Genomic DNA, 72,089 nt, shown 5'->3' on the forward strand with positions numbered 1-72,089 from the left:
TACATTTGCCAAACACTCTGCTCCTGTGCTCTAGCAGCAAAGCTAAGCAATTCTTACAAGTGTTTAATCATAACATGGTAGGGTATTCCCAGGTACTCCTTTGGAAAATAGACATAACACATCAGCCATAATTGTAAATAAAATATTAAAATGTATGGTACAAAACTAATCAGATGCCTGTTCAGTAACTGGTAGTGTAGAGTTTTCATTTCTTGAAACTGCTAGGCAGAAGTTGAGGTGAAAAAGTTAATCTGAGTGAGCCCCTTAGTAATGAACCCCATTGCCATATTCTTTTTTATAATGCTGTCCCCTGATAGCCTTCAATTTCTGTGTATTTATACAATGTCTATCTAGAGAGTCAGAGGGTGAGAGGAGTTTGAATTTAATCTGTTTTCTCTGATCTTCTTTGTGAAAGAAGCAAGAGCATGGAGCTCTACACCCAGACTGGTGGCCTCCAAGGATCCTGGAGCCAGGGGCAGTATGAACAGTGGCAGGAGACCAAACACTTCACCTTCCCGCACACTCCCTCTTCCCTCTGCCTCGCAGAGAAACACAGCATCACAGATAAGGGCAAGTGACTGCTGGCTGCGTGGCTTCACGGTGGAAATCAATAGGAGTAAAAGATGCGGGTGAAAAAAAGAAATGTGTTGGTGAAAATAGCTTTAGTAAGGTATTTACTAATTGAAAAAATGGATGACCGCATTTCAGGAAATTTGCAGGGGACTGTACAAGAGCTAAAAGCTACTGTGATTTCCTTTAATAGTCTTAATGTTTTCTCCTTACTGGCTAAGAATTGCATTAAGAACTATTTCATAGCTTGCATATTCGGTATATGGTCATTTAAATTAGTATACATGTTCTCTTGAATTTTGTGATGATACACTAAAATATTTTGCAGCTACGCTAGAAAAAACACAGTGCGTGTTTTGAACTAATAGGCTAGTTCTGCTTTACTGGCACAACGGAGAAAGATTAAAAGTTATTAAATCTCAACAGTTACTATGGTTTCATGTGTATGTTCTTTATGGTTATTGTGCAATGTAACACATTTTTTATTACTATGCTTGCAGTACACAACATTACGTAGCCAGTGTAGCTATCGCAAATTCCTCTTCTGCGTTATTCAGGATCAGTGCCTGCAGGCTGACCTGCCAGGATGAATTCCAGGCAAGTCAACAGTTAAATATCTGGGAAGATCCATCCAGTCAGCAGTAGTTCAGTTAAATCTGAAAGTAGGACTTTTGCCATGACCTACTGATTCTGTGGTAATACCCATAGGCATTGAAAGCCATTTCTTCAGTTCTCAGGCATAACCACGAGGCATATCCAACCCAACAGCTCATTCCTCTGCCTGCTGTAGCTCCTGTATCACTATGTTAATCTAACAAAAAATTTGTGTTGAATCTGTTTCCTGTTCACACACAAAGACTTTGAGTTATTTGGCTTCAGTCAGAGTTAGTATTATCCTCTTAGGGGCTCTGTGAATTTGGTATGAGTCATAGTTTGTTGACATATGGCATTGGAAAGAAAATCACTAAATGTCTAGCCAAATCTTCTGGTTATCAGGAAAAGTTTGTAAACTTGTGAGCATTGTTGGGAAGCTATCTTCTCTTTTTATAGTGTGTCACGCTAACTATGTAAAAAGTGATGTATGATGTACACAAAAGCACTGTGAAATCTTATGCCTGCTCTTTGTAAAGATCAGCTGAACAAGTTAGGTTAGGAATAAAGAAAAAATTTTGATATTGTTCAGGAAAAAGACGAAGAAACTGCATTTCCAGCTACCTTTCACCTATTTTTCATTCAGGATAAAATGCCTGTCATTGCAACACTGCAGTGTAGAGGGAAGCATTAGATAACCACAAAACCATTTTGAAGCAAAGACATAATTCACAGGACTGATTTTTATGGGGTGATCAATCCCCCTCAAAATGGGGCATCAGCAGATCTGAGGCAGCAGACATCACTGTGTAGGCTTGATACGATCCCTCCTGCTGTCATTAAGCTCAAGCCTTCTTCTGAATGTCATAAATTCTAAAGAAACAACCAAAGGGAAGAGGTTTTTCCATTTCCAGAGAAGAAGAGAACTTAGGCTTTCTGTACTTCTATGAAGTAAAAAGCTTTGCTTTATTTCTTTAGGAATTGGCATAAAATTTCCATTGCCCTCCTTGCATCCTCCAAGACACCCATGTTCCATGGCCAACACATGTGACTAGGAATTCTCAGTGGAACCACAACTGTGAAGATTAAACAATTAAATTACACTTCCGGTTATAAATAATCCTCATCTTGTCTACCAAGAGTTCTTACAGAAAAAAGAAAGACTTAAAGTATCTAATCTAGTTTTCCTACTTTATTTTACTGTCTACTCCTTGAATTTGATTAGAAATAGGTAATAAACTTTTCTTTCCCTTCAGTTTATAGACTTTTACTTGCAGTGCTACTTTTTATAAACAGATGTGCATAAATCTTCCATTTCTGGAGTCAAGTGATTTATCCAAGATTCTCAATTTATGGGTTTGTAGGTTCTGTGACTGTGATGAAAATCAGAGCATATTGACACGTAATTCAAAGCCTTAAGGAAAATAAAAGGATAAGAAATGTTTTTCAAGAGGCTTAATCCATTATTAGTGAATAGGCAGTATTTGGTTGTGACACAACAAAACAACCACTTCATGAAAGCTGTGGTTGATAAAGCTCCATTTTTCTAAAAGTGTAATATTTTTTCAAAGTCTTAAATTCTGGGGTTGTAAATTCTAGAAATGTCCTTTGAAATGTAACATTTATTCCTTATGGAGAATCTTCCTTTTTGGAGTTTTCATTGAAACAACTGAAGACAAGAAGAGTTCTTACATGCATCATGTCTCAAAGAGGCATCAAGGACCCAAGGAAGACAGAAAGACATATAGGGACACAAGGATTTTTGGAATAGGTAAGGTAGAACCTAAGAATTCTACTAACACTTTCAAAGTCTCAGGATAGCAGATATGAGAGATCCATTTACATTTATTAAAAAGGTTACTGAATTACTGGTCTTCCAGAGTAGACAGAAAATAGAAAAGTTTAGAAGTTTTATATTTCACAGTTCTTCACTAAGTTCTGAAGTGCTAGAGGTAATAGCTTTAAAAATAATAATATAAATACTAGTAATTTTAATAGCTACTAAGAATATTATTTACAGAAGCCTGAAAATAAGTTGTCACAGGCCATGGAAGTTCAGGTAGTAGCAGAAAGACAAATAGTTGTATCACTGAAATAATTGATAAACATATATGTGAGTACATCAGGTGCTGGATATTGCCATTGGCTACCCAGGCAGGGAAACCTGGCTCTTAGCAGTTCTGCATGGAAGTAGTAACAGGGCAAGTCAGAGCAGAAGACAAAGAAGAGTGGGAAAACCAGTTTCTCAGGGTGTGTGTTAGTCTATTTCAAATTTATGTTCACAACCTTCAGCATCGGTGGATGAAGAATTCATTAACACATACAGCATACAACTGCTGCTGCTCATGAAGGATAAATGCTGAATATGGCAGGACATGTGTCCAGTAAAGCAATTAACTGTATTTTTTGTTGATCACTCAATTGTAGACTGGCACCAAAAAGACAGAACCTGGCAGAGTATGACAAAAAGTTTATGGGATAAAAACTCTAATTCTTTACTCTCAAGTAAATTCTCTCTAATACCTGTATTTGTACATCTTGACCCAGCTTGAGTGGGGAGCTTGGACATGGTGACCTCCAGAGGTCACTCCGAACCCCAACTGTCATCTCAGAGCCTTTCCCTTCAGTGACAAGAGGCAGGAACTTCTACCCCCAGTGAAGCCCTTGGAGGAGCTGAGTTGGGATGCTCCCTCCATTGGCACTCAGGAGCTCACTAGGGCTCCCCTGCTGTACTCTGGGGCTGCCTGTTTTCCAGTTTCCGTCTTTAGTACACTGGCCCCTCATCACACATTGACCCTGAGATTCAAACCTACTTCCACCACTCCTTGCTCCTCTACCTGGCTATGCAGGCTGTGTAGAATCCTTGTTGTCTGCCCCAGGACCAGGCATACCACCAGAGAGCAAGGGATTTCAGCATTGCTGAGCATTTTCCAACCAGCTCCTGAAGGCACGTGCCCTGTGCTAATCCAGCTGGTGCCTGGTGAAGAGCATGGTGCTTTGGGGGCTCGGAGGCTCCAGCTCTTCTCTCAGGTCCCCCCAACAGCTCACCACAGTTTGCCCCAAGTGTCTTGCCCCAGGTGGCTTGAAAGCTGGGGAGGTGCTGAGGAGATCTGTGTGGGCTTCCCCCACAGCTCTCTGGGCGTTTCTCTGCTCTTCTCAGCACCAGAAAAGCTCCAGCACTTTTCATGTCTCTCTTGGCAGGACATGGCATCGGCACCATCGAGCCAGACCTGCAGGAGAGCAGCTCTGCTGTGAGGGACAGCAGCATGAGCCAGCTGCCACAGGCAGGCCTGGAGGAGCCCATCAATGCCCCATCTACCTGGAACATGTTGAGGACTCAAACGATGTGCCCTTCTGCATCCATGGGTCCTGCTCTGCCTGCATCCAGCACTGGGCCAGACAGAGTGCCCGCTCTGCAGGCAGCCTTTCCAGCTGCTCCTGTGCTCGGTGCCAGCAGATGGCCACTACAAAGAGTACACAGTCCCCTCAAACAACCACTGCCACAGCACGAGGCCCAGAGGGGAGGCCTAGCGCCCAGCTGGCAGAGAAGCTGCATTGGCAGAGCACAGTGGCAGAGTGCTGAGGCCAGCTTGATGTTTTGCTGGCTCTTGCCCTTAATAAACACTTAGATGCTTTCCAGGGACTGTTATTTTTTATTTCCAAACACCAGAGACCCATCCACTCTAGGCAATGCTTTCCAACACTGTGTGGCAGTGAGCTGCCCCAGGCTGTGTCCTGTGTATTTCGCAAATGGAGAACGAGCATTAGAAGCACTCTGCCCACCAGTGGAAACATACCGGGGGAGAGCACAGTGCATAGTTCTGACTGAACTTACTGGCTCCTTGAATTCCCTAAAGGTGTAATTCCCATAACTATGAGTGCTCTGGGGTCTTCTGCATCCAAAAAGATACAGCATTTTGTTGGGTTCTTCACTTCTCTACTGAGCTCCACTTCAGGGAATGGGCTATTTTGTATCTTGCAATATTTTTATGTTATCTCTAATAGCTTTGGACACAGAATGCCATGGAGCTAAAACTGACACTAAGACAAAAATCAGGTTTACTTAGATATCCTAGAAATACTATGGCATTTTAATTCTATCCCTAGAATCACTCTGAAATTAATGTGTAGTCCAAAGCAGTCACAGTATAACCCCTCTTTTTGCCACCACTCACCACAAGTCAGAAGATGCCTATAATGCTTTTTACAGCTTGAAAGAATGACCCAAAGCCACACTTAGATTTTGTTGTGACAGACCAGGAGAGACAAAAAGCATGTCTCCAGCATCTTACTGCTACTGGATCCTCTCTGGTGTCATTTTCTGACACTTGTTTTATAGCTGTTTAGCACTTTTATTGCCCTACAATTCACAGGAAAGCTATTCCCTGTTGCTTGCTATAAATGCTGTAGGAAAGGGTGAGATGCTGGAGAAAGGCTATTTACAAGGCTCCAGAGGATTTCCTGCTGCCCAGCAGGACACCCACATGGATATGACCTGGCAGCATGGAGCATGGTCACCATGGGGTGCCTGGGCTTGAGTGCCCCAAGGCATTTGATGGCTGCCCTGTCCCAGTTGCTGGGGAATAACCAGAGGCAGAGGGCTTTGGCTTTGGTCTGTGCAAAGCAGACAAGTGCAACCATCACTTTTTTATTTATTGGAAAAGTTTGTTTGTTGGGAATAAAAGTGCAGATTTCTGCTGCACAAACTGCCTGCAGGAAAATCCAAAATCCCTACTTCAAATCTGAGGTTGCTGGAGCTGATAGAAAGTCTTTGTACTTTACATCAGGCAGAAGAAAAGCAGTGACACATTTTTTTCTTAGCCTTGGTCTCAGAAATGGGCAAACTATTGTGACTGAAGCTTTTGGAGTATGGGGGAAACTGATCTGATAACAGATGCTCATTGTGTAAAATTTAATTCCAAGTTGTTAAAGAACTGTAAACACAACTTTTTCAGCTTTTATAGCTGGCGCCATTACTTTGTATTCATTAAACAATCATTGCTAATTCTGTGTGCCTTCTGTTCTCTCTGTATGCTTTTTGTTCTGTTCATATTTCTAGCAACACACAATGCCATCAAATTTGAAGTGCAGCAGCTGGAGACAAAGAGAGCGTCGTTAATGGAATGATTTTCATGCAAATACCATGCTCAGGAGCTAATTGTGAAGTTCATTTATCTGAAAGATGGAAAACTGCTCAGCAAACAAATGTCTTCACCAGGCCAGTACGTTTAAGGTAGAAATATCTCACTGCTCACAATACTTTGACTTTCTCATCAGTCATTCATGAGAAGAGATGGACTATACTGAAGAAAAGCATTAAATCAAAGTGACTGAAGTCCATAACTCCTGCTCATGGGCAGCTCACAGATCCTTCTCCAGGTTCCTCTTTCACAATACTCCAGAGTCCCCAGGTGCTGCTGTTGTGTGGCCTCTGGCACTGCCAGCAATGCCAAGGGTGAAGAAAGATGGGGAGGAAGAAGGAGAAGTACTACCAGCCCAGGGCAGCTGACTACTTGGCTGGCTGTGCTTGCCAGAACTATGACTTTTGATGGACCGCAGCTGTAAGTGGCTTGTTATCTAGTGCTCTGAGATACCTGCTGGCTCACTTACAGACCTGATGTTTTACAAAGAGAAGTCAGAGCCTACCAAAATCCTCTTAATGAACTGGGGATAAGTATTACGACTGGAAAATGCCATGATGCTTAAGTCCTCCCCATGGCTTTTCCGACTAAGCTACCTGTCCTCCACTGTGGCTGGTTTGGGTATGATACTGGAGAACCTCAGAGGGATTTTAGACATCATGATTGGTGTCTGAGAATGTCTGGACAGCCAGGGAATTACAGACAACTAAAACCAGTTTCCCTGCTGAATAGGAGTTAATCTGTTTACACTGGGCAAGTTTGCATAAAAATGAGTAGTTCCTGCAAAGGTAAATATCATATACAGTTGAAAGAATACTCTGATATAACACATTTTCTATGCAAACTCCAGGTGCAATTACAGTAAAATTCAAATTTTAACAGAAGCATCAAAAATATGTGCCATATGAACCCAGTTGCACGTGTTCAAGCAGTTGCCTCTATCGAGCAGCAATGTCGGCAGAAATACTTGTATGATCCATTAACTGGGACAAAAATTAATATATATTTGTTTAGCATTGCACACTATCATGACACTCTTCTCAATAATGCATTTGGTGTTTGGTTTCTCAGGCCCGCACTGGAAATGCAGCCCCAACAAACTAAAGATGTGAATTGAAAAGTCAAGAATTAAACTGCATTAAAGAGTACTATATGGACACTCCTAGCCAGAATTTCAGTTTCCTTAATTCAATCTGCTTTAGTTCTCCTTGGAAATTAAATAAACTAAATTAAGGCCACTTCAGGTTTTTTTTAAAATTCTGAATGAGAATATCCAGACAAAAGTGTAAAGAAATTAAACCAATACACCTTAAAACACTCATTCACATGCATTTTCTTGAGGTTGTGTCCAGAAACCTTACCTGATTCACATGTGGAGTTCAGAGAAGATTTTAAAGGCTGACACCTACAGCTCCTTTCTTATCATCTACTTTTCTCTCTGTGTTGTTGCCCACAGTCAGCAGATGTTAAATGAGTGTCCATTCTTCAACTCACTGCCTTAATTAAAACTGCCATCATTTGCCACTGAGGTACCAATTTTGCAAAAGTAAGTGTGTGGTAAAAGGGTGGATATCTAGCAGGGAAAATGTTGCTTAATATGCAATATCATGGGGTTTTTTCTTCCCTCAAAGACACAAAAATGAGGGGTTGTTTTATATTCACAGCCAAATTACACTTGAGTGATTGTATAGGCAAAGAAATGAAGGAACAAAATACCAAAGAGGTCTCCCCCACATTAAAAGTGTTTTCTAGTTGGAGAACAAAGTGGAGAGGAAAGCAAAGGCTTAAGAGGGGATGCACCTTCAGTACCTAACATGGCAGTGAGTGGCTTAGCCACCAGACTGTCCCGAGAAACACAGGGTGGATGCTGATGTGTCACCCAGAATTTTGTGACCACATCCTAGGGAGCACCTCCTGGGACTCTCTCATACAGTGCTGATGGGAAGCACCAAGCCAAGCACCAAGCACACAGACTTCTTGATTGTTTTCAGGGATCAATATGTGAGGATTTTGCAAAACAGGTCATGTCATGGTGGGTATTTTCAGCTTCTGGGTCACAAGATAAGGAGCTCAGCCTAGAAGGAGGTTTTGCAGGGGGTGACTGTAATTTTGTGATTAAGCTTATTCTTGGGTAGCTGACCCTAGACATGCCCCATGCAAGTGAGGGCATGCTGGGGAACACACAGAAAAGGAAAATTGAAGAATGAATTTAAAAAAAAATCGTCATGCTTTGCATTAACTTTCTTTGAGGGATGAGTTTGTCTTTGACAGCAGTGCAGGTCAGTTACCTGTGGTGGCTGGTGAATATACATTACAAAGGAGAGACAGTTTTCAGTAAGACAAGTCCCTAGTATCACAAGAACCACTTCATGTTAGGGTGACCAAAAAGGCTTCTCCCAGGGTGCTTGTTCTGTTATGTTAATCTATCCCAGTTTGAATTGCCCAATTGGCTGTCGGCCTCTACCCCTCGTCACTCCTCAGAGCTCCCCATTGGTCCCCGTTCCCTACTCCTGCCTTTTCCCTGCCCCCAAATAAAAACCCTGAGTTCACCATTGTTCTCATACTTGCCTCTGTAACCTTTGACAGTGCAGAAGCAATGAATGCTCCTGCCGGAACACACACAAGTGCCCTTCTCGACTCTTTGCTACCGACTGTAATACTGAACCCACCCGTGCGTCTGCGGGACCCCACAGAGCTGGGACAGGGGACAGTATTAGTTACCCATATCACCTTTACCATTTTTCTTACCAACTCCTTGGATTATGGAAGAAAATATTTATATTTTGGACTATGAGGCTACAGACTACCATTGCCAATTCTGTTTGTTTTTCAATGAGACATCAAAATTCTCTCCTTAACAGCCATTTACCATGAAGTACAGAAATTAGGTTGAAATTTGTTGGCTGTGAATGTTGAGTGAAAGTACCATGTTCACATCAAGCATTCACAAGCTCATTTTTAAATATTAAAATATTAAAATATTAAAATATGCCATATTCAGCATAAAATACAGTTTACATTAGAAACTTCCGTTTTCATGACTTGGAAACAAAAAGTGATGGGCCCTGAAATTGTGACAGCACAGAGCTACAGCTATAAAGCCCTAACTGAAGTGCTTACAGGGAGCACTAGTCTGTGGGATGGTTTCTGAAAACTGATGAGCTACAAAAATTGCTGAGGACAGAGAATGCTATCTTGTTGTTAAAAAGGTCTAGTAATAAAAACAGGTAGGGAAATAACCACCTTTCTTTGCACTTCCCTTTTTGTTCTAAGGCTTTCAAGCCAAATGTTCTGGCAGTGCAAAGCTGCCATTCTTTGGTGTCTAGGAAGGTGGTGCTAAACTACAAATTATGGCAAAAGCTGTGGGAACTGCACTCTGCAGCAAAAGGACTTACTGAAGGTTGTTGCTGTTTCTTAAAATCCAGAAAGATTGTAGATGGAATGCTGTAGGAAGTAAAAAAAAAAGGTGAATAGGCTTAGGATACTATTATTTATCATCTCCTGATGAAGTTCCCAGTTCAGTGTTAGGAAAGCTCAATTCTTTCTGCAGCATCTCTCACTTTTGTCATGTGAGAATCAAGATCTGCTCTCAACTTTGTGGCTTTTAGCCAAGCAGTTTATATTGTGGAGCGATGTATGTGCTCCCACTCACAGCACACAGTGCCATGGCTGCTGTTTGCATCGTAAGAATGCTGCATCCAGCTCAGAGAAATGTATTTTATTCTTCATATGCGTAAAGAATTTCATACTGTCCTCGAGTCATGGATTTTGTTCTGCTATGCATAAAACTCTAGTTTGCTGGTTTTTAACTGGAGTTTAAAAGTGAGCTTCTGCTCCTGGTCATATTCTTCTGCAAGTCTGAAGATGTTTTCCACTAAAACTAGAGATTAATTGCAGTGCAGGCATGTGGGATGTCCAGGAATACCAGGCTTCGGCTACTGGACACTTTGACCCTTCATTATCAGCACTAATATTATCAGTTTCCTATGAAACTTCTTATACAATCATGGATTTTTTAGAGGAATGGCCTGAGAGGAAGGTTAATAGTGTTTGTTTCCTTAATGTTGTGACATATTATCTAACAATATCTTTACTCGTCATTTTAATAGACAGAAGTGATGAGATCTTCCTCCTTTAAAAATGGTTTCAAGTACTTACTTGAAATGGGTTTAGAAATCAAGGATTTCTGAAAATGGATCCCTATGCGTTTTTCAAACTCATTGTTTTGTTCTGAAGGCTCCTGCTCACCTGCCCAGGCTGTCTGCAGCTTCAGTTCCTTACCCAATTCTCACAACATTTGGGACAGGTGATTATTATAGCAAAGAGAAAGACAAAAATACTCACTCCTGGTCCACAGAAGAGAGGGGTGGTAGAATTTATCATAGAATCAGTATTTTCTGAGTCCCAGCTCTGTGTTCATTACCCATTTGTGTGAGGAAAAAACATATCTGCATCATTACTAACATGTCCTTATTTCTACTAAGTAAATTATTTCAGTGTGAAAGTGTGATTTTCACATAACCCTGTATAAAGCAGTGGTAATGTACAGGCAGTTCCAAAAATATCCATGTTTTTTCTTGTCTTTAAAATCCCAGTGAGATCTGCATGGAGTTGCTGCAGAAGGCATGGCCTGAGGGACGTGTGGTATGCAAAGGTCTAAAGGACCAGCCTGCAGTTGGCCTCCAGCAAACAGCCTCTTATTCCCTCAGAAGAGATGAATTAAGAGACAAGAACCTTCCTTGGGGCTCTAAGGCTGAGTAGAACGTATTTTTAGAAAGCCATCAGATGTCTGCCATTTGAAAGCTGGAGACTCCCACAAGCAGGACACCAGCTGGCACAGCAGCAGAACCCTTTATAAAAGTTATCACAATGACCTCAACAGGGATGTATGTGCTGGTTGCTCCTGAACTCTGTGGCAAGGGACAGCAATGTAACCACATCCAAATGGGCACATAGCAGAGTACTTAATGTTCTCACACAGCAAGATCGCTCACTGGTTACAGCATTACCTGGCAATGTTCACAGAAGCGTGCTAAATCTAAAAACATTGATTTCAGTCCATGGAATACATATTGTTTTCTTGATGTTTCATTTTTTAGAGTATTAGTTTTTCCTTGATTTTGTGTATGTATTGATATTTATGTTGTGGTGGATAATTATTTTGGAGACATTTTGAACACTTTGTTTAGGAAGCACGGAGCCAGTCCTCCATGAAAAGGAAGTCCCTATGTCACATCCCTTGTGTGAGTAGTACAGCATGACAGCCATAGCCTGTGAGTAAATGGGGCTGGCTGTGACACTGGTGGTTGCTTTAGGATTAATACTTCCCACATGAAAAATGCATGTTTTTACAAAACCAAAGCCATGTTCATATACTTCCACTTTTAATTCCATCCCAAAGGCTGACAACAAACAGCAAATGCAGGACTACTTTACTGGCCTTTACCATTACAATGCAGGATGGATTATAAAGAAGGAACTGCCATCATGATTCACTCAGTCCAGGAGAGATTAGAATTGACTGGCTCTAATCATAGCACATTGCTTATCTGATTTCTTCATAATTCACCCTGAAGTATATGCCACTGAGAGATGTCTGGAGCTTTTGTACCTGTCAGTCATCGAAGGTTTGGATGGGGTGTTGGGTATCAGTTAAAAATGAAGGTGTCAATCAGACTCAACACCTAGAATTCAAGACTTGTTAGTTCCATGTGGCTTACGAAGGATCACAGTGATCTCAGGAACATCCCTGGAGACCAGCTCTGCAACATGGCTTGGTCAGTAATGGGAGGTGTCTGCTTTGAAATGGCCCCAGAACCTGGTTTATTTTGATGTTACCTGAAAAGCTTTCAAGATGAAGTCAAGAACATAAATATATATATGTAGATAGGTATTATTTTGTCTACATAATATGCATTATATGACATATATGCTCCACATTACGTATTTATAGTGGTTTTATGCATAGGTCTGTATGTGTATAAGGGCAATGACGCTGGTGAAGGGTCTAAAAAACATGTCTTATGATGAGAAATTGAGGGAGATTAGCTTTTTTTCTGCTAAATTAAATATAGGTAAAGAAGAGATGCAGACACAGATGTTAAGCACTGTATTTTGAAGAAAAAGAGAAATATATGCAGAAGCTGGCAGGATGCCCCACAAAAAAGGTGTTAAAAGAGAAATTCAAGGAAAATAAATGTGTAGAATACAAAAAATTAGCACAGGAGGACATTTTTCGTGGATGTTTTCAGGGAAAAATAGTTGTGGCTTATTATGAGGCTTTTATGCTCAAGGCCATTGACAGAAAGCTGCTGTTTTCAATCTTGAGATGTCTCAGATATTTCTCTCCACCCTTATTACCCTCACCAGTGTCAGACCCCTGAATGTGTGGCTGCAAGGAGAGAAAGGCATCTGTACCTTGCCAGGTCTCACACCAAAAAGCTACTGGTGGCATTTTGCAAATCTGCACTCCAACACTGGGATTTGGCTTCATTTTATTAAAACATGGGATAATGCATGGCCTCAGACAGCGTACAAAATAGCAATTCACTTCCAGCTCCTCTATGGAGGTTGTAGCACTAATGAAGCAAATCACATCTCAGGGAATATAGCCATGATTTAGTATGCGCATAACTGTAATAAAATGTTGTTATGGCTGAGATTGTTAGGTTTTTAATGGAAAAAACAGGAATTAGGATTAAAATTGAAAAACAACCTAGTTCCCATAAAAGGTAAAAATGTGCTTGGATAAAAGGTTAATAGAGTTAATTGTGAGGAGTAATACAAGGCAGCAACTCATGTTAGAGAAGATAATTGTGATTCTGATAAAGGGGAATTGTAATTAAATAGAGGTTGGATAAACACGATTATCCTGGAAAGGTTTTCCGGCACAGTACCAGGAGGTTTTAAGATGTGGAGGCAGACGCCTGTACGTGATCTGGAAATAGAGACAACGCTGCTGCCAGCCCTGCTGGGTGCTCACCACTGCGGCACGCTGCCCACGCTGCTGCTCTGGCCAGCGGCACCAGCAAAAGGCAATAAATTGAGCTCATTCTGAAGTTTTGTTCACCTGCAACTCTAAGTGGCAAGTGATCTCCCTGTCTTCATCACAACCCCCAAGATTTCTCATTTCTGCCGGTCCCCATTTCCACCCTCATCCTGCCGTGGGGGGAGTAGCTCTGGGTGCTGGCCAAGGCTGATCTGCCACAGGATGGCTCTGGGCTGGAGCAGGTGAGGGCATCCCTCCCTTACTATGCTTTTTCCATAACTAACATAATTTTTTTTACACAGGTATTAAAATGAAATGCAGTAGTTTGATACTGAACACTGAGAGGCAAACAGAGGCTTTCCACAGTAATCTATTTTACTAAAACAGGTATTTGTGCTTAATATTTTTATATGCTTAGTTACAAATGTTCCACAATAACCTATATGAGATGAAGAGAATCATATATAGCATATTCCTCCCAGGACAACCACAAGAATTCCAAAGAAGCTTTTTTGGTTTTGTTTCCTTTGTTTCCTTTAAATTGCAAAATATTTTTGCTACATTTTAAACTTTAAACTATACATCATTAAAAAAAGTATAAATACACTGAATTTGAATACAGGATGGTATTAATTCACATTTTTCTATAGTTCCTATATATTATTTTACATAACACATGCAGCATAAAAAACCCTGAGAACTTACTAAGAAAAACTATCAAATACTTCTGCTGTTCAATTATTTATAGTACTGTTTGGAATCACTCTATATCATGAGAATATACATTCCCAGATGCCTAAGGAAAATTTCTACTGGAGTTCTATTATTCTCTATTTGGAGCACATGAACATCTCTTGAGAGACTAAGCCTTTTCTCCCTTCTCAAAAAAAGAGGAAGAAGATCTTTTTGCTTTCAAATTTTTGTTTTTCCAGCACCAACTGTATTTCAGATCTTCAAGCAGACTTCACAGCCCCATATAGAGAGAGCAGTTATGAGCCCTTACTGTCACCTTTAATCTTGCCCCTTCAAAATTTTTCCCTTTAAATTTTCTCTCCAATCTCTGTGCTTGTGTATTTCCATCAGTTTACAAGCTGCAATGAATCCTAAAAGTGGGCTTGGACTCAAATGTGTCGTTAATGCTGCTTGGGCATAATCTCTAACAGGTTAGGTTGCTGACAGTATCCATATTGGAATAATCCCGCAAGTATTAGGGTGGATAGCATCCCTTGTCATAGTGAATGAGACTGAGAGCAAAGTGATTGAAATTACTTGGAAACTCCCAGCACATCTTCTTTGGCTTTTTCTCTCTGCAGTTGGCATGTGATGCAGTAATTGTCTTACTCCCATTTCTGTCTTCTCTGCTAGTTAAGTGAGTTTGTTGAAATCTCTTCTATCAGACACGCATTTATTTGCAGCTAAGATCATGACTCTATTGCCTAAATCAGTTGTTAAATTCTGTGCTGGAAATATTTAGGTATCAAGGTTATTTTTAAACCCAGTCATATACAACACCACTTTTCCTCCCCAGTCTAAAAGTACACTTTCTTTGCAAGAGCTTCTGTTTATTGAAGCTTAGTAAAAGAGTAATCATTTTTTCGATATTTTAAAGTTTCCACTGAGTACATTTCCTGGAGGGATATTTCTTTTTGTCACCATACAGCAAGCATAAACAGGACCTAGAATCAAACACAGGTCATGGAGATGACATAGTAACATTATTCCCACAAACCAGCTCTAAGGATATCAGCTGCCTATGCTGCATACACAAGCTTTGGCAACCCACAAAAATCAATGTTGGGATGGGAAAGTTAAGACAAAGTTGTACACATTTTGAGTAGTCTGCCACAGAGGGCTTCTGGAAAAACCACCTTTCACTGGTGACATATTTTCATTTCCCAAAGGAGAGGGGGGTTTCAAGAATATATACTTTTATTAATTCTGCAACAATCAAAACTGAACTCTGGAAAACGAGTTTAATTTCCATGAAAACGTCATTGCTTTGGCTCTGACTTAATGGCAGTGATTTTTTCCCAATGCTTTAGTAACAATACCATGACACTTTTACATCAGAAAGTAACTGCCACATGCTGTAATTTTGCGTTTCCCCAAGAGAAGAAGAAGAGCTTTAAAAAGGAAAGAGTGAAATGGTTTCTGCTGCTGTTTACCAACAACTGAAGGAGAAGCTTTCAGTTACTTTGCTGTCTCCCCAGCCTAACATCCTCCAGTGAAAGGATGGAACACGGAGCTGCCTGCCATGGAGAAGGATCTCTGCCTGACTTATGGGTAGCACAATGATCCAGTGAAGCAGAGGCAGCTTCATAAGGAAAACTGAGGCTAACAGTCTTCAGAATTACAAAAGGGGTGTTCTAAAACATTATGTTTAAACTCAGTGAATGCAGCTGTTCCCCTTCAGTGCAAACTACCACCAGGAAAGGTGATACTGCAGAAGAGATCGATGTTCTCTATTCCAGACGTCTTGCTCAACTGATTGTCACCTCATTTTGATTAAGGTGTCTCCACATATGTGTTTGCATGAAACAGAATTTAAGAAAATTTTGTAAGCATGGATTCCAGCCTGGTTCATAAAGACCAACAGAACTTCAGCCTCAGAAAGAATATGGAAAGAAGTAATTAGTTCCCATAAGACTTCTGTTAACAAAAAATGTTTTAACTTTTTTTTCTGCAGACAACCTACATCCCTATGAAGCTTTAATACTCCTGAAATTTCATGGGGCTTAAATAATCTTGCAGGTGATAGGTATCTAGCTAGTACAAAGGTGATAAATCAAGCTATGAAGTTCTTCTTTTCTTTCTTCACTGATGAGATATTCCTAGAAAAAGGATTCCAAAAAGCTTTCCTCCAGTGAGACTGGAAAGCATTTGAGCCTTGTATTTGTAATTTGTTCAAATTAAGAACACTAATATATCTAAGCTCAGATAAAGGTGGATTTCTTCTGCTACTTTTTGTCTTCATTTTATCAAGCATATTCTCAGCTTTTTCACAACACAGAGAAGTGGGGTCCTTTGGAGTTGTGTCCCCCATTCTTGAAATACAGAGAAGCATCCTGGTAAATCTGCTTAGCTAGAAAGGTGATGCAAGCAGTAAAAGAAAATAATATGGAGCACTTTATGGATGAAGGACACACCCTGATAAACCATGTGTGTTTATCACATGTAGATGCAGACAAAGTGGGAAAGAGAGAAGTTTAAATGGAATATTATGGTTTTCAAAGCATTTTGAAGGTGATGATATTTAGAGCTCGACAGTTTTCTTAAAGGGACACCAGTGAAGATCTCAATGACCATTTAGCTTTGTGAACATTTTCTTGTGTATGCCCATCTCTTTTACTGCTGCATTTAGCCAGCATTTTGGTGTCAGAGCTTAAAAACAAAGTATGATGAAGTACCATAGTTCCTGGACACTTAGGTTATTCCACAAAAAAGGCAATTCCAAAGGAAATACCAAATGTTCTCCTGAACTTACCACTTTTAGAAATAAAAAGCCCCTCTATAAATATGGCTGTTTGCCAACAGGAGTTACTAGCACTGCACAGTAAGAAGACCACCTGTGCTACACGATTCATCCAGGGGCACAGCCCATGTCACCAATCAGAAGTATGAAAAAGTCAGGACTTAATTACGGACACTGTGGTTTCTCTCTTTTCTCTGTGGAAGCGATGATGTTGAAGGAGGTGACCAAAAGGGAAGAAGACTGTCAAGTACTGCAGCTATATTCACTGAATCACAGAATCATTAAGGCTGGAAAAGACTTCCAAGATCATTAAGTCCAACCAAATACCCCTATGTCAACTAAACCACAGCACTAAGTGCCATGTCCAGTTGATCCTTGAACGCTTCCGGAGATGGTGACTCCACCACCTCCCTGGGCAGTCTGTTTCAATGCCTGACCACACTTCAGTGAAGAAATTTTTCCTGATGTCCAACCCAAATCCCCCATGACACAGCTTGAGGCCATGTCCTCTTGTCCTGTCACTGTGTGCCTGGGAGAAAAGGCCAACCCCCACCTTGCTACAAACATGCAGAGCAGCACAGCAAACACTGGAAAGAGCAGATGGTACTGATGTTCTGTTTGCTGGTAATTTATTGAGGAGACACCAATATTGAAGTCTTTATCTTCAGTTGTTTTTCATGGGTCTGTGTCTCCACCATTCCTACTCTTACATACCTAGATCTCTTTTGCATCACTAACATTCTTATTTTACCTTCTTACCTAAAAAGGTATCCAAAATGAAAACAGTAGAGCTCTGTCTACAGTTAAACTACCCCTTTCTTTATTGCAGTAGTAGGGGGAAATCCAAACCAAGGAAGACAAAAAACTCCCCATCCAAACCTAAAACCTTGGAAAACTCAGGTTTTGGGTGTGCAGAAGCATTATTCAGCATTAAACTGTTTATTAGCAGGCATTATTTTCCTATGTCAAGAATGTCTGCCATGATAGCTCTGCTAGATTTCATTGGTTTCACTTTAAATCCCGTTATCTGTTATTGTCAAAAATCCTTAGAGGAGGCCCTGAGAGGCTACTTCCTGTAACACAGCCCTGAAGTTGCGGGACACAATTGGCAACACCACACAATCACGTGTAGACTGGCTACTCCAGCATTATCCAATGCTCAGTGAGACAAGGCAGCAGCTTTGATCATTGGCTATCTGTTGTCCTCTATGACAATGGTTCTTCTCGGATAGGTCTCAACATCCACAAATATGTAGCGGGTCTCAAATCTTCCTGTTTCAAGATTCTGAAAAGAAAACAATTTCAGAGTGTTTTTTTCTCTTTGGTAGTTTAAGTTCAAGACTAAGCTTGTTAGGTGTATGAAGCAATTGTACATACCTCTTTGACTTCCACATGGACTGTTCCCTGTTTCCCTGATTCAGTGCCCTCAATATAAAACTTCAAACGCATATGTTTCAGTCCATCCTTTACGTATTCAATGTGACTAAAAACAGCAAAACAAAACAAAAACCCAACCACCCAGCAAAGATACAGATTATATGCTAGTTAAGACTTCAAATTAAAACTTACTTAGAGGAGTTGCTTACTTATTTTGTAAGAAAGTGTATTCCGGTGGTGTCCTTATGCTACCTTGGGTTCCTTCTCTACTGCTCCTCTCAAGCTTTACTGTGAGTGCCTAAGGACTAGTGGAGTTAGAAGAGCTAATTAGCTGCTGAGGATTAAGAGATGAAATGCTTAAATGTGCTCACCCCAGTCCTCCTCTCAAAACTGAAAAGCAATCCAGTGCTGAAGACTATGGAAATTCCTTGTATTTATTCTAAAAAAACCCCAGATTTGGAGCCTGACGTCTAGAAAAGGACCCCACATCACCAAGACTTCCAGAGCTTTTTTAGGCACTTCAACAAAGTTATCAAGCCAAAACACACAAAGCATGTTTTTTCAAATTAATTACCAGGTTGGTTAAACCACATCAAAACAAACAGTTTACTTATGTGCTTTACTTACTTTGGCAATAATTTTGTTCTGCTGAAATGGTGTAACTTTGGCACTGATATGAGATCTCCAACCTAAACGCTGGTATTTAGACTGGAGCTGGGTTATGCTTAAGTATTAAATAAATAGCACATCACTTTCAAAGTGACCACTTTGGGAAACTAATAGTTCGATGGGAGTTCTGGTGCCAGTTTTTGTTTCCTACTGAAATTACTAACTGCTGTTTACCACCAAACACTTATTTCCATCAGTCATGCCCAGGTACACACTGTGGATTAAACTTCTAATACAGTTTAAAGTGACTTGATGAGGTAGAGAGAGCAAATATGAATGAAGAGCCTAACTGCAGTAAATTTACATTCAAGGTGTTCATACACAAAAAAACCCTGTAGATTTTTGAGACATTTAAGATCATCCTTATACTGCAGATGCAAACTTTACAATCGTACACAGTTCTCAGCTCAAACATTTATTTAAAATACTATCAAAATCAAAATGATTGAAATTAAATACTAAGAAAGCTGATACATAATACATTTACTTATTTACAGAGAGGTGCTTAAAATGTTTGTGCACATCAATTTCATTTAGCAGCTTCACTTTAAACACTTTTTCAGAGTCTGGTGAAGAGATAAAGCTTCAATCAGTAAAAGTCTCTTTCCTCTAGACAAAATAAAAAATCTCAATTTCACGTTCAACCTGTGTATCTGGGCCTATGTGTATCATGCTATATGAAACCTCATTGAATATATTGCAGCCAAAGAGCGTAATAAAGGCAAAGCAGGGAGGTCTTACATTTTGTAAAAAATAGTTCTGTTGTTTCTTTCAAAAGGAAAGCAATGGACACACTCATGAAAGGTTTAGGTGATAGATGTTCTGTCAAATGCACAGCAGAGATGTGGTCTCAAGTACCAAAAAGCATTCTGCATATTAGCTCAGAATAGTTTCAGACTGCAAACTTCAGCCAGATTCCTGCTCCACCCACGCATGCTTAGGCCTCTGTACTACTCTCCTCAGACTCATCCTATTTTTTGGGGAGACCAGGTACCGCAAAAAACTTCTATGTTCAATCAAAAGTGACGGGATATGTCACATACAGTTCATCACTCTAGATCGAACTTGTGACCCAAAAATATCTTTGCTGTGCACAAACTAATGTCTTTATGGGGCAAGCACCAAGGGGTACCTGACATGCTGTCGTCTTCCTCTTCTTGTTGCCTCACCATAACCTTTGATAGAGTCACCAAAAACACCAATTATCTACAAGAGAAAAGAGGTTTGAGTTGTCAGAAGGGATCACACACAAACAGACATTCCAGTATCAGCTCACACCTCTGCTGTGAATGCATCTTCTTTTAACAAAATGCCCCTAGAGAATCTAACGTGTCGAGAATAGAAGAGTTTATGAAAGAGAACAGTTTAAGGAAAATTCCTCTGTATTCCAGCCCTTTTTTTTACAGTCCCATATTAAATGTCTAAAATAAATCCTACTGATAGCTTCCATTTGTACTGTTCTCTGAGATGAAGACGTGTAAACTGACATATTGTGTAAAAAGGAGAAAAAACATGAAGTATTTGCTCATGTCTCCTTCAAGAGAATACGTTTCGAAGTTCAAAGTGCAAATGTATTCCCCTAGCCATTCTCTAACAAACACTACTGAATAAGAAATCCAGTAATTTTTTTTCAGACCTATAAAGTCAGAGTGGATTAACTTAGTCTTAAACTTACTTTAAATTTGGTTAGAAAGGGAGGTTAAGTTTTACTGTGCAAGTTGGAGAAAGAAGGTTTAATTCTACAAACTTGTTCCAAAGCAGTCTTCATTTTTATTCTAGCAACGACTTGTTGCTAGAATAAAGGCATTTGTGGTGACCTTGTTTGAAAGATTTTTCGTCTGAAGTAGTGTTTTTTAAAATCTAGTTTTACACTGATTTTCGTTTACACCTACTTATGATGACTGTGTGATCCCATGACTGTTCTCTGTCTCTTTTCCTGTTAGCCACAGGAATGCTAATTGTGCTTCAAATGAAGAATTTAAATTCCTGAACGTCAGTGCAGTGCTTCACAGAATGATAGAACCATAGTGAAGTCTCACAATAGAATGAGTGTGCTGAGAAAAGGCAGCAGGTTAGATCCACAGAACTTAGCAGGACCAACTGCCTCTCTGACCTGCACAACTCAAGTGTTACATTTAGCAGACACTCAGGTATGTCCTTAAAACTTTCTGTATGGTGACACAAGCACATGCTCTGAAGGGCAGATTGTATTTCCATCAGTTTTTGTGCTGTGGCACGTTCACTTGGCTTCTAGCAGGCCAGTCCACGAAGGCTCAATGCTTGCAATGACTTCTCCTAATGCAGGCTCCGCTCTGGAGCTGACCCACCCCATGCCAGCTAAAAGCACTGGCAAAACTGCTAAGCACCACGTGGGTCTTCACATAGCTTGTGAGATTCCTTGCGTGAAGTTTTGACTTGAAGAGAGACAGTAACTACTGAGAAACATAAACTTATGGCTAAAGTTTAAAAACCAACCTCAGGGTGAGATCTGCATTTCTCCAAGGCATCTCCGTAGATCTTATTTGGACTAGAAGAAGAGAATAGCTCTTTAAAAATCACATAGAACAAACCACCTGTAACAGAAACAACAGCAGATGAAATGAAAATTTATCAAAACAGATGGAATTAAAGGAAAGTGTCTTCTGATAAAGAACATAATTAAAAAAAATAACCTGTAACACCAATTCCAACAAGCACCACAATAAAATAGGTAAAGTCTCTTCCAGCTTCTTTCACTGAAATTAAATAGAAAACAACACAGAAGTTACAACCTTGCATAATAAGACTTGTATGACTTTCTTACATAAATGCTTTTCTGTTAGTCTGCAGCTCAAATAACATTTTGGCAGAAGAAAAAATTCCAGTAAGTTTCCATAGTGCCTCATCACTGTAAAAGAGATCATGGAACATCTCTTGTATTGTACAGGGCATGTTTACTCTCTGTGTTAAGCCTTATTAATTCCTGTTTGCTAGATGTTTTCAAGATCCAAAGTAGCAGTTACTGCTACTTTTTTTTGGGTATATGAGAGCCAGATTTTTTAAGAACTAATGAGGTATTTAGCACTGCAGTATTCAAACTACCACCTCAACCCACAATCATTGCAATCCTTATGTAAAGAAAAGAAGTAAAAATAAAAAAGTGAAAGCTTATAAATTGCACATACAAAAAAATAACTGATTTTATGAATTAGCAATCAATAGAACAATAAAAGGAGGAATAGTAGACCAAAGTATGTATTTTATTTATTAACATAATTAACTGCTGTGTATCTGATTAGTTTTTATCTTTCAATTTTTATCTAAAGTACAAGTGTCAGTACATGCTGCAAAATACGTCCTATAAAATTCTCTGTTTCAAAATATTTGAGTACTTGGAAAGAAACTACTATCTTTCAGTGATAAAGTGTGCATTTCAGTGGAGTACAAGTTATGGAGGAAATGTTAATAACTATTTCTCCTGCAATTTTCTAATCAGTTGAAGGTGTGTTTCATAAACCATTTCAAAGCATAACATTTCTGAGGCTAATTATGTAGTAACCACTTTTCACTGAAGTGAATGAGACCAACCAAAGTGAAGGCAATCCATGAAGAAACTACTATCACATGTAGAGCTTTGACAATTTTTTTGGAGGTGAACTTGTTTAAACAGCCCTACAGACAGGCTGCATGTGATAGGTTTTCCTTCTGAAATGGAAAACTAGAGGCTATTACATCTTCTGCCTGGTAATGACTTAAATCAACAGGCTGTTTAGAAAAAGTCACATAATTTGTTCTGATTGTGCAATGCACACGTAGAAATGTAACAGCTGCTCCAAACAATACGATGTGAAAAGAAACCAACTTGGTGTGCTGAGTTTTTTTTTTCTAGATACTTGAGGTTTGAAGCTACAAAACGTCAGCTGCAGAAGGAACTGTCTCCAGCCCTTCTGAGCAGCACACAGTATCCCTCGCCTCACCTTTCTGAGCCGCCGACACCAGCGTTTCCTCGTTCAGCGCCCTTTGCACGGACACATCTTTGCTATTTTCGCCAGGTTTTTCGGCTCTGAGCCCTCCCGCCTGCGTCCCGATGCTCTGACGGGCGGCCCAGAGCAGCACCGGGGGCTGGTGCCGCCATCTCAGGCAGGACCCGGTCCCGGTCCCGGCCCCGGTCCCCGTGCCCAGGAGCGCCCACCCGCGACTGGCGAGCAGCCAGCGGCCCAGGCAGCTCCGCCCGAGGGAGGCGGGGATCGTCCCCGGCAGCATCCCAGGCACGGCTCCCGCCGCCCTTACAGGGGCACGGCCGGGGCAGCCGAGGCGAACGGAAAGTTTGTGCCGCTCGCCACCGCTCTCCCGGGGGACCTTCGGGGAAGTGCCCCCAGCGGCCGCTCCGCAGCTCAGGAACCCACCGGACCCTTTACCGCCGCTGGCCGCTGCCCCGGCGGAAATGTTTAGGACGGCGGAGCAGCGAGCGGCGGCGGCGGGCCCTGGGAGAGGTAGTTTGAGCGGGCGCCCTCTCCCGCCAGCCGCCGGGAGCGGCTCCCAGAGAGGTCCCTACAGCGCCCGCCATGCCCAGCGCCGCCACTGCCACTGCCACAGCCCGCCCTCCGCAGGCGGGACTCCCGTCCCGTTTCACGAGGTGCGGCTGCGGGTTGCTAGCGGCGCCTGCGGTCCCGCTCACCCTTTTAAAGCTGTGTTTTTATACACACTTTTCTTGGTTTTGCACACATAGATGCGTTAAAGGGATGGAGCTGACGTTTCCACGGATGGAGACGGCAAGAGGGATCTGGGCAGGCTAAATCGATGGGCCGAGATCAACGGCTTAAGGTTCAACAAGGCCAAGTGCCGGGTCCTGTCCGCAACCCCAGGCAGCACTACAGGCTGGGGGCAGAGTGGCTGGAAAGCTGCTGGTGGAAAAGGACCTGGGGGTGCTGTTCGACAGCAGCAGAACATGAGGCAGTGTGTGCCCAGGTGGCCAAAGCCAATGGCTTCTTGGCAGGTATCAAGAACAGTGGTGAGCAGGACTAGGGAGGTGATTGTCCCACCATACTTGGCACTGTTGAGACCACACCTTGAGTACTGTATTCAGTTTTGAGCCCCTGGATTTAAGAAGGACATTGAGGTGCTGGAGCAGGTTCAGAGAAGGGCAAAAAAGCTGGTGAAGGGTCTGCAGAACAAGTCTGATGATGAACGGCTGAGGGAACTGGGGATGTTTAGCCTGGAGAAAAGGAGGTGCAGGGGGACTTCATCACTCCCTACAAATCCCTGAAAGAAGGCTGTGGCCAGGTGGGGGTCGGCCTCTTCTCCCAATTAGTAAGTGATAAGACAAGAGGAAATGGCCTCAAGTTGCACTAGGGGAGGTTTAGGTTGTACATTAGTAAGAATTTCTTCACATAAAGGGTGATTGAGCACTGGAATGAATTGCCCAGAGTTGATGGAGTCGCTGCCCCTGGAGGTGTTTAAGGAAAGACTGGACTAGGCACTTAGTGCCGTGGTCTAATTGACACCGTGGTGTTTGGTCATAGGTTGGACTAAATAGTCTTAGAGGTATTTTCCAGACTAATTCATTCTGTGATTCTGAGACCCGAGAACAGAGTGCCCGAGAGCCCCGGGCTCACGGTGGGGCGGGGGACGGGGGAGCCGCTGGGATGCTCGTGGCGGCAGCGCTGCGGTTCCGCAGGGCGCTAACGCTTCCCGAGTGCCCCACACGAGCGTGCTCGGGAATCCAGCCCCGCCTTCCCCAAGCCAGCGCTCCCGGACACCGCCTCCTTCGGGCTGGCGCCGTCCCACCCCGCCCCAGGGCGTTCCACGGCGGGTGGCAGCGCCCGCTCCTTCCCTTCCCTCCCTGGCGCCGGTGCGAAGCCGTCCCTGTGCCGCGGCGGAGCGGCCATGGCGACGGGCCGTGGCAGGTAACCGGGGGCGCGCCGAGTGGGGCTCTGCCGGCCCAGGGCTGCCTGCTCGGCCTTCTTCACCTCGTCCGGGGAGGGTGGTTTGTTGTTTTCCCTCAGCTCCCATTGGCTCCTCGGGGAAACCTCTTTCACCTGCTCCACGGCTCTGGTGTCTAGCTCTCCACCCTTAACGGCGAGGTCTGTGGCCATGGTGCTCTTGTCTCCCTGCCCCTGGCCCTGTGGAGGTGACACCTTGCAGTGGGAAAACGCTGGTGTTGCCAGGTGCGCGGAGGCCTGGGTTTAACACTTCTTTTCCTGCTTGGGAAGGGGAGCTTAAACTTCAGTATGTCCTTCAGCTTGGAGAAGGTACTATAATGAGTATTCACAAAATACTAGTTAGTTTAGTGGCTACTTTATGTGTGGTCAGGGTAGTTAGGCCTTTGTAATAAATAGGAGGGTTTCACTATGGAAGGTGTGATTACCTTAATTCTTACAGTACACGTTCGGCTTTCAAAATTTTAAAGCATTAGTCTTAGAGGCAGAGTTGAGAAAGCAGATTTTTGTGCTAACCCAGTTGAACAACCGTGTGTTTCACAGCAGTTTCATTCCTCCTGCTGGCTTTTTTTTTTTTCTTTTTTTCTTCTTTTTGACCTGCAAATGGATTGGGGTAATATCCACCTTTTAAAAACACTGAAATTGTTAGTTTAGGGCAAAAGAGAACCCCAACCAGCCCATGTGAATACATTATTGTAATTTCTGTTTATCGCCAGATATGCTTCAACAGTTGGAGGAGACAGGTTTTTTCACTACTTAAAACTTTGTATACATTATTTGAAATGTTACTCGAAAGACAGTTGTTTGCTGACCATCAAAAAACCAAGGCAGATTGCAAGTATTATAGGGTGTGAAAGTGAAAATACTGGTACAAAACTGAGCTCCACAGGCTGAAAGCTAATGAAAAAAGCAGTTGAAGTTGCTGTGCCTCTTAGTTAAGAGCATCTCAGTTGTTCTAGAAGTCTCTAAAGAGGGGGTGTAACAGCTGTCATTCACTTTTTTCTTAGGCTTATCTGCCCCAGCTATGTCAATGTAATGTAAAAGCATTTTGTTAATGCAAATTTAAAATCTTAGCACACACAGTACTTGAAAAGTAATTTATGGATTGGGTTTGCTGTTTGTTTCTTCACACCTTGAAAATATTTTTGTTTTGAAAGATGCAAAAGTTCAGCAAGTTTTTTTTTTCAATTGAAGCTTTTAAAAAGAATAGCTATTACATTAAAGTTTTCAAGGCATGTGTGGGCAAAAGTTTTCTTTCCTCAGATATTTCTCCCTGGGGTGAAGAAGACTGGGGAGTGATGACATGAGCAAGAAGGACTGAATACAGGCAATGCAGGTTATGCTTGTCCAAGGTGGTGTGTTTTAAAATCCAGAATCCAGCTTCTTATCTGAATTATTCCTCTGCCTGGAATCTGTGAAGTTGTGTCCCTGTGGAATATGCCCAAACTCTCTGCTTTCAGCATGGATTCAGGGCAGAATAGCCTGGGATGGGCTGCACTGGAACATACAGAAGTGATAGCTCTGCTGCTGTTGAACATGACTTGTGTCTCTAAATCCCTTTAATGGCTTTTGAAAAATACAGTCTGCAAGTGCCTCATTGTCTAAGTGTACTTGATAATGATACATGAGTAAAACCCTTGTTTGACCTCCAGGTTGTGTTTGTTCTATGGCTACTTTTTTGTAGCTCTTTGTTTAGGTGGTCTATCAGTGGTTGGCACCCAAGCTGAACTGTGCATTTCTTTTTGTTAAGGTTATAACAATTCTCAGTAAAATGTCTTGGAATTTTCTTATTTTTACACATAGCACAGTTGACAATGTAGACCAGAGTTGTTAATGTCTTTCCATTTTATTTTTCTTTGAGCATAAATCAATCTTAAACCAAGAACAGTGTGTATTAAAGTACATGGTACCCATATATTAAAGGTACATGGTACCCATATACTAAAAAATTAGCTATTCTCTCCCCCCCCCCCCCCCCATATTGATTGGTTACCTAGAAACCCAGAGCTGGTTTGACCAGGTGTTGGAAAGTCTGCTGGCAATTTAAATCATGTGTAATGCAGTGAAAGGGGAGCTCTGCCTGCTCGGTGGCATCAGTGGGTATGAAGTGTAAGGTCCTGATTTAAGATTGAAACTTTGTCTCAATATTTCTGTGTGGTTTAATGATAGTATTTGCAATTTCAGTTTACACAGTCCTTCCTATCAGAAAACTTGGAAAAATGTGTGACCAGTTGGATTGTAAGAAATTGTGTTAGAAATATGCCAAGTTTCTTTCTTTTCTATCTAAATTGTGATATGCCAGTGTTGCCAAAATAGGTTCTTTCACCCTGGTGTGCAGGAGGCCAATCCAGACACGGAGTTGAGGTATTTGATATATTTACAGTTCTGCACAGAAGGGGGTGCTGGGTGTCAAATCCACAAAGCCAGCATACCAATTATCAAAACCTTTTGCTATTTTATACAATTTTGCAAAGGAAGGTATTAATTTTCATTGGCTACAAGTTACATAGTTCTCTAATTAATATTCTATGTTCTATTAAGTTAGGGATTCTCTTGCTTTTCATGCTAATTAGTCTGCATGCTCAGTCTTTCTCGAGACAGTGGGTTTCTTGGGTCAGTGGTTGCAATCTCATACTTCTGGAAGCTGGTGCTGATTTCAGTGCAACTGCTGAGTTGGCTTCAATACTTTCTTCCTTTTTTTAGGAGTTCTTCCAGGTATCCCTGTGGCCTGTAAATTCTGCATTCTTTGTGTCCACTATCAGTGGGCATCCTTCTTTCCAAGCTTTAACCTCCCCCTACGTCTGAAATATTATTGAAGCATGTCAAGACCTAAACCTTAACAAGTAATTCTACCAACAAGTAATTTGTCTGTCTAACACCTGGACATCCCTTAGAGCTTCTTAGATGCTGTTTCATGGATTAAATCTCCTTTCTTGCTGTTTATGCTTGAAAGCGTAGAAAGATCAAAGAACATCCTTTCTTAAAAAAATTGTACGTATTCCACATTTTGCAACACTAATGAGCTATAAAAATATTGATATCCATTTTGCCTATTGAAATAACTCTTATCTCTCAGATTTGTGAGTATTTTAGCAGGGGAATATCTGAAATGAGACTTCAACTTTGTTTCACATATGATTCTGTTGTATATTCAAGGAGATTCTTTTTGAACCTCAGCAGTTTCTGAGGAAGTTTCAAGGCATTGTTTTTATCTGGTATCTTGTAATAGCTTAGCAAAGTTGAGCGGCTCAAAAATGTCCCTGGACTAGTGTTGTGAAACAGAAGATTAATCAGTGAGTTTGACTTGCTGCTGCTGGGGACTCTGGAGCTGGGTTGTGGTGGCCACATTGGTGCAGCTGTCTAAGGGTAATAGATCTCTGCTGGATTCAGACTGATTGGGGGAGTGACACTTATTCCCTCTGACTGCTGTGAGAGATTAATCACAGGAGTGACAGCTGTGAGTTTAAATCTGAATCTCCCTGATTTCAGGTATTTTAACTTGGGTGTAATTGTTCAAATCAGTGAACTGATACTAATGATTGCCATGTGATGTATTCCCTGAATCTTGCCTTGGTTGAAATGTTGTGTCTAGGTGTGTACAATGTGTGTATTTCTTCATTTTGTGAATATGTGACTCTGAACAGCTTTTCCTTCTTACAAGTAGGTTAAGGACCCTTGCTGCCAGGCCTGGGCAATGTTCTGAAACTGTAAATGCTGGAATTAAAAGTCTGTATTTGACACCTCCCATAAAAACGAAACCAAATGTGTGCATTGAGAGGTGAGTATGTCTTTATGTTAGGAGTAAGAGTGGAAGACCCCCTGCAGACTCTAAGCGATCTTTTGACTGCTTGCAGTGGTTGTATTCGTGCCTTGGAGATTTCTATGTCAAATGTTCTGAGTTAAAAAGATTTGATTTCCTGGTCTATTTTGGGATCCTCTCTTCACCTTCTAATGTCTTCTGGCATGGTTCTCCTTTGTGTTCTTTTCTAAGTTCATAAGAAATGTGTAGGTTTTCCAAGTCATGCAAAGCCTTCAGCAACCCCTTTGCAAGTCGTGGGCAGTGTTGTTCCTTGATAATAAAAATTGTGATTTTATTACTTCAGTGAAAGCCAGTTCTAAATTAAACTTCATATGTTTCTCTTGGTTATTGGTTGTCATCAAGTGTATCTTAGTGTATGGAGAGGCTGAGAATGGTGGATTGGGATGAGGGGGGAGGAATAAGTGGCTGCAGCATATTTGCTTCAAGGTAAATGTTTCCCTTCCTGTTTGATAGTGAAAGGGCACTTTCAATATAATTGGGATTTGTTTTCTTTTTGAAAATTAGTTATATTTTTACCAAAAAAAAAAACAACCACCTAAGAATATGTTTCCTGAAAAAGTAATTAGTTGTCTTTGTTTTATACATTTGATAGCTTCCTGTGTAATGATTGCTCTGTTTTGCATTGGACAGCCAGTTTAGTACCTTTATGCTGTTAGACTGGTGTGAATGGTGAGAGAAAAAAGAAAAAAATAAATCCTTTCAGCTTCCTTCAAGGAAGGAAGAATACCATTGTAAAAACCGTTGTTGAAAATTCTGGATCAAGCGTGTTATTTTAGTTAATTTGGAGCTTTTTGAGGTATCACTTCTAAATTATCTCTGGAATGAGTGCACTAACTGCTTTGGGCTTAGAGTGCACAAGTTATTTCACATAGTAACAGTGCAAGTTTTGGCATGTTGCCTCTATGTTAACGCAACTAAGATTCTGAGTTTAATACAAACATTGAGGTATTGGCATTATCATGCTACCCTTTAAAGCTCTCTGTTTCTGAAATAGTGTTATAAATCAACAAGTGTTGCAAATAACCCAGAAGTAAAATGACAAGAGGCACAGCTGGGGCATTGACTTTCATGGCACCTTGTATTTTCAGTGGTGATTTTGATAATGGCCATACTCAATGCTCAAGAAAATTAGAGTATAAAATGTATGTATTTTAAACTCTGTGTAGTTATGAGGTACTGCTTGAATGGTATGAGGTTCCTGTTTGTTAATGGAAAAATCACGTTGGCTCATCTCCAGGGTATGTTCTGCTTGTCACGCTTAGACTGGCACCTGCATTTCAGGCAGCTTTCCAGATGCACAGAGACATTAATGTTTTCAAGATGCCATTTGGCTCTTACTTTGAAGTTCACATCTTTCTGTTGACATAAATGAAAACTGCACAAGACCCCTGAGCACATACAGTTTGAAGATTATGATGAGGTAGACAGGACATTTCTGTCCTGCTGCATCCTGAGACCTGATACTGCAGTCAAGAGGGAGAGTGAATGTATCTGCAGTTTTGCAGATGCTGGTGGTTATGGAATAAATGTTAAAATCATGGTACAAGCAGTAAGAAACTTAAGCTAAGTGAGGTATTTTCATGTCAAGCATAGTTAAAGTTAACAAAGCTTAATGAAAATGCAAACCTTTAACTTTTCATGTAATTATGCTGTGCCGCTTGAATAAGTTGTGATGAATTGTTTTAGGCAAATGCCACATACCAGAGAGTGAAATTAGAACCCAAATTCTGCAGTTTAACTCTTCAGGTGATTTTTGATTCATCTATTTACAACCTGCTGGTTTCCACCTCTTCTGTTTTTCTCTGGTTTGAAATTAAAATTCTCTGCCATTGTAACTTCTGGAGTTTGCAGACAAATCTAACAGTATTCCTCTTTCTCTTTTCCAGCATGCCATCAGAAATGCTGCTGAAGATATTTTCCTATTTGGATGCTGTGTCCCTGTTGTCTGTTGGTTGCGTGAATAAGCACTTCTATGAGCTGGCCAATGACAAGTAAGGAAGAGGGAAGGTCTCAGCCATGCTGCAGTTTTGTGTACCTGAGCTATGGGTTTTTTTAATTTCATTTCTCTGATGCCAGAGCACTGATGTGTGTACCTGTGGGCAGTTACTCTGCTGAAATTGCACTGTGTAGCCCACAGTCCATGTTGCATGGAATTCAAGCTGTGCAGACCCTGTTGTTTAATGGGAGTTGAGACAAAAACTAAATCCAGTGATTTGAAATGTTGCTATTAGCACATTTTTGTTTCAAAATTTGCATATATTTGTTTGTATTTACATGCACCTGCACAAACTTTTCAGTTCAGGTGATCCTTAGTGGTGTGTTGCCAGTAGCTTTATGGAATTGTCATAGCTTCACAATTTTGAAGTCCTACTTACTTAGTTCTTTCATCAGGTTTTTGTAGAGGGATTGATTCAATCAAATGATTCACTGGTGGTTTTTATCTGTTGCTCTATTTGTCAAGTTTTGGTGATGTCTAAATGAGAACAAAAGAGACAAACATAAATACTGGGACCTTTTTTTATAAGGATTGCTTATACAGAGGTCACAAATTGCTCCTACCTACTGGAAAGGAAATTACCCTGATAATTTTTTGAAAGGGTAAAGAGGAGAGACCCAGGTTGGTATGTGATAACTAGGATCTGGGTATCCTTTTTTTTCTGGGATTCTACTGCATTAGTGTTGTTTGAATGAGAAAATGTCTTCCTCAATAGGAAGTTGCTGCACCTGGTATGAATCCATTTCTCCCTTTACAGTGAATTAATTGGTTTACATTTGTATTGATACCTTTAGAACTGATGAATTTAAAGGGAAGATCTGTAATCCAGATTTAGGTTTTGAGGCTGTCAGCAGGTAAGAGTAGATAAAAATTGCATAGTTGACACAAATTACCTATCTTAGTACGCATTTTCCACTTCAGGATGGTAAGACAGGATAAAATCACTGTGGCTGTCCAGGGGAAGATGATTCATCCATCTCCATCTCGATGATGTCTGTTTCCATTTTCTAATCTCAACAGATATTAGTGTGTGCACAAATGGGACTTGGGGAAGAGATATTTCCCTTATTTAGGTCCTGACGGGTTCAGTGGGACCAGGTCATTTCTTTCTGATGGATTTCCATGGACCTTCTTAAGACCCTGAATCTTGCAATGAATGAACAGAAGTTTTAATTGAAGTCCATGCATATTTCTATGACAAATCTGACCTTGCTTTTTAGACAGAATATTTATTTTAGGATATTTCTGCTGTCCTGGATGTACAGGGTGCTGTCCTTGGTGCAACAAGACCATCAGTCTTTCATTGTGATATGTCTGTGCTGCCTAATGCAGTGATTTGTCTTTGGGCTGTTTAAATCATGTCTGCACTTGAACGGTTCTTGGCACTGATGTCTTCAGTATAACTGTTGAAGGCAAGGAAATGTTTATGACCCCCCCTTTCTGCATCCTCCTTGCACCAGCATGGGGTATTCCAGCCTTCCTATCATGCAGTGTGGGAAGCTCACATACATGGTCTGCCTGCAAAAGCCTGAGGATTCTGATCAACAGAGGAAGTGAGAGCACAGGGGAAGGTCTTTTTGCCATTGTGGTCAAGTGATGACTGATGATGATGTGTCTGATTCTGACATTTGAGTTAGCAGTAAAAGGTTTGTTTGGCTTGTTGTAGTAATGTCCAGTAAGAGGCCTTGAGATGGGTATTAACAATTTGAGACAAGAAGGGTGTGTATTCTGCTGTGAAAGAGGCAAACCTGTGCTTCTCTGTTGGATGCCTTTTTGATTTATCTGCCCTGAATTCTTCAGAAGTTGAGGATGAAGGGGCAGTGATACCTTCCTAAACACTTGTGATTCCAAGTCCTCCTTCATTTTCTCCTCAGTCTACCTGCCCTAACTGAATTTTTGAGTTTCTTGAACTAAATTCTTTGCTTGCACAATACTGTTTGGGAAAGGAAGGAGCAATATGTAACTGAGAGTGAGGATGAGGATGGTAGGTATTTGTGATTAGTCTGTCTTCAGTCAACTAAATTGCCTGAGTTCAAAATGCAGGAAATCCCTACTACTAAGCCCTGTCTTTTCAGTATCATACAGTAAGATGCGGAGTATCTCTCTCCATTGAAGAAAGGATGGCTCTCTTGGGAAGGGGTTTCTAGACCTTTATAGGAGATTATTTTATTGGACCTTTTAGGCTGATTAAGACCAATTGGATGATACACAGCTCAATTTCCCCTGATGATGTAATGTTAAGGACATCTCTTCTTTGTTTTCATCACCAGACAATTCTAAACTGCTTTGGAGTTAAAAAAAAAATGCCCCCCTCCATCAGAAATGTTTTATGCTATCTATAACTTAGCTGCCTCTTATTGTCTTTAAATAGAAGTATCTTAAATCTTTGTTTTAGTTATGGGATTGTTCTTCATGTTATCCCTCCCACCCTGCTTTTGGGGAAAGGAAGGTTGGAAACTCATGTTGACTGGGAACCCACCTTTACCAGTCATGGTAGCTTATTGGTCTATGTGTTTCAAACACTTTTGTCTCAAAAAATGGCAGTGGGGAATTCTGGATATATCTGCAGAGCAGGAGCTGGAAGGTTTTTGCAAAATTCCTGCGTATGTTTGCATCAATAACCAGAGCCTGGCTCTCAGCATGTGGGGACTTATTCTCAGCAGCTGATGAATTGAGAATGGTTTTGATGGGTAGGAGGCAGTGTGGGATGGATTTAGTCCTTGAGTGCTTTAAGGAGGGGGGAAAATGCAATACAAAATACGCCAGTGTAAGTTTGCCTGAGGATAAGTGGGGACTGGTAAAGGTAATCTTGCTGATAAATGGTAGAAAATGTCTCTTAAGAATTTGTTGCTCTTGCTATTCATTTTCCTTAGTGCAGTTATGTAGACTGTGTGTCTAGCACTTTAAAATTAGAAAACTTATTGGCAACCTGTATTCACAGGTTATTGTATGAATTCTTGTAGGTTCCTGTACTCAATATTCTGTGAACTGTCCTAGAGATACTGCTGTGTGGGGGGCTGAAGTGTGAGCTCATAGTTTTCCTGGCATGAAAGAGATGAAACCATCGTTATGGTCATGTATTTCTTTGTCTTCAGAAAGTCATGTCTTCTCTGAGCTTTTCCAAAGAGAGTGCAGAAGGGATTGACATGACATTGGTACCACCAAAGGTGATTCTGATGGTCCTCCTCCACCCCACTTTCAGCTGGATTTGTGTGAGAAACTTGAAGCATACAGGTTATTTTTGTTGAATAAGAAGTATTAAAATGCTTTTTCCACTAGCTGATTTTCTGTGAGAAGGATGCATCATTGTTTTGGGGTGGAATTTTCAAAATTTTCTGCTTAACCTTCATCGATTTTCACTTATGTTGCTGACTGTGGCTATGCTGTTGCTGAGTTTCATCCTGGATCCTGTATTTTTGGGAAGACAGACAAGACTTTTTTTTGCTAACATTATGCTCAGTGGTAGCTGAGATGTACATATAAAAAATAAAGTGACTATTCTTCCTCTTTATTCTGTTTTCAGTGGAATTTGGCTGAAACTGTATTCCAGTTCTTTGCAACCAAAATGGACAATTTGGAAAATGAAGTCTAAACAAACAGAAACTGTTTCTTTGGGCTGTGCTGCTCTACATGATAAAAAGCCTGGGTACTGGAAGAAAGAATACATCTTCAAACAAACGTCTGCCTTCAAAACCAGAGTAATGCGGCTTGTTAAACTTCTAGATCCTTATACTGGTCTTCCATGTAAAAACAAAGAAGCTATGAAGTAAGCAATGCCTTGTCATAAAGAGATTTACTTGAGAACAATGTACAAAATATTAATGGCTAGGGGGGGTACAGAAATAGAGGTATAAAATGTACATCATAATAGGAAGATACGATGATAATCAGTAAATGACTGAAACTGAGGAACATAGGTAGAAGTTAGTAGAAATTTAAAAATTCTGTTGAAAGCATAGTTTAAGTTCTGTCACTTTGGGAACTTTTTTTTAAACGCCCCTCTTCCCTCTCAATTCCTAAATAACAGAGTCTCTGGCTTGAGTTGGATAATTGTTCTAAAGGACAAAAATGGAAAAGAACATGTAATAGAGAAGCCAAACCTATCATTTAAGGACACATCTGTTACCATACTTTGGTATGGTACACACTGGCCGTCCTTAGATGTCCTGTCAACCCTGAAACTGTTTGGAGTTACACCATTGCTTCCTTACCAAAGCAGCCCTCCTAACAAGAATGGGTAAGTTTTAATACAGGGTTTTTGAGTATTTTTTGGGTGTAATTGGTTGATAAAGTATCTGTAGGAGCTATCTGACATTGGTTTGACTCAACAAGTTAACTCTTTGCTAGAAAGCCTCCCTGTAGCATTTCTTCTTATGTTCTTCTCCTCATTGGTAGAGCTTTTTAGCAAGAAATAGTATAATCCAGCAAGCTATGACATTAATTCATAGGTTAATTTAGCTAGTTAATTTATAGACCTTTTTCTTCATAGTCTAATTGGACAAAGGATCAGCCACCCCTTGGGGTGATTGGCTAAAATCCTAAACATCCATTGTCAAAATATTTTTCTACTATACCATAAACAAGACTTCTCAAGGCTGCAGGTGTCTGGTTGTTTGCATAACTCTGCTACCTCTTCTGTGAGAGAGAAAAGTCTCTCACAGGCTTAGAAAACAGAAAGAAAATCCTTGCTAGCAGCATTTTTGTATCTACAATGCTATGCGGAAATCTAGGACCTGTTTTGAATATAATAAGAGCCTAAGTCTGAAAAGGGTTTTAGAAAGACTTCTTTCTTCATTCTGAATAGGTAATGCGAACACTACTTTCTGCTCTTTTTTTTTTCTTTGATGCATCACTAGTTAATAAGAATGTCTGTGAACTTTTAATAAAAAGTGCTTTGGAGCTAAATGACTTTAATTATAGGGAAATTATAGAAAAAAAATCTAAAAAAGGAAAGCTTCCTCTAACACAAACTTTTAATTTATTATGTGTACAATTTGATCCTTTCCTTTCAATTTTGCTTCCGGGGAGGAGAAATTCACCTTAGTAGCTTGCTTCACACTGACATATATTCAGTGCTTCCATCTAGTACCAATATAGTATCAAAATCAAACTATAGAGTAATTCTGTGGTATTTTGAAAAATTGGGCAAGCACGTAAGTTCTTCTTTTTTCAAGAGTGTATTAGAACCATTTTATTTCTTTTCTTGTTAGGGGTTGAGATCCTGCTAGTACACTGTAGTTGTTCAAATGTATAGTTTATGGCTCTGTGTGCCAAATGCTTTCAAAACCATTTTCATTATGTGCTGCTGGTCAGACTCCAGAGTTAAAAATGAAATTAGGCTGAACTTCTACATGGACAAGGAGACATAGCCTTTTCACTGCATTCTGTATCTTCTTTTCAAAGACCTCGTCGATTTTCCTTGATTGCTGAATACCATCTTGCTAACCTGACTGAAAGTAGTGTAGCAGTTGGTGCTGATGAGCTTGTCCAGCTCTTCAGTCTGAGTCCAGGACTGTTAGTTGGAATTTGGAAGGTAAGATAACCTTTTATTTCAATATTTTATTATGACTTGAAGGAAATTTTTTTTTTTTTTGCCTGGTAGTTTGGGATTTGAGGAGTATTTTTTTTTATCTTCCTTTTTTTTTTCCCTTTGGATTTTGAACGATCTTGTCTAAACTAGTAACCGCAAAACTCATGTAGGAACAGTAAGTGGATGATTTATTGTATCCTAAAGAGCTACTCACAGGAGTGTATATACTTAAAAAAGAAAAAAATCTACTTTTAATTAGAAGATCAGTTATGTATCATTCTATATTAGATACTTGGTTCAATTTTATTTGTTTTGCAGTTCTTCACATGCCCAAGTTTGATATCCTAGAGGAACTTTAAATAGAATGGTTTGAGAAGTGCTTCTTCCTCTGATTCATACCATGTCCTGTCCACATCACTCAGAGTGATGAGTTCCCAAATAGCAGCTTAGTTTTAATCTACATCACCAGGTAGCTGTATCCTGCTCCAGCAGTAGGAATGCTGTAAATCGTGACCTTTTGGGGGTATTGAATTCTTGGTATTAAGAGTCTTTAGCAGCTTGCTTCTGTAGGGTGGGCGTAGAGATGAATGTCCTTAGAGGGCAGTGCTGAGCATCTGAAGTAGATTTCTATGCAAAAGGAATCTGCATCTTTGCACGGAATGCACTAGGACAGTGTCTGCCTGTAGTTACGTAGGGATGGGTGCTATGGAAGCCTGTCTCAGGTGTTCTGCTCTTGCTCTGAATTCAGAGCCCTTTCTTCCTCCCCTCAGCCATGTTATTGATGTAGGCTTAGGCTATTTGGCACTGGCGAGGAACTTTCCTTACGGAGCCTGTGAACAATTCCTCAAAGTTGTGTCTAATTTCCAGCTGCAAACATGCTGCCTCAAATGTGCACAATCACCAGAGGCAATGTTTAAAACCACAGAAGGACTATTCATTTCACTCTTACTTAAAGGTAAGAGTGAAAGTCCGTTTCCTAGAAAACTTGAGACTGCCTGACCTGCATGAACCTGTTACAGGTTGTTTCAATCTGTGAAAAACTCAGCTAAATGAACAGCCTTTTCTCTTGCATCTTCAGAAGTTTTGTAGACTGGTGTCCCTGTATTGTTGGCTCTGTGGTCTTGTTTATGCATTGGCCCCTCCAAAGCTTGGAAAGAGAACTCTTTCAGCACCTGGAAATGGTTCAATTATAACTAAGTTCCACATAGTTGTTAAGAACTGAGTGCCTCACTCTAGTATATTTTCCCTGCTTGCTTTTCTGAACAGCAGTTCTTATTCTCTGTGTAGGCAGAGTAATACGAGGTAGTTAACTGTCAGTGGGTGTAATAATTCTAAATGCCACACATCCTGTTTTTTTGCATGTAGCTGTGTAACAGAAACCAAGGGCAGGTTACGTGGGCCTCCTGGTATTTGGATAGAGAAAGACTGAGAAATTATGTGATTGATAAATCGCCCTAGTTATATCTTTTATAGCTGTAATTTTGCACTACGAAAATACAGGAGTAGTTAAAAAGCCAAAAGTTTGAATAGCGAATGTCATTTTCTGGTAACCCAGAGAGACGAGCACAGTAGTCGCCCACATTTAAGGAGAGTAATAGACTTCTGGCAGTGAATAATTTTCCTATTGACTTAGGTGTTCGTAAATGTAGGATTTAAAAAATGCATTTAAAGAAAAAAAGCTGACATCCTAGCATTTTGTGTTCTTGAAGTAAATACATACCTCTGTCTCTATTTAGTTTTCACATTGATGTTTTCTTTGACTATATAGGCATCTGCAGAAGGTTATGTTTTTAATGTTTTCCCAGGAGTAAATAATCTGGTGAAGACAAGATTTTTACTTAGAAATTCACCATTTCTATTGAATAATTCTGTATTCCTCACTGATGTTAGCCCTCTTTGGAAATAGTTCCTTGCATATGAATATAAACCTGATGCTTCAGTAGTTGGGAGTAAGTGCCATTTGATTCTGTTTAGGTATCTATTTTAAAGTGGTAAGTAGAAACTAGGAAAGTACAATTCTTGGATTGCTCGCATAATTTTTGCCTTGGCATAGCTAGTTTCCTTCTCTTCCCCATAATATAGAAATGCTGTAATCTTTTATATATATATTCCGTACTCTTGTGAAAAGAGTAAAGGTTTTAGGAGTCCAAGTGTTAAAAAAAGCCATTACTAACATTATTACAGTAATTGGCAGAGTAATAAGTAGCAGCATTTATCCATGAATTTTAATACTCAGAAAGACCTTGTGAAAAAAAGAATTTCCAGATGAAAATACATCTACTTTAATTAACTTTTCAGGAGAAAAATGAAATTGCTTTTGTTATGGCGAGTCTTCATTATAATCAACTTCTTGAGAGAAGCATTTTGGGCTCTGCTACTGTGTAAGTTTGGTTTTCCTTTGTGGGTAATAAAGATAACCTTTTGAATAAAGCTTTGAGTTTAACAGTTAAAATTGGCTGCTCGTAAGAGGTTTATATTTAGGCAGTAATTATCTGTTCTTGTTTAATATAAGCAACAGTTACAGCAACTATATACAAAACTTTAGAAGCATTTTCATACTAAAATATTGCCATTTTTATGCTATTAAGGAGATAATTTACTTATATAAGTGTACTAGTACTTGCTGTATTGAGAAAGTTAGAAATACACTGCCCATACTTTCTCCCTTTTCACAAGCAGTCTTTTTATTTCCTCTTCCTATCTGAAACAGCGAAAGAAAAGAGAGAGACATTTCAGGAAGTAGGGAAGTAATCTTTGGCTGTGTAAGGGCGGGGGGGGAAATTCTGGTCAACTGGTGAGGTACCTTATCTTTTAGTCCTATTGAGAAAGTAGCTGGGCTTCCTGTGGAGTGTTTGTATATGTGTATATTGCAGTGTATAATAGAATACCTATTTATACACTATAAACTGTTTTAAAAAATGGAGGTTTTTAGCTTTAGAACAGTATTTGGGGAATTTATATCCCCCTCAGCTTTCTGGTTAGATACTGTTGTATCTACCAGTAGTCTCAAACGCGCACTATAACTTAGTGTGGCTCTTCTCACATAGAAGGTAAGATTTAACACCATCTCCCTTAGTATCAAATTGGATCCTATGTAGAAGTTGCTCAGTTGCCTCTGGCACTTGGTCTCTTCAGGTCATTTGTGTGCAATAGTTTCTTATTTAGTTAGGCACAGACAAAATTATTTCAATATTTGCTATATAAGAGAAGTCTCTAGCTAGTGGGCTTTTAGATTTGTAATTAAGCTGATGCTTTTTTCTTTTTCGTAGAGAAGTCCATGTTTTGAAGTTTAGCAGATGTACCTTTTAAAGTTGACGGCCATATTTTCTGCTTTTGGCTAGGCTGAACAGCTGATCAGCAGTATTAGACACTGTATTAGCTTAAAAGAAGCATGATGAAATAGAGATGTTTGATTTCAAAACTGTCTTAAGATGACAGTCTCAGTGTAAGGCTATGTATTATATCTCTATTAAGTCTCTGTTACCCCCCCTTCCCTTGCTAAATTTGCTAATGTTTTTTTTTTTCAAAGTCAATATGCTCCTCCACCTAATAAACCTTTGCTGGATGATATTGACCCAGAATATGGACTGCATGACTACAGCCTGCATCTTGATCTGCATGGCAGAAGCTGCATGTACCTGTGTGGATCATTCAAGGGCCTCTTCTGTAGAAAAGGTAAAGTTGATGGAACAATAATGTGTGTTTTAAAAATGATCCCTGCTGTTATGTCTTTCCTTCTTGTATCCAGTTTCTCTGTTTTAAGGGGAGAAACTGAAATGGAATTTTAAGAGTAAGCTATCTTTCTGTTCATTGTGTGGTTTCTTTGTATCTGCATGGTGCTTTGTGTGGCGTCCTAAGCCTGCTCTGTAGGAAGTCTGCCCACTGTTACACTGACACACTGTCAGGCCTGGGACACAAATTCTGCAGATTGTCAGGGTCTTTTCTTTTAGTTCTGTGCTGCATTAATAATGCAGTGGCACTGCTCTTGGTGCAGGTCGATGTTTCTTTCACTTGTATTTTATAAAGGAGACACAGTTTGTCCTCATACATTTTGGAGGCTTGTTTCTGTAGAATTCTCCTCAAGTATACTTTGGGTGCACAGACAGACTCAATACATAAATAGATTTGTAGAAGTTACTCTGAACTTTAAGAGTTACAGTTTTTATTTCGGTGAGCTTAGGTTGCCTGTTCTGACATTCTTTCATTGTGTGGTAAACACAATGTTTTGTCATTGTTTTTAATTGCTGCTTCATTCTTTTCTCAGCACTTCTTTCCATGAGACATGATTTACCATCCCTGTTGTTCTCATACAGTCCAAATTCATAAATGTACTGGGGTTTCGGAAAATGTATGGGTGATTTCTCCTTTGACATAACTTCAGCATAACTTCCTACAGCTACAAAGCTGTCTTTCTGTAAGCAGAGACAGATTAAAATATTAAAATTAAGCACTTTAATTTATTTAATTTAAAATTAAGTACTGTAAATTAATTATTGCTCCCACTATTTTTTTTAATACCGGCACTCCTGAGCGTTCTGTTGATTTCAGAAAATATTGGTTTTAGTCAGTAGAGGGCGCTGTTGCCAGGCGTGAGTGCTTTTACAGGGCTACAGAATTTCCCCGTGATTTGGTTTATCTCATTTGTATTTCGTAATTCCAAGAACTATCATTTAAACTGCATCCTTGTGCAATGTGGAGTGTTGTAGTCCTTGAACCTGAAATATACATGTTTTCAGATTCCAGAAAAGCTCTAAGCTTGAATTAAAGGAATAGTTCTAAGGCTAAAACTTCAGTGAAAGTCTGTGCTTGTAGCAAGAAACCTTACCTGAAGTGTTGTGCAATACAGGAAGTCCTCTTTATATTCTCAAAAAAAAAACTTCTCAAAATCGGCCATAGGGTTGGGTTTTTGGGATTGTGTTGGGTTTTGTTTTTTCTCGCTTAGCTGAGTATCGTGTTTTGTTTTCTAAAATGAAAATGTTATGCTCTTAGCAATACAGTTGCACAAGAAGTATTATGTGGCACACTTTCTTTCTTGGTATCACTTTTTTCCTTCTTGGAAGCTACTTCCACAAAAGATTAAGCTGATGTTTATGCAAATTGTTGCAAACGTCCCTGAGCTACAGTTGTGATGCCATCTCACTTTGCAAGTTACAGAATCTGTTTTATGCTCACAAGTGTTTTCTGAATTGCTTTGTTTTTGTGACCTTCAGCAGTATGACAGCCACCACATTCTGGTCTCACAGGACATCAGACAGCTGAAGACATGGTTCTGCAGGCAATAACCTCATTTGTCATCTAGTCCCTTCCGTGTGCTTGCACAGTAATTCCTCTTGGAAAATGCTTGACTTCCTCCAAAAATGGTGTAGTGAGGCAGCTTATGGCTGTCTGCTGTCACATTTTTCATTGTAATTTGTTGTTCAATTTGCTCTTTTTGGTGAACATGGTATTGCTGAATGTGCCCAGCTTTGTCCAAGCTGGTTGTGTTTGATGGTTTGTGCTTTGTTTTTAGGCTCCATTCTAATAAAACTCTTTGTCTCATCCTCTGGGAGGACTTTGAAGCATGGAGGTCTGCAACATACTAAGAAGTCTTACTGTTTCTTTACATTCTCTACCCAATCCAGTTTTATTTTAAATTATGGATGTGAAATGCCCATGGGAGTTTCCACAACTTGAAACACAGATCAGTTGTCAGCTATTATACTGTTGTTTTATTTATTTACTGGTTTTCATTAGGAAGCTCTAGATATTCCTAGGTTACCAGAGAATGCCCATTTGTATTCTGCGGAATAACTGATTTATTTGCTCAAGTTTAATTTTTGTCTGCTTTTTGTTAGTGTCTATTAATATTGGGCTTAATTTTGCTACTCTTTTTCAATTATTTTTGCAGAATTCTTAGTATTAAATTAAAAAAGGTTTTATCACACTTCATTGAACCAAGCAGATGGAGTGTATACAGCTTCAGATTTTTTTTCTGTTTTTAATATTAGCATTACAGTAACTAGCTGTTTTGCCACGGTTTTGGTTGGGTTTTAGCATTTTATTTTATGCTCCCTTTCATGTAAGCAGAATTGGTAATATGGTCTTACTGACAGATACTGTGGGGTGAATATGCTAAATACTTTGTAACTGAATTGAAAATATTTAGAAAAATTTCCTTGTCTTCAAGAAGTTTTGAAAGGCTTTTCACATGACTCCCAGAAGCCGTCAATCTAGCTTCTTAATAAACATTCTTGAAATGTATTTACCTAGGTTTTCAACTTTTTAAGCATAGCTTTGTAGCCACATGGTGTCGCTGTTATTCCCCAGAGAACGGCGAATCACGACACAAGTCCAGGTTGCAAGGTATGGCCGAAGCGACCTCGTTTAATCACCCATAACCTTTATAGCATGGTTCGCAAAAGAGAAATTACATGATTGGCCTATTGGCCCACCACCTCCCGAGGTGACAGGCTGAGCAGTAAGACACCCATTTCCACATATTATTCTTACAAGACTGAAAACAATTCTAGTGTTCTCACAACAACCTGCAGGTGCAGAAAGGGTTTACTTTCTTACAAACTGTTGTCCATCCAGTTCTCATGAGAACGAAAGCTTTCACAGAGAAGCTGTGAGAAGCTGGATTTCTCTAACTGCTTTCTTATGAGAAAGGAAAGTGTCACAGGAAAAATCCTCTGTCAGGCCTTGCTAGCACTACAACATGGTAGTTTAAGCTTTGGCTTTTCAATGTCATTTCTTGTTGATGTAAATTGAAATGTTGTGCTTGCAGAATGTAAGGGGTGATTTTTGTGTATTTAGAGAGCTTTTAAGATTTGTTTGTAAAATTTCGTATCAGGCATTTGAAATGTTTTGCATGACCTTGAAGAATGCTTTGCAAGTTTAAATAACCATTTCAGTGGGGGTTAGGCTTGTTGTTGGCACCAGAATTAGTGTTAACCACAGATTTTCCTCTGAAAATACCAATCAAATTACAACTTGCAACAAAGGCTTGGTTAGCAAAAACAAACTTCCTTGGCTTTTAGCTAAAATAAGTGCTTTGGAACTATTGGTCTATTTGTTTCCTTCCCCTGAGGTTTGTCTTACATGATGTATGTTCTCTTTGTTGGTATTACCTTTATTTGGAAATATTTATTCCCTATAACTTAACTCTGCTGCTTTGCTGCTCTAAGTGTCTTGCATAAACCAAGGACTAGAGAGATTATAAGGGAACAATGAAACAAAGTCTAGATCCGGCTGAAGAAAGCCCTGTCCAGTTTGTGTCCTCTGTTTTTCTTGGTATGTTTAATGTAGCTTGTTCTGCTCTTTAATTTCATTTTCTCATCTGACTGGGGTGAGGAAGGGGAGATTTCAGTACTTAGCCTTCAGCTTCTTGCTCTTTTCTAGGCAGACTTTTCCTTCCATCTGAATGTGAGGACTGCAATGGAGCTTTTATATTTTAAAAAAATACATAAAGACTGGATTAACTAACCGATGAATAATTAGCCTTCAGATTCCTGATCTGTTGCCTATTTCCATTCTTGCTAAAGTTAAGAAGTAACTGCAACATACCTTAGCCAGCTGATCTATCTAGCAGTGCTGTATTAATGCCATGCAATAGTAGTGATGTCCTGGGGTTCATTAATTTATTAGCAGAATGCTTTTTTTATTCCGTTCAAACTTTATTTGGCTTGAATGAGTAAGAGAAATAGCCACTGCCATTCAGATTGGAATTGTGGACAACCAAATAGTCCTTTGGAAAAAATGCTTGTTGGGTGATGTTTTCAAGTCTCTTGTATAAAAGCTCAGCTGTAAATGTGGACTTTTTGGTGCTTAGTCAGTAAACTATTTAGCTAAGATATTTTTACCTGGAATGAAATTTTGTCATTTAATTTGATTTACTGAGGTTTTGGAACAGAACCATTTGGGCAGGTATCAACGGCCTTTTTCTACTTGGAGATGGATCGTGGAAATTAATTCTGCTTACATTTTCCTCACTGATTTCTTTTGGATTTCACTGCAAGGACAGTGGGTATCACGGTGTGGAGGATTGCTTTTTCTTTCAACCATACAAAATATTTCCTACAAAATATGTCCTGGGCATAGTCATGTTGGTTTCACTGTATTCACACTCCTATTCCAGTGTCTGTATTGAAAAACCTGCAGCTGTTCTCTGTCATGTGTTGGGCTGCTTCCTTCCCAGAGTAAGTATTCTTTGGACTCCCCACTGGTGAGTGATGCCTTTCCAGTACTGGTTTGTGGCCAGCTGTATCTTGGGAGTTGCTTGGCCCTACAGTGCCAATTCAGAGAAGTTTCTGGCTTCTGTGGTAAAATGTGGGCTTTCTTTCTCCATCACTGCCTTCAGCTGTCTGCTTCAAGCAGAGGTTTTGCTGCCACTGCATGCAGGCTGCAGCCATTTAACTCACAGCCAGCTTTTCTGATGTTGCTTCTTCTGTCTGTAGTCTCGTGCTGCTACTTGAGCTTGACTGAAGGAGAATCACAGGCAAAACACTTTGGTCTTTTTTCACTTCTGTCACTTGCATCTTAAACCTCTGCAAGCCCCTTCACTTCTTACCTTACCATCCAGGGCCTGCTCCTGGATCCTGACAAGCATTATGTTCCTGGCATTCCTTCTCTCCCTTCCTATGTGTCTCCTTCAAGTGCTAGATACTTTCTTTTTTTGTATTGAGGTCTCTAGTGCTTTTGTTTTGAGAGAGTATCTCTTGTTCAAGGAAACTTGTTTAAGGGATGTCTTACTAAGAAATCTGCTTGTGTCATGATGTGATGCTTTTATTTTCACTTTTCTTTAGTCAGTTCATTATGATGTACCCCAGGTTATAATTAGACTGTTGGACTCCCTGGTTAATTTTCCTTCTCTGATAGCAAGGGAAAAAAGAACAATTAAAAAAAGCGCCGATCTCTTCTGAGAGGAGAGATACTGAAGAAATATGGTTATATATAGTAATAAAAAAACCCACAAATAATAATAATTCTGTGAAAAAAAAACCAACCTGAGCCCTTGGAAAGCTATTTTAAAAATGAACAAATCCATAATTTAAAAACTTGATTCAAATCAAAGCATACTGCATGTCAATTTAAAATGATGCAATATCTTTTCCAAGGAGGAATAGTTACTGTATACCCTTTGTATTGGGTTGTTTGAGTTTCCAGTTAGAGCTGAGAGATTTAAATAATTTGAAAGAAAAAGGTTGGGGGAGATAGATATCTCATCATTTATTTTGTGTGTTAGTGTTGAGCTTGACTTCTGGGGAATGGGCAGTGATGGAGGCACTGGGGGCATGAAATTGAAATGTTGAATGTGGAATTTACTTCTTGCATCCTTGTGTAAGTTCTTTAGGTGGCATTCCTGTTTTTATACTAAAAAATACAAAAGAATTTTTTAGCTGCTGTTTCTATTGTGGATCACAGAATCAAAGCTCAAAACTGCAGCTCAATTCCTCTATAATGTGCTTGGTATCTAGCTGTTGGTGTATGTCAAGGTTTCTTATTGGTGAGTGGGAAGAAAAAGGCATGGAGAGAAGATAAAACATTTACAGTGTACTTGGGCTGAATTTGATTTACACTGCTATAATGTTGTATATTGTTTGTATTTTCAGGTGACATTGAAAATGGATACCTGAGGCTCTCAGTTGTAAGCTTAAAGGATAATAGGAAGCACTTTCCTATTATTGGGACACTCGGCATATGCTGGGAAACAGATGCGTTTAAAGGCAATGTAAAGGTCAGAAATACTTTTTGTTTCTGGAAATGCTTATCTCAAAACAGAATTGTGTTTGTGCATCCTAAATATGCTAAATTTTAAACAATTTTTTGATTTGTAGAAGGTGTCTGTAACTAGACAAAAACCTCTCTTCCAATATTCCAAAAAATATGTGCATTTTGAGGAAAAAGGTTTTTTCTTTTCTCTCATAGCATCTGGATTGCATGATACACTCATTATGCGTGTGTTACTACTCCAGTGCTTTCCATTCAGCAAAGATGCTGTGATCAACCAGCCCTGCTTGGAAATGCTGGACAAAAAAAATGTACTGCAGATGTACTTTTTGTGAGGGTTTTTTTTGGTTCGGTGTGAGGGGGTTTTTTTGTTGTCGTTTTGTGGGTTCATTTTTGGGTTTGTTTTTGTTTTGTCGGTTGGTTGGGTTTTTTTGTGAGCAATAAGCCTTGAACCTATGGGGAAATATGCTGCAGTTCTGTGCTGTATATGCAGGAACTGCTGGGGAATGTTAAAATGCCAGTGGGCACAGGCAGAAACTACAGTCAGCACCTAGCTCGAGTCAGGTACGTCGGTCAGCTGGATTAACTCTTTGTATTTTAGAGGAGTGCTCACACATTCTATTGGATAAAATTCCTAAAAGAACTATTTCAAACAAAGTTTCAGAGTAGTTCTCTAGATTTTTCATGAATATTTCAGAAGTCCCAAAAATTCTGATAAATGTTATTTAAGCACTACTGAAAAATTAACTAGTTCAACGCTTGATTTCAATTTTGGCACTCCTTTTGAAAAAAACCCCTCAAAATTAATAAAACTGTTGTTTCTGCCAATCCTGTATAAATGTGGGATGGAATGCTGTTTGATAACATAACTGGGAGAGACTTTTTTACTAAAGCTTGTAGTGACGAAACAAGGGATAATGTTTTTAAACTGAAAAAGGGAAAATTTAAATTGGACATCAGAAAAAAAAAAAAAAGTAAAAAATTCTCCATGCTGAGCATGGTGAGACTGGGGAGTTGGAATCAGATGACATTTAAAAGTCCTTTCCAACCCAGACCATTCTATGACTCTATAGGATTAACAGCTGCTTGGCAGATATTTTTTTTTCTATGAAAATAATCATGAGTAGCACATAAGAATTCGGGAAGTTATCTGTCAGAGGAAGCAGAGAGCTATGGCTCTAGTCTTCAGTTTTTTAGTTTTATTCTCTCTCCTATGTGCTTACAGCGTAAGTTATACTGAATATTTGTTTCTAGGACAATAAAGAATATAAATTTTTTTAAACTCCTAGTTTTGTGGTGACAGACTGAACATGTCAACATATAGCTGTGGCTTGAATTCAGTGTGGTTTTTAACATAAGACTCTAAAATTCTTAAAACATGTGAAGGCCAAATAACATAAGCCACAGAAGTAGGACATTCCACTACTTTGAATTTATTTGAATTTTGTTTAATAGTCTAAGGAAAACCAAAAAACTCAAAAGCTTCTTGGCACTTCTGGGTTTTTTTAATAAAAAAATTTAATTGCTGAAGTAGATATAGTTAGAAATAGTCATGGCTTAGGAATGGTATTCTCCAATTTAGTGTTCTCACTGTAACCACTCCAAATCACACTCTGCTGGCTTGCTCCCCCTTTCCTCTCCCCTTTGCTGGGCTGGAGAGGTGAACTGTAGGCACAAAAGGTAAAGATCACAGGTTAAGATAAGAACAGTTTACTGGAAACAGCAATGAGATAAGAAAACTGAGAGTAGCCGCAACAATATTAATAACAAGAATGTATGAGAGAGGTGAGTGATTCACATGCAAATGCTCACTGTGGAACCTGACCATGCCTTTCCCCACCCTTGGAAATGAGGTGACGTGGTATAGAACAAACTCCATGTTTTAGCCATGCTCCCTCCTGGCTACTGCAAAAATTTACCCTGTCCTGGCCAGAACCAGGACAGAAATGCATGGGAAGACCCCCACCATCCCGCCACTCAACACCACCTTGCTTTACTTTTCATAATTGGCCTTGTATGTGCAAGTTGTCAGACCAAAAAACAGTGATTCTTTCTTGTTTCCAGTGATTCTGTAGCTCATGTAAGTTTATTATATCATCATTAGGTTTGGGTTGAATTTTTTATTTTCAGCATAGTCTACTGTAAAAAGCTTAGGGAGACTGTATGTATCGTACTGCCTCATGTTTGTGCCATCTGCTCTTGTATTGTTTGATTGAAGTAAAGTAATAGTGAAAGCAATGTTAGAGCAACAGAAGCACAGCTATGTAGTACAGAGAAATAAAACATTTCAAATGAATTTTTTTGGCATGGAGTATGTGGTGTTGGTTTGTTTATGCTTTTGGAGTATAGATACAACATAATTAAGATAATTTGATTTATTTAGTGATTTAGAACTCAAGAGAATAAGTAACAGCTGATACTAACAATGACACACAACTCCTGTGGTTTTGAGGGATATGCAAAACAATCATTTTGCAAAGACCCGAGAATTGGCATTAACATTTTAAAATTACGTAGTTGTGTAATCTTGTAAAGAAATATTTTCAAGAATCTGTAAAAGGAAGAATTACATGAGGATTATTAATATTACCTTTCTGGGAACTGAAGCTGTGAGCGATTCAAAAAGTGCAATGTACAGCTGGCATGGAAGGGTAATTGTGTGTGCACTGCCTTGGGTGGTCCCTGAGTATCTTTGCAAACATTGCTGCGTTCACCCAAGTTTAGCAGCTGAGTTTGAATTTAGGTTGCTTTCTCATATTGAAAAGACTATTATTATTTGAATGGTAAAGTAATAATTGAGAAAAGCATGTTAAGGGTTTAAAAATGTTCAAGAAATAATGTTCTGATTTGGGTTGGCAGTGGTACCTTCTGTAGCACAGCCTTTGATGTCTGTAGTTTGCAATTTTGATTTCTTTAGGAAACTTCTAGGTAAGTATTTGTTGCAGTAGGCAGTGAAGCACTATCACTTATATTTTGGTTTTTAGCCTTCATATAAAACTCTCTGAACTCTTAATATTTCCTCTAAAATCAGGGGCAGATCTGTGCCATGACATAGGGAAGTAATCTCTTCTGCTTGTGTTTGTAGGACTGCTTTGTGATGGATCTGACTCTCTTGGATGAAACTGGAAAGCCCTTCTGGTGTTTTAGTGCCCCAGTCTACATGGAATTGTCTTCCAAGGCATCCGGCCTTTATGACTACATGGGTCATATCTATACTGCAGACTATGTAGATTCAGAGGGTAAAGTCTGTGTTGAGTTTGTATGGTTGGAAGAAACCAAGGAATATATTACAGTCAGTTTGGTGCTTTATGTAAGCACCAAAAAGGTAAATAGCTGGTATGGAACAAACTACTGACTTAATTAGGTCACTAATTTCCTTGCTTGAAAAACCAAACCAAACCACCCTCCCACAACAAAAACCACAATAAACCTTTGATGCTTAAGATTGACAACAACAAGCAAGACTGTTCCTGCAAGTTTTCCAGTAACAAGTGCAATTGCCTAATTTTTTTTAATAGGCAATTGGGGGATCAAAGAGACATATTGATATAAATGAGTTTTTCTTCTCTGTTGAACATCCCATGGTTAGTCTGTTTCTGATACTGGGTATATTGAAATTATTTTTAGGAAGATTTCTCCTTATAGACACTTGTTACTATGGTTAAGGAATTGCTTCTTTTGAGAGCCATACTGTGAAGATGCCTTATGTTACATAAGCTACACTGGTTTTGAGAACATTGACTTTTATGCTTAGTAATAAAACAGCATGTGTGCTGTTCCCTCCAGGTTTGTCAGAGTGTTATTGGTAAATGACAGGTTTTATTAAATGCATTTTGTTAAACACTTCTTCCAGAAAAACGTCACTTAAATATATTTTAGTGAAGGATTGAAAGGGTAGATGGGAAGTCATATCTGAAAAATGTCAGTCAAGGCATTTGTTAAGAAAGTAATGTGTAAAATCTATTTATGACATTTCTTCAAATTCCTGTTTGTTCTGTTTTCCCATGTTCTAACCTTCTGTCTGATTTGAGCCTAGATACTTGCCTCACATACTGGCCTATGAATAAGTGTCCCAATTATCAGCCAACCTGAGCTTATGTCTGTTCTTACTGAATGTATGTAACATTCAGTTATTCTGGAAACAATGCATATCTGATACTGTTTATCTAACAATGTGGATTCATTTAAAAATTGAATATATGTGTCTGATCTTTCCAGTTCCTTAGAGTAACTTTAGAATCACATCTTCCACTCCCTGTATTAAAAAAAAAAAAAAAAAAAAAATTACATGGTATTGTGAGTCCAGTGTCATTACCTAGTAAGGACAGTTATGTTGTTGACTGCTCTGCTGTTCCTATGCTAGTGATTTCCTTAAAAATAAATTCTCTCTTTTCTTTATTTGTTTACATATATTAATTGGTTTGTGCAAACAATGTTCATATGTAAGCACTTGTCTTCTGTGCTACAGAGGCAGCAGGAGATAGATACTACAGCCAGAGAGTTGTTTCTTAATGTAACTTTCAAAGACCTTAAGCTGAGGCTGATACAGGTCTAGTTCACCTTGTTAACCTTGCCTAAAGAAGCAGAGGAAATGTTTCTGTGTTTGGTCGTTAGCCAGACTTACAAGAACAATCAGCTGCGTTTTGTCTCCTTTCTTACTGACTGCTGATGGGGACAGGGGTCCCTTGAAGTGATTTAAAGGTTTTAACACGTGGACTCGGTGTGATGAATGCCAGAACAACAGGCACTGAAACTGATCTGCACAGACAAGTGGCCAATCTAGATTTTTTTTTTTTTTTGCCCAAATTTAGTCTTTGAGATACCAGCTTTAGCAAGGAAATGGTAGCTCAGTCCCAAAGTCTCCTTGGTGATTAGCCTTACTGCTAAACCTGTAAACAAAAATGTAGAATTATTCTGGCTACATTGTTCCTTTGAAATGTGCAAGTATGTTCTCTGCCCTTCTATGAATCTACTAAAGTCAATGAGCACCCAGCAGCCATCAAATGGTAAAAGATCTGTCACTGTTCATTCTAGCTGAATTTTTATTGTCTTTTCAATGTTTCTGGTTTTAGGGGGTTTTAAAATAAAAATAAAGTACTTACTTTAATAAGCAATTTCAATTTCTAAAATATTTGATTATTTTATACAACTGAATGTTTTATAGAAAATTCTGGTGTCACTGTTGGAAATGAAACAAGAGAGTATGCTCTCCCTACCCCTGACAGGCTCATCTAGTAGCCTGAAAGTTTACTAACTGAATTGATGAGGACGAGAGTAAGCCTTTAGCAGCATTGTCAACCTAAAAGGTGTTACAAGGCAGAACAGTTTCCTCAGGTTATTGCTAACTTACTTCTGTTGTTCAGAACAATATGTGTATTCAGCAAACCCAAGCAAACTGTTCCAAGATCTTAAAAAATGGACTGAACTGTTGCAGAACTTTTCTCCTGTATCTTCACTGACCATAATCTTTCTGGATCCTGAAATAGGCCTTAGATGGATGTAAACTTGATTTAGTATTATGCGACTCCTTTGATTTCAGCTGACAGTTGCTTTTAACTTGCACAACAGAAGCAAATTCAGTAGGTGCCACCTGTATGATCAAATCTGGTAAGTTACAAATGCCTTAAATCAAGCTTCCATTTCTTCAACTCACATCTTCCTTTCTTTGTATAAGTAAGGATGTACACTGAACTTCCACGTTTACATTAGGTAAACTGCACTGGCCCATTCCATGAAAGAAAGCATCTGTTCTAAAAACTCATGCTTTGGTTAACATCTTCATCTAATCTTCTAAGTCTCCTTTTACACATCTGGTGCAAAAGGTGGTCGGGTGAGTTGCATGTAGCACTCTACAGTAAAAGATTCTTGCTGTATAAAAGACAATTATTAGAACAAACGGGAAAGATGGAGGCACCAGTCGAAATCTGGTCATGTGGCAACTGGTCGTGACACTAAGCCTTCCAGCACATTTTTCCTTTAAAGCCTCAGGATTTCTTGCAGCTGCTTTTAATAATTTTGTATTACATACTGAAGACAGAACAATGTGTTTGTTGTAATTTTATCATTTATACAAGTAGTAAGACAATTTCTGTGAGCTGAAGTAGAAACACTTTTAAGTCAAAGATTTTACTTGTATTTGTGTGCTTCAGGTATCAACTCATCCAATTAAAAATAGAGCAGCCCCTACCAACTTCTAAATGTGTATGTTTAAGTACTCTGCAATAGACAGAATGGTAGGATTTTTTAAAGGGTGATTTACATGGTAGGCAAGCATAAAAACAGTACCTATGTTTATTTTAGTGCTATTATAATAGTGCTCATTTAACATGATGAGTTTAAATTGCATTGAAAAGGAATCAGTGTGAAAGAGTGCTTTAATGAAAGGGCTTTCATGAGATTATTCCAACAGTGGAGTTGTCATCTAATAGAACTACATGTAAATGTTAATTCTGCCATTTATCCTTGTTTTGCCAGATGTCTGCTGGGTACCTAAATGCTTTTGTATTCTGTGTTCTTGAATTTTTTAAAAAAAATTTTAAGAGGTATTTTTGAAGGGAAAATGCCTTCAATGAGCAATTTATTAATATTTTTGGGCATTTAATGTGATCTTCCATTGATACAAGCTGGAACTGTTGGTTTGTATTATCTGAGCAATTGTCTTTAATTTTAACACTGCCCTTCTGGAATCATTGCTCTTTACTGCAGTTGACTTACTATAGTGGGAAGCTAATGGCAGCTGTATATTCTAAGTCTTTGTAGCACAGGTGAGTAATCACAGTATTTTTCTTCCAAATGCCCTTTCAATTGTTTTGGTTTTTCTTCCCTTCTTTTTGCAATTGCTTTTGTTCCAATGTGCTTTTTTGGTACATTTGATTTAATATGGAAAGCAGTTGTATGGTGGGTAGTGTCATTGACTCTTCTTTTCCCTGCCTGGCCTCTCTCCCTATTTAGCAGGTATGTTTTGATTTGTATTCATCCATATGGCGGTTTGACGCTGGTTAAGCACCAAGCACCATGAAAAATTATTCACTTATTTTCCTCTGCTATAGCTGAGCAGAGGAGGGGGAACTGAAACTTCATTTCATGAACTGAAATAAGGATTATTGAGGAAAAAAACTTCAAGGCAAAACAGGTTCAAAACTTAAAGAGTCTGAAGAAGATTTATTATTGACAGAATTAAAAGTAAAAATGCTAATGAGAACTAAAGCAGACTCTCAGAGCACCTTTCTTCTCCCAGTACCTCCCTCTTTCCATCAACCGCACAAAGAAGCAAACATGGGGTTTTGGTCAGTATTTCATTTCTTAAGAGTCTTTCTTTAAGGAGAAGAGTTTCTTCTGCTGTGCCGTGGGATCCTTCCCACAGGAGATAGTTCTCCGCAAACTTTTCTAGCGTGGTTTCAACTTGGACAAGCAACAGCCCGCCCAAATCTGCTGCAGTGAAAATCCCTCCCGTGACTCTCGCAGTATTCCTACAACTGCCAGCGTGGGTTATGGGGTTAAGTCTTTTAAGGATGAGCTCTTCTAGCCTGGAAGCAAAGGTTCTCTTCTTCAGTCTTTAAAAGCCTCTCAGCATCTGTGCGCCCGAGTGTGACTACTCCTCTTCACGGGCTGTGCGTGGATCTCTGCACCCCCCCCCATGTACATCATGAATTGTATGGAAAACAGATTGTTGTATTATAGTCCCCACCACAGCTTGCAGGAGAATTTCAGCTCTGGCACTGGGAGCGCCTCCGCCCTCTCCATTCCCCCCTGACCTCACTGCCACCATGTTGGCCTTCCTTCACGTGGCCTCACTTTTCCTTTTTCTCTGACTTGGAAAAAAGTCAGTGTCTGTAAGCTGCAGCTGAGAAGTTGGTCTTGTCCGGGCTCTGCATCGGGGAAAGACTTGCCCTGTCTCTCGCTGCCGGCACTGTGGTGTTTTTTGTCCGGTTCGGTGCGAGCCATGCTGACCTCAGGGGCCCGCTGGCACCGTGCGGGCCACGGCGGCTTCAGAAGAATCTCAGCCCCGCCGTCCTGGCCTCAGTTGGGGGATTTTCCAGCCGTGTGGCTGTTCGTGGCGCCGGGGTGGCTCCTCTCGGTGGCCCAGCCTCGGCCGCCGCGCCGGGAAGACCCGGGGGCCCCGGCCCCTCGCCACCCCTTGTAGGGGAACAAGGGAAAAAGGAGCTTGTGGCGGTCTCTCTTAAATATGTCCCTCACAGAGGCGTTTCCAGCTTGTCCAATTGGTCTAGCAACCTGCCCATCAGCTATTGGCTCTGTGCCTGTCACAGAAGTTTCAAGCAGTTGTTTTTCCTTTTTTTCTTTGCCCCCACAAATGAAGTTTTGCTAAACCACCACAATCCATTAGGTATTTAGGTATGGTCTTGATTTTGTTGAAATTGATCTCATTGTCATGTGCTTGCTTTTTGAGACAAGAACTGTCCTCCTTTTTTTCTTTTCCTATTTTTTTTTTTCCCAGGTACATGGCTACCTGATGCTAGGGATTGAGTGCTTACCAGAAATATATGTGTAGTATAATAAGGATACCGTCAGCTGAAATATATTAATTCTGTTTCAGATTAAGAATCTAGGCAAGTGATCCAGTTTTATATGTTAGGTATATCTGAATGTTTTACTGCCTGGCAACAGTTATGTAGTAGCCTACGTTGTATTTACCAGACTGTTCAACGTATTCAAACAATTAGAAGGAGATTTAGGTAAAAGCATTTGCTCTTCTGCCTTTGTCATGTGTTACTACAGCTCAGCTGATCTGCTGTGTCTAACTAAGTTGTGATAACTGAATCTGAGCTCAAACATAATTGCATCAGAAACTGCACAGAAAAAATGGTGTTTCAGGAAGTTAAAATGAGAACAAGAAATGGGTTTCAATCTCTGTTTGTGTGTATTGAGTTGGAAGGACATTATTATGAAAAGTTAAATCCTTTTCTTGTTTCCCGTCTCTTGCATGCATCATAAATCAGAGGGGGAAATGGTGGCAACAAAGATAACTAGGGAGTTTAGTGTGGTGAGGAATTTACCATTCTGAATGTCAAAGCACTGCTTATTCTATTCTTTCTCAGACTCTTAAATGGCTTAAAATTTTTTCTCATGCTGTGCCTCTTAAAATGTTAGTGAAAAAGGAGTAATGATACTTTGTATTAATGCTACTTCAGTTGTAGAAGGGTTTATAATGAAGTTGAAAACTGTAAGGCTTTTAAATGTATGAAGAAAATTAAAATGAGAGTTATTCTTTCTGGCTTTAAGTTGTTTATCTCCTTTTGAAGAGAGATTAACCTTTTGAAGGGAAATGCGCTTATCAGTTAGACACTGATCATCTGTTGATAGGTAAAATTACTTTTGTTCTGCGTAGAGGCCACTTAGAATACATGCTAACAATCATTTCCCTCCTGAATCACTCATAAAGTTAAATTCAGCTGTCTTGATGAAATCTTACCCCAAAAAAATGCAAGGTAGGGAAAAACGTGTAACAGCTATGTTATGTCCTGTTTATTCCCTGAAATACTATAAATCAGTTTAATCTGCAGGGGTTGGAAAGTATTTAACCATTAAACAAAAAATACTACCACCAAACCCCTCAAGCTAATGCAAGTGCTTAGCATATCAGAGCTCAGGATCATCAATATCTCTTCTGTCCCAAAGAAACAATATACTAACAAATAGGGCAAAAAAACCCCCTCCTGATATTTTGAAGAACCTGAAAATAAAGATTATAGCTTAAAAAAAAACCAAACCAAAACCCAAACCCCTTAGAAAATATACTGAAAACTCTCCATGTTTGGCAAAACCTGGAAATAATGAATAAAGTTATTTGTGATTATCAGTGGCTCTTTGTTAATTATCTCATTTGTTTGTTAATTGTTATCTCATTTGTTTTTAACACCTTGGTTTACAACTTTTCCTTTTCTGATACAAAGGTGCAAAGAGAGGTACCTGTGTGTACCTTGTGAAAATGTTTAACAAAAACCTTGAAAGAGAGGTAAAGTGCTCTGGAACAGAATAATTTCATTCCAGGTTTGCTACCTGTATGAGATGGTAAGTAAAAGAGTATTTTTGAGGAAAAAACCTCATCATAGTAACTATATCACATGTCCACCGTGTTTTATTCTAATGACACACACATATATATATATATAAGGATCTTAAAATTTCAGTTTTAATTCTATTGTAAATTAATGGAATGTTTGTCTGTGAGGAAAGGCACAACTTTGTAAGACTAGTGTTCTGCTATCCTGAAAAGACATTTAATGAACAAGTAATGGTGTAATACAATTACTGAGTAATTTTTAAATTTCAAGTTTTGCACCTGCTTTCACATATTGTAGGACATATGGTAAAGACTGAATTGGAAATAACACTGTCTTTAGGAAGTAGTAGAGGTAATTGACAGTGTGCTCTTTTTTGGAAAGCTCAGCATTTCATGTTTACAACTTATATATTCAAAGCATTCGCAGAATGCAGTTATTTTGGCCTTCAATTTTCACTGTATTTTGTAACTGTGTAGGAATTTGTGGAGCACAAGGATTCTTGCCCATATTTCTCAGTATTTCTGAAGGATCATATCTGGAGTCCCAATCATAAGCATTGGAAGTCCAGTTTCATGCAGCTGGAGACCTCTCTCTGTGGGTTGGTTTAGGGTGCTCTTTCAGATTGAAGTGGTAGTTAGCCTGTTTGTTGTTGAACAGGATGTGAAAAAGTTTGCATTGTTTTATGCAGCTCTTTTCTGTTAAGAGCCAACCTGCAGTTGATTCTTTCTAAAAAACATGAATTCAGAATGTATCCATTACTGATAAGTACATTGCCTCATTCTCATTAGCTAGCAAGCAGAACTGGAAAAAAACTGCCACGTTTATCTCTTTCAAGAGACGGAGGCATTTTCCTGGCATCTCCCCACAATGACTGTTTGCAAGTACTGCGTAATTGCTAATGTACTTGGGGCTTCCATTACAGCTACTCGGTGCACTTATATATGGAACTGTAATTTAGTGTCACAGAGCACTCTTTCATTTTTTCTGCTATGCCTTGGTCCCTCATTTTGCACCTGCAGTAATTTTGTGCAAATTGTGTGCACTGCAAAGAGGAAAATGTCTGCAAATTTTGAAATCCAAAGAGAGTTCCATCTCCAAATCAGACTGCACATCCATATTTGTGTTACATGGGACATTTATTCCAGGATTCATTAAAACTGGAGTTTTGGTTGGAGCTTTAGCTCAGCTCTTTATGTTTATTCCTTCTAGTTCAGCAGTAAGGATTTCCAGTGTCGATGTCCTTTATAATCTCCTATCTCTGTGAGAGCTCAAATAAATTGTCTTTCAGTGAAACTGGCCAGAATTACATTCAGTAAGAAGTAGTTTTGAATTTTTTGATTTGTGTTGATAGTTTTGTCTTGACTATTGAAGATTCTTTTTAAGCAAATGGGTTGTTTCCAACTAATACTTGGGTAGTTACATAAAAACAGTCTTGATTCTCACCCTTTTTTTTGCCAGAATTTATATAGAAACTTACCAGACTGCCTCAAATTTATGACTTAGTCAACTGAAAGCATTGCATACCATCCAAATGTTGTAGCAGCTACTGTAGCTTTCTCGGAGATTCCTCTTCAAAAAAGCAATTTATTCTGTTTTAAAGAGAAGAATAGCAGAAGTTGATTTACCCCTAATTAATAATTATAAAATATTTTTTGTCAAGCTCTTGTTTACATTTATGTTCTCACAGCGTAGACATTCTTACCTAGGTAGAGCATATGTCTGCATCTGTCTCTGAAAACTGATGAACAGGTAATCATAACTTTTTCTATCTGTAAAGAATTTGCTGCCTCCTTTAAATCTGCAATTTGAATCTTTTCCCGAGGACTGAGTTTTTGGAAGTTGTTTTTTTTTCAAGACCCCAATGTGATTTTAAGCTACCAGATGTCTATGTCTCCTACCTACTGCCACTTTTTGTTGTTGTTGTTCCCTCTCTGGAGACCTATGCCATGTCATTGCAGCAGATTCTTGGTTTATTCCCTTAATGATTTCTTCTTCTAATGCACCAAGCATTAGACATTCCCAGCACGTCCTGTGTAGAGCAGTCTCATTCCTTTCATTTCCTTTTTCTTGTTTCAATGTGATGCATAACACACACTATCTTGCACACAAAGCTTTGCTCATAGAGAATGGCCCATGACAGTTCACTCTGTTTCTGTCACAGGCAGCAGCTGGCACCTGTGCAAGGTCACCTGCAGTTTAAGCATTCATTTTTTCTACTGTTAGGGTGCTTTGTAAGACACGTAAATAGTTGGTCTAAGCTAAGATGGTTTGGCCATCTTTGCAATGTCTTTCCATTGAATGACTTTGTCTTGCAGATGTTTACCTGCTACTTTTGTTTCCTGCTATTTTTGTTTCCTGTAAAGATGTTGGTATGAGAACATCTTTATTACTAAGGGGTTATAGTGTAGGCAAAACCTAATAACCTTTAGGCACAGGTCGCTACCAATGTTTCCTATTTGGCAGGCTAAGACTTTGTCTGAAGAGCTCAAGTTCTGAAGTTCCTCTGTTGGAGGAAAATGAATGTTTCCCCTTCCTTGGCTTCCTTCAGGTATCTCTTTCTTTCCCATGAAGGTAGCAAATGACTGTAGTAACAGGGAACTTGCTAAGGTGCATGGAAACAGGTGAGATAAATCTAAGGCCTTTGAGCCTTAGACGTGAACTTTCCTGGACCAAGGTAGACTAAAGAGCTTGTCATGGGACAAGTCCCAAAACAGTGATGGAGTTGGGGTGGAAGCAGAAAGTCATTGTGGATGGCCCGTGGAACACACTGGTCTGCTGTAATCCTGACAAAGACATGAATTTCTTTTATTTCCAGCATATCTCTCAGAATGCAAAGTTTGCCCATAAGAAGTTTGCTGAGCAGTAATTTGCTGGAGTTTTTCGAGTAGCCTTTCTGTGATTTAATTGTGTTACTGATGATACCTGTCTCCTTTGCTGTCGACCATTGTTGAGGATTCAGGTAATAATGTGGTGTAGGACTGCTATAACAAATGTAGCCAACATATGCTATTCTGTGCAGCTTGGAAACTGCAGCAGCAATCTGCAAGATACAGGTCACTGTATGTAACAACATGGATAAGGGTTGCAGCTGAAGGTGGAAAAAAGTTTTGAACTTCAATCTTCAGTCTCTACCTCTTTTTTCTTATTTTATTCTACTGCTTTTGCTTCTTTATCTGTTTCTTCCCACACTTACATCAGATTCTGCCTTTGTTTTACCATAATCCTAGTAGTATTCATACAGGGGATCATAGAGGGATTCATTTAACTGCTGAATTATTTGGCAGGTTTGCTGCTGGGAGCTGCCTTATCTTTTTTAGCCTCATCAGTGTCAGGCAAATTGTCTTGCCACATAGTAACTACCATAAATCTTGTTTGATCTCTTCCCACAGGCATGGAACTATCTTAAGCAGTTGCGGGGGCAATTCCTGATGTCCTTCATGAAAACAACAGTAGCTGCCCAGGGGATTACAGCAACTGAGAGACAGAACATTGCACTGTAATATAAACTTGTAAAACAGTGAAGTTTATACAGAGTATGTCACTGAGTAGCATCTTTTTACTACTGGCAGAGTTGGACAGGTAATAGAACTGAATATGTGAACTGAAGCATTAATTTAATATGTACCTGCAGTCTGGCAACAGGGACTTAGTGAACTTTCTAGTCATCTCATCTCTAAAGGACATAAATCATAAACCAGCACTTTTCTCCTGAAACTTTCACTAATGCTCATTTTCACATTGGACTCCAGAGTTTTGAGAAGCAGCAAGAGAAGTCACACAGGCATGTGAGATTTATCTCATCTAGCAAAACTTTCAGGGTGTAAAATAAGGAGGGGGGAAAAGATGGGGTGCTTTTGTGAAGAAGTTCAATTGAACTTCTGTGGCACCTTCCTGATTGTCATGGAGGTACACAAAAGCAACAACACCCCCCTTCCCCAAGCCCCTCTCGGGGGGTGCCTGGGTTTGCTTTACCCCAAAGGGTCACTAAAGGGTATTCAGCAGAAAATCATTCCCACAAGAGGAGTGTTGAGGGCACTCAGCCCCCAGAAGTGTCCTTCCCTGGCATTCCAGCCCCAAGGGAAAGGCATCCCCTCATAGACCCACTACTCTCAGGAAAACCTCACTTTAGGAGGGTTTCTGGCAGGGTGTGTATAACCTGGTTGGTTTGGGGCTTGTGGTCATGCATTGGTAACAGTCCAGAAAATTCTCTGAGCCTCAGTGCATCTGTGTGTGTGTGTTCCTGCCACTAAAGAATGTTAGCACAAAGGGGAATTTAATGAGAGCACATAAGTGAGCTTGATGAGTTAGTTTAAAAGGAATTTTGTAATTGACACAAATTGGTTAAACTTACTCATTGGATTTAGAAAACTCCTGTTGATATTTGAGGTGATGCTTTTCCTAGTTTGCATTTTAAGCAAATTTAAGGCTGTGGGAAGTACCTCCTTTAGGCAGAGATATTCTAAGTGCATCAAGAATGGTGCAGGGTGCATCAGCAGCTTCACCCTGGGAGCGTCACCTCCAGACATAGGCAAGTAGCTTTGCAGTCATGTCCTTTCAGCTTTGCTTCTTCTAGAGATAGTAAGGATGATGCAGTAAATTAGCATCATCATCATCCAGAAATTCCACCCACAGTAGCATAAACCTTCAGTTTCATTACTTTCACATTTCTTCAGTTAACTGTGGGGAGAAATAGGTTTTGACATGCAAGCAGTTCATGCCTATGTTGCCTGCTTTTCAGTTATGTGGCCAATCTTATCCTGCTGCCTTGAAGTCTGTAAAGGTAGCCTATCTTATCTGATAATGAAAGAAATCTATGTTGAATTTCTTTGACTGAATTTTAACCAGTGACTTGAAAGGTGTTTTCTACAAAATATCTTTGAGTATCTATGCATACATCTTGTTTAGATTTTTGTGAATGAATTCACCAACTGCTATTCCCCAGGTCCCAGGGATTTTTTTTCAGTGACAATATTGGCAGAAGAATATCTGTGGGAAAGGGTTTGGTCCCAGCAGGACTTAAGCGATAAGCATAGTTAAACATGTGAGCATACATTTGAAATGTCTGAAGTTCAGTCAATACATAATTTAAGTTCTGTGTTCACATTTCCCTCAATGACTTTTTGAGAAGGTGTATCCTTAAGCTTATTGGAAAATTTCTTTATTGTTGTAGCATTATATAGGAAGCACTGATCTTAAAGCACCTGCAGTCATGTAATATAATGGCAAAATACAGCTCCTTGTAATGGTTCATAATCAGATTATTGTGAGAAGGGTAATTTTGCAAGGTCTCTCTGAAAAACACTTTTTTTTTTTTCTAAGAAATGAAGTTTAATGATTGGAAATAGATGCTGAGAAGAATTCTAAAGGTAGCTGAACTACTGCTCCAATATTGCTGGGTTAGCTGAGCAAAGTGAAGTGTTCATGTCCTTTTCCATTTTCCCTTTTCCAGTCAGTGTATCCTGAAACTGTGGCAGTAAACCCAGGGGTAGTCAGGCAAATGTCCTTTCTGGGTATCTGCTCTCCCCATGCATTACATAACTGCTGTCCTCATAGGGTTGCACTGATGAACAATCTTTAGTTTGTAGGTCAGGATTCATTTGGTGATAATGATGCCATGAAGATTTTTTGCCTTTTCTTTTATACCCCTGTTATACCTTTTTACAACTTCTGTATTCCTAGTGCTTTTTGCCTACATTCTTGGACTTGTTTGTCAAGCTAAGAGACTAAACATTTTAGAAGCTTCGTAGCTAGGGATCAGTGTGCCCCAGACCCCAAGGTCCTCTCCAGAACATATTCTGTAAACTAAGATAGAACCATCCAGGGGAAGGTTCCTTGGGGAGGGGGACTCACTCGGGTCTCTCATTGGGGAATTTTTGATAGATATGCTAATTAGTAAAACCTATAATGTTATACCAGATATTTGGGGGGGGGGGGGGGGGGGCATTGTGGTGTGCATTTCGGTTCATTTGACCTGGACGTGTGCACCTAAGGATCCTTAAAATAAATACCAAGGTAAAATCCCTTTTCCCCTTCTAACCGTGTATGACTCTTGATTTTAAGACCAGGAAAGGCATCAATACATGCTTGGTTATCACTGCCCTAGAGTCACTCATTGAAGAGCCAGTTACTGAGTGTGCAGTTCTAGTTCATGCTCATTATTGACCTTGGGGCTTCTGCACTTTCTGTCTTGAATAATGTTTTCACAGATTTCACAGTACATTCTGAGTTGGAAGGGACCCACAAGGATCATCGAGTCCAACTCTTAAGTGAATGGCCTGTACGGGGATTGAACAGGGATCAAACCTGTGACCTTGGTGTTACTAGTACCATGGTCTGAACAGCTTTTTCAGTAGCAATCCAGCTGCCCTCTAGCAGTTCCTCTCTCCTCAGTGAATTCTTTTCTAGGCTCCTTGTTTTCATTATACCTGAGCCAATCCCAGTGTTTCTATATTCTGCTGCATTAATTTTTATAGGATATATAAAGAAACTTTCTTTGGGTGGAAGAGTCGGGATGGTTCCACTGTAAAATGTGCAAGTGGGGTCAGAGTTGGACTTTGCTTCTTAGGATTGCAAAGAAAGTAGTTTGTATTTCACTTCCTCGTATTTAATTACTATGGTTGAAAGAACTGCTGAGCTAATTTGAAGCAAGAGATTGCTTTGAAATGTTTCTTTTGCCAGCAGATCTTCCTCAGTGAACCAACAATTTGTATAGATTTTAAAACTCCTCATTGTCCCTGCTTGCAAATGACTTAGATATTTGTCTTTGATATAATGATGTTTTTGTCTAGTTCTCCCTCAGAACTGCTCAGTTTTCTGTACCACATGAAGCTGGATAGATTCAGAAAATGTTCTGCTTTACTTAAAAACCTCAAAAAGGCAAAGTCTGGGGGGGAGTAATCCCAAGTATTATTTTTATAGGGTTTGGAAAATCTCATAATTAGTATTAAGCTTTTGGAAATGCAATCTTTGGCAAAGTGGTTCCTTAGTGTAGATTTGTAGAACTGTATGCAGGCTCAAGGAAAAGTATACCTGCTACGGCATCACAGGGCTAATGTGTTTGTACAGGACTGTGTTGATACAATTCGGGAACTGGAAGTGAACTGTTAGCTTGAGGATTCTTCTGAACTATTCTGCACAGCACACAATGGAATGTTACATAATTTGATTTAAAGAAGAAAAAAAAAGCAGCCCCAAGGCTGAAAAATTTTAAGTATTCTGAGTTATTAGAAAGTCCTCCTCTGGAATTTAAAAAAAAAAAATTAAATCTACAGGCTACACTGCTTCTGAAATTGATGTGCAGCATCTGAAGGTAGCCAAGATGCTATTACATCTATTATGTATGTGATGTCTGTTATGTATGTGATGAGGTTAAATGAGACACAATGTCATAGGTTAGCAAGCATAGTCCCGGAACGGACGTCCTTGCTAAGGGGTGCTTACAGTTTCCTCTGGGAACTGATAGAACCTATCAGCTGGCCAGTGTGAATATGGACAATTCTCTAAGCCACCTAAAGTTGTGACCACCTCTGAGATCCACATTTAAGAATAGGCAAACTCCCCCCCAAGCTCTCTCTCGTTTCCGGCGCTGGCACAGGTGGCTGTGGGCCCCATGTGGGGGCCAGCGGGCCCGGCCAGGCCCTGCTTGGGCCAGGCCGGGCCGGGCCACGGCCATCCTGGAGCCATGGACCTGTTCCAGCCATGGAACCCCCCCCACTGCCTTGCCGTGGGCAGCCGGAGCGGCTCGGCTCTCCCCCCTCTCCACTTCGATAAGAAAAATTCAACATTCCAGCTGCAAAGCTGCAAGGCCAAGGTGAGATTAACCCTTTTAGTGCTGTGAAGAGCTGAAAACCTGAGGGAAGAGAGAGAGGAGATGCTTAAAGCTGAAATTCTGTTGTGAAGCTATGATATATCAGAGTATCCAGTTGTAATTTCATGAAGATATGGGGGGTGGAGTGTTCAACTCGTGAGCAAAAGCACCTGCGCTGAGATAGGCAGATGCTGACGCAGCTGTAATTTCATGAGAAGTTTGGACAGGGAGAGATGAACCAGATGAGGACTTTTGCTCCAAACGGGAAAGGAGAAAACCTCAGTACTTAGAGATGCTCCCAGAGATAGTCTTAACGATGAAGATGATGAAGACCCTTTGCTCCCAGGGAAGGAGAAGGGCCTCTGTTTTTGTTTCTGAACGGCTCAACCTTAAAATTGTACCCCAAGAAACTTCAAGAGTGGACCCTCGAAAGCAGTTGCGGGAAAAGCTGCAAGTCGGGGGAAAGGACTCACATGCAGGCAGAGAGACTCCTCTTCCTAAATGGACTGAACAATATTTGGGAGTGGGCGGCTGTCTCGTTGTGATAATGTTTTCATAGCATGAGCAAGAAAAGACTTCTCTTTCTAAATGGACTAAACAAGGTTATTATGGAAGTGGTAAACAGACTGAACATCTTAAGGGTTGTTTTTTCACATTGTCAGTGGGAGAAGGGAGGAAGGTGGGGGGAGGAGGAGAGTTCTGAAGGTGGTATAATTTTTTTTCTTCCCTTTTTTAGAGTTGTTAATAAACTTCTTTATATTCTTTCAAGTTTGGTGCCTGCTTTGCATTTCTCCTAATTCTTATCTCACAGCAGATAAACAGTAATGAGTATTTTGGACCAAACCACTACACTAAATTGGTGTTTCTGCCCGGTTGCAAACCGAACCCGCGACACACAATTGTAATACGATACAATTGTACAATATTTCTTATACCTGATGGACAAGAATAGTTCAGGTGATGTTGAAGCCGAATAATATGGCACAAGGATGTCACTTGCAGTAAGAAGATTAAGTAGTATGCAATGCCAGTGACAGCATAAAGATGATTCTAGCAGGTAGTAAGAAATAAATGCTTTTCTGTAATAAAAGCAAGCTGTGCATTGTAGCAGCAAACTTCTGATAAGCTGAAAACATGATAATTCATTATGGTGCTACAGAAAATGCTCTGAAAAACAGATTATAAATATTATTATAAATATTATTATTACAAATATTAGTAGTAGTAGTAGTAGTAGTATTACTAAATTATGATTGTTGTTTGGCTGCACTCTTCCAAAAAATGACACACACAATGTTGCAGTGTTAGGGAGTCATTGCATGCTGTTTACTTCACTCAATCAGGCATTTTCATGGCTTGATTTGTTTCAGATGTTCTCTGTTGAGCACATGAGAGTAATTTATTTTAGCAGCTGGAAAATACACTTAAATCTGTGGTATACGTTGATTTGTAATTTTCTGTTTTCTTGCATGCTGATAGTATTTAAAGATTTTGAATTGTTCACAGCAGTAGATGTTTATTCTAGGGGAGGCAGAATAACATTCTTACACACTCAGTTGGATCTTGTTAGAGCACCCTACTGGTTGTGGTATGTATTTGAATAAATGGATAGATTTGGACAATACAGACTCGTGCAAACTCATAATTATCTGCACTACATGAGACATTTTAAACAATATTGTCTCAAAACCCCATTGTCAGGCACTGCAGGGAATAAAGATAAAACTCTGGCACAAAGCAGACTGCCTTTGGCCAGCGAGGCAAAGGTGTATTTGTGGAGAACAAAAAACTGCATCAGAGTTAGGGGGACGACTCAATGGAAATACAGTCATCTGTCAGTCAAAAATTACTGCTCTAAAGGAGATAATCTAATAATGGAAGTCTGGCACGGCCTGCTGTGACTGGAAAAGGAACAGCGCTGCACCTCCCTGAGTGTCCACCATAGGTCTGGAAGCCTCTGGGGTTCCAATCTAGGGTTAAAGATCCTCAGGAGGGCCTGTCAGGCCACCAAGCACATGCCTGCTATTCCCAGAGTGATGTTAGGCAGGATCACAAGCGATTAAATCCTCAGTGCGCTGACCGAAGGCAAAGAGATAGAGAGGGGTCCTTTGTATGGGTTCTGAAGGTTTAATTCCTCAGAGGGTCCAGGGACAAAAGATGTTCACAAGGGAAGGTCCAAGGGTTTTATAGGGATGCAGTCCACCAATCAGGTTCAGGCAAAGGGGAGGAGAGAATGCAAACTGACTAATCCGGGGGAAGGTGGGAGGGAGCAGGGAGAGAGGCACCAATGGGGCATCGAAGAACAAAGAACTTTCTAGAACATACACGTGTTCAATGGGGTGATACATATTAAAGGCCATATATATATCCATAAAACAGGGAGGGGAAACAACAATTGACAGTCTACATAACAGGGCAAAGGACTGTGAGTGCCTATCATAGCCTGGGGAGAGTTTAAACTTCTGAGCCAGCCCACCAGGTATTCAAGGCTGCATTCCGTCCCTGTGGCTCACCTACCACCTGGGTGGTAGCGGCTACCACTGCCACAGAAGTCTCCTATGGAATCATCATGTTTTAGAATGTGACTGCATAGTGCATCTTCCTCAGTGTACTTTGTAGTGTTTTCCCTACCTGGCAAAAACTAGAGAGGAGAAGAGGAACTGCCTTCTCATTTTACACTAATAATATCCCATTCCCACGTTCTGGAAGGCTTTATTTACCTAGGTAGCTGTGTTTAGCAATGTTTACCTTTAAAAGAATAGTGAATATCCTGTTATGTCACATGTTGAGTACAGATAATTCTTCATTTTGCCACCTGCCTGAGGTATATCTCTGTCCATGGGAGGAAATCATCCCTTTAAGAGGAATGATGAAGCTGGAGATAATTGGAAATTGTTTTATAAAAGCTGACCTGAAGTTAACTCTTAAGAAAGTAGTGATGCATGGTTCTAAAAGGCAGTTGGTTCAAGGCTGTGATAACTGCAGTGCTTACATCCAGTCACTCTATCAAGCTGCCAGGCTCTGTTGTAAGCTAACTTTTCCTGTGTTATTGTGCTTCTGATGCTGATGGCTTCAAGATGTTAGTGTCCTCACAGAAAATACTAGAGTTATCCTAAATCTTTCAAATAGGTACCTTTGTAAAAAGTAGTTGGGGGTGATGGTTGTCACTTTTTAAAACTTGCCATTTTCTGAAATGTCAAGATAGAATTTTATACTACAGAGTTTCATTTAACATTTTTCAACCCTGTCTTTTTGTTTTTGTAAGCTATTGCTTTACATTAAAATGACTAAAATAATTGCTCTTCTGCCTATCAGAAAAAAAAAGCCATTGCCATGGAGGTACTTCGTGACATTTTGAAAATATGAGTGATCAGAATAAAAAAATACTTTGATGTAAGTAGATCAACTTAATTAAGGCTGTTCAGCTATTAAAATCTGCCTTGGCAAGATGAATAGATTCTAAGGAGTCTGACTTGAAGGGGGAAAAAGCATGTCTGTGTCTAGTACGCTGTACACAACATGAGTACAACTAATCTTTTCTTAGCGCTTGTATTTGTGACCCTCACTACCCTATTTGGGTAGCCGATAGTTCTCTCCAATTAAAATGACTATTTTAGCATGGGCAGGGAATAAAATCATTGTATTGAGGTAGATTCTTGTAGTGCTTAATAGCTTGTGGTTTTAGAACCTAATTGCAGGAGTGGTGTGTTGACAGACAGGTGACAGATGTATTCTGTTTGTCGTGCCTGTGTTGTTGGGCAAAAAGAGTGAACTTGTGGAAATGCTCATTGATAAGAGGTACATATTTTAGTCCCAGTATTTTGTGCAAAGCCTTTTAGAATGCAAATATATTAAAAGTAGCTGCAATGATTAAAAGTGGTTGTGCCAATCTTCCTCTTTATAGCAATTACTCACCTTTTCAGAATGATTTCCATGACTTTCACCTCAGCATTAATACTTTAGCTGGGTGATATTTTATACTACATTTCCCAGAACACTTATGTGGCTCACATCTGAATATTCTCCAAATAACTCATAATATCTCATTTTGATGCCGGATTGATGGCTTATGACTTTCTCATGTAGTGTCATAATCAATTCTTCTACAAAGTGCCTTATTGTACAAAGCTGCATAATAATGTATAAAAACTGTGTATTATTTATTATTTCCATCTTGAGGCCCTATTATTTCATTAACTCCCTGACCTTTCCTGTCAGATCTTATTGTTTCAGCAGAATCTTTCTGCAGAATTAGAATTTTGATCTCAATATTGATATGCGTTCCTGCATTATCTTATTTATATGCAAATGGAGTTTTCTTCAATGTTTTTGGTACGGACTACTTTTTTTTTTGCAGTTCTTTCAATTTCTGATAGTATTCCCTTCGTCACTTATACCACCAAGACTGACAGAAGCTTTGATGTTTAACAAACAAAAGTTCTTGCTAAGTATCAGCAAGAAGTGAAGATCTGCTTGAAGTTTCTTTAACAAGACAAGCAAAGTAAAGTTATTGTAGTTTAGGACTCAAAATCTTCCAGTGCAAACCAGGATTTTAGTCTCAAAAACTACTGTGCTAATTCTAAAAGTTTTGATTTCTGAACAGGTTCATTATTTAGGCATCGTGACCTTTTGCTTCAATAATTCTTAGGTTATACTAAAAATACAGTAATTTGAGTAGGAATGTTTTAAGGTGGCACTGATTATCATTACTTAGGGCAATCTAGATAATCCTGATAATATAATAGTCTCAGTATGTCAGGGAAATGAAATGCTAGACCACTGTATTCTTGAGTTCATATACTGCACAAAAGTACTGATCTTACATGTGCTAAATTGTCCTTCAGACTTAAATTACAGCTATGATCTGCACGATTCGTTGGATGAGCACTTCAAACACCTGCTTCTGTGTTGTATTTTAATCTGTACAGTCACTTCTGGAAATATTTGAAGGCTTTCAACTGGACCTGAGGTTCACTGAAGACCAAATCTGTGACAAATGTCAGCGTTTGTCATGAACCTACAGAATGAAGAAAAGTGTTGTGATGATCCTTGTATCATGTTACTCTTCTCCATGCTTGATTTCCCTCTTTCTCCTCAGCTGTTGCGGTGGTCAAGGCCACTGCAGAAGTGACCAAGAAGGCACAAGGCCCAAGAACAGCAGAAGTCCGCTGGTGGGCAGGTACTAATGTACAGAAGTGCCTCTGCTCATGGCAAGTTCCCACAGTCCTTTGTTTTGATATGCAGATTACTCCCAGTTAGTTGGCCCTTTGGCCTACTGCCCCCTTTCTTCCCTATAAGACTTAGTTCCAGAATGTTCTCCCTCCTCGACACCCCATTGGTTGTTGAATCCCAACTCTTCCCTCCATGTTTCCCTATTGGTTTGTGTACCCTGGCCCTGCCTATGCTCCTCCCCTCGGCTCTCTCTCCATTGGTCCCTTCTCCGCCCCTTCTCCTCCCCATATTTAATCCCTGAACCCCCTGCAATCTGTGCTCTTTGCCCCTGGACCTCTTCACGTATAGATAAACCCTGTCCATGGAACTGCACACAAAGAGCCCCTCCAGCCTCTTTGTTCTTGGTGTGATTCAACAAAGTGCTTTTGTGTGTGTGTTCACTTGCCCCGAGTGCTGCGTGAGTGTGCCAGAGCAGTTTAGGCCCCGCCCAGGCGGACTCTGTAGGACGCTTTGGGAATGGTCGTGCTGTCTTCGCACCCGAGCCACACATGAGCATGACACTCACAGCCTTCTTTATATCTCTCTCCTTACAGTAGCTCTCCACAGTCTCTATCTGTCAGGTATCTGAAAGTTGTTTCATCTCTCTTTCTTGATGGCATTCTTGAATGCAAATAGGGTTTTGCACTGGGATCGCTGCAATTTCAGTTAAGAAATGTGAAGTTAAAGGAAAGCTTTTTTTTATGTTTTGTTCCTTTTAGTTTGATAGCAAGCTTTTTGTCCCTTGTTCAGTGGTTTTCCCATCCTTCTTTCTTGGTTGCCTTCTCTGTTTTTTATTTCAGCACTGAAAGGGTGCCTTTTTCAGTGAGGATTTCACCAGAGGACTGCTTTTATTTCAGATCTTTCCTTCACAGTCCCTTTTTCCACTAAAAGTTTGGACGAAGATTTTTTCTTCATGTGTGTTCTCCCCCCACAGTGTTCTCTCTTATTCAAATTTTTCTATGTTCTTTCTTATTCAGAATTCAAATATTTATAAATAGCTGGACAAAATTTGACAATAATGGAGCTTATCCCAGTTATGTATGGTTGTCCTAGGCTCTCCTTTTCTTTTTTTCGTCTTAGATTGATTATGAATATATGGGACTGCAAGGTCCTTCCCTCTGTTGAGGGATTAGAGTAGGCAAACAAATGGCTTCTTTTTTGTCTTTTAACATTTTGTGATTATTTATTATTGCCACCTTTGTTTAAACCATGTGAAATTCTTCTCACGCCTGTTGGTTCTCTTTAAAAATCCTTCTGAAGGGCTTTCAGCAGTATGAGTAGACTGTTATCAGCTGGATCTTCTTTATTCTTTTTAAAATGTAGAAATCTGGGAGCTGTGGCTCCCCTTGATAAAAGCTTTGCTGATTCTTCCTTAGGTCCTTCCCACCTAATGTTGTTCTGAAGAATTGTGGTTGTCAGGTTTTTGTCTGTAGTTCCTGAATGTCACTTGGAAGACTTTAAAATTTTCAAAATGATTTCAACTCTTCTTTTCTTCTGGTATAGAGGCATTTTAAGGATTGAGAGTTTGAGGACTATTTGATACAATTATTATCTCTCATGCCATTTATATTGTTGGGTAGCCAAGGGGTGGGAGGTACATTGTGAGTGAAACAAGGATCTTGGTGCTTGTATTCCTGCTCGCCTAGAGAAAAATAAGACGACTTCCTATTCTCACTCAGAAATAGAAAATCTGTGCTTTTTTTTTTGCCAGGTATTTACTTGGTAGCTCACAGAGGCCACACAAACACTCCTGAAATTTCAAGTAAATTTTTAGGTATATATCCACTTACACCACTTGTATTTCCAAGCTATAGGCTAAATTCAAACTTTGACTGTTGAAACCATTCTTGTTTCCCAATATCCCCTCCTTCCCTCCTCTCCTTCCCAATTGAAACACTGCAATAGATAAGAGGATTGCTGCCCTTTCTAAGTTGGTGTTTATTACTTCTTCTAATTTGCAGTTATAGCACATTTAAAAGTGTCTCCTGTGGGGAGAGCTGCTGCTTCCACATTCGTGCTTTTTTACTTGGTTGGCTAATACAACATATTTGATCTCACTTGAAGGATGATTTTCCAGTTTACAGAAGAGCTGATGTGAAATCTCACAAATAAGATTTACCTGGGATTTTAAAAAAAAGCTGTACTGCAATCAGGGTCTGCAGTGCCATAGTATTTGCAACATTCCTTCTGAATCAGATTCTATAAAAAACAGGGTCCAGTCGCAGCTGATAATACAGAAGCTACAGTTGCTTACTTTGGCTTTATTAGGTATGGTTCATTAACAAAGTTGGGGTGGGCAATGAACACCAAGTATCCTCAAGAAAATACTAAACTTTACTCTGGGGGAAGTGGAAAGAATTTTGATTTTTAAATGAGAACATTAGCAGAGCTAGGCTTTCTTACAGACGTCCTGTTTTATACAAAGTTTTGCTCAAAGCAATGTACTATAGCTGCCATTTAACTATTTGTTACTTTGATTGTAATCTCTCATACTTTGTAATGAGAGCATGAAAAGCTGTGTCTTGTCCTTGGTGATTGAGATGATCCACATTTTTCAGCATTAGGACGTGGCACAACTTTCAAAATCTCTCTGACAAAAAATCCCTGGTTTAATTCCATGAAACATCTGTATTCTGTTATTTTCTATATTAGGTGGAAGCCCATGTTATAAGAGTTCATTTGAAATTTCTAAAACTCAGGAATATTCTACATGCCCAGCAATATGGTGGCTGCTTAGACATGCACGTATTTTTCTTCTATGAACTTGGCCAATTGAGTTTCTGTTGGCTTGGCTTGCTTTGTGCCAAAGTAAAATTAATCAGGAGTGAAGGCATTCTGACTGACAAGTTGGACATGCCAGGATGCTGCAGATGTAGAGGTGAGGGAAAAGTGCTACTTATATCGTTTGCTAATTCCAAAGTAACAATGTGCAAGTATCTCACAGGCTTTCGTGAGAGGTCGGTTGTGGAATGTTTTGGGGAGATATTTCCAAAATTATCAAAGCTGGATTTAAAAAATTAAAGTGAAAATAATAGCTTCTAGGTTGTGGGGTTTTTTGAAAACTTGGTCTATATTGATCCACTAAGGTTTTTATTATTGAAGTTGAACACTGCCCTTTATGTAAGTTAAAAAGAATTAGAAAAATCCTAGCCCACTGCAATGAGCCCCCACAGAGCTGCAAAAGAGAAGGCTCTACTTCAACTTAGATGAAAAGTGGAGTTTTTTTCATAGCACAGAATATCTGCCTTGAGAATTTGGTTTAGTTATGG

At 39.7% G+C, this 72,089-nt stretch overlaps 2 protein-coding genes across 2 annotated transcripts; one reads left to right on the forward strand and one right to left on the reverse strand.

Moving 5' to 3' along the window:
- Positions 1 to 17,560: 17,560 nt before the first annotated feature.
- Positions 17,561 to 24,675, reverse strand: TIMM21 (translocase of inner mitochondrial membrane 21; the record flags this gene model as incomplete). Its single annotated transcript, XM_082281983.1, has 7 exons — positions 17,561 to 18,047; positions 18,140 to 18,245; positions 19,941 to 20,014; positions 21,284 to 21,381; positions 21,481 to 21,543; positions 22,765 to 23,271; positions 24,474 to 24,675. The coding sequence occupies 7 exons, from the start codon at positions 24,673 to 24,675 to the stop codon at positions 17,955 to 17,957; spliced, it is 1,143 nt and encodes a 380-aa protein (XP_082138109.1). The 3' UTR covers positions 17,561 to 17,954.
- On the forward strand, positions 24,580 to 50,024 carry FBXO15 (F-box protein 15). The gene is made up of 10 exons (XM_082290439.1): positions 24,580 to 24,693; positions 28,391 to 28,504; positions 30,433 to 30,537; positions 34,066 to 34,308; positions 34,570 to 34,779; positions 35,946 to 36,075; positions 38,371 to 38,453; positions 39,602 to 39,747; positions 45,663 to 45,787; positions 48,866 to 50,024. The coding sequence occupies exons 1-10, from the start codon at positions 24,674 to 24,676 to the stop codon at positions 49,133 to 49,135; spliced, it is 1,446 nt and encodes a 481-aa protein (XP_082146565.1). The 5' UTR covers positions 24,580 to 24,673; the 3' UTR covers positions 49,136 to 50,024.
- The last annotated feature ends 22,065 nt before the right edge of the window (positions 50,025 to 72,089 follow it).

This window comes from Coloeus monedula (assembly GCF_965178545.1).
Source record: "Coloeus monedula genome assembly, chromosome: 1".
Lineage (NCBI taxonomy): Eukaryota > Metazoa > Chordata > Aves > Passeriformes > Corvidae > Coloeus > Coloeus monedula.

What these genes read in the sequence shown, in the direction of transcription:
- FBXO15 (XM_082290439.1), top strand. Translation starts at nt 24,674, where the DNA reads ATGGCGACGGGCCGTGGCAG. An exon ending in ATGGCGACGGGCCGTGGCAG is followed by an intron (nt 24,694 to 28,390) that starts GTAACCGGGGGC and finishes TCTTACAAGTAG; the next exon opens with GTTAAGGACCCTTGCTGCCA. An exon ending in TATGAGCTGGCCAATGACAA is followed by an intron (nt 30,538 to 34,065) that starts GTAAGGAAGAGG and finishes TTCTGTTTTCAG; the next exon opens with TGGAATTTGGCTGAAACTGT.